The sequence below is a fragment of the Diospyros lotus genome, chromosome 13 (genome assembly GCF_014633365.1).
Source record: "Diospyros lotus cultivar Yz01 chromosome 13, ASM1463336v1, whole genome shotgun sequence".
Lineage (NCBI taxonomy): Eukaryota > Viridiplantae > Streptophyta > Magnoliopsida > Ericales > Ebenaceae > Diospyros > Diospyros lotus.
Window position 1 is genome coordinate 30,677,924 of NC_068350.1, and position 60,948 is coordinate 30,738,871.

A 60,948-nucleotide genomic window follows, 5' to 3' on the forward strand; every position below is an offset into this window, starting at 1 on the left:
CAGCTAAGACAGGTGATATCATTACAAATGCGAAAGCTAGATCAAACCTAATATGGTTCATAACCATAATGCTTTATTTATAATATAAGAAATAATTTAAGACATTTACAAACGTATTACATGGATATCATTTCTCAAAAGCGATAACCAAACGTCTCAACATAAGCAAATCATACTAAGGTTCACATCAACTAAATTTCTCATACATACATAAAGATATGCTAAAACATGTTACAAACAGCAAAACAAGTTTATCCTTCGGCCATCTCTTTTCCTTTAGAGCTGTTTGTCAAACCTGAAACGTTTGAATATTCCAAGGACATAATCCAATTAGAAGATGAAACTTCTAGTGAGAGCTCCAAAAATAGTTTATATCAACGCATGAATAAGTATAAAACATATGAGAAAAATGAGGACTACTCCGAAGTGCCTTATGAACATGTCAACCTCCTCCAACAAGAGCTTTCTCAATGGCACATGCAGAGCGCCTCTCGGGAGTCCCTAACCATGTCACATCGGCCCGACCTCATAGAACTCATGCAAATACCACCTCCACCGTCCCTTAGGCTCACGGTCTTCCCTACGAGAGTTTTCTCAATGGCGCACGCATAGCATCTCTCGGGGGATATCCGACTTTTGCCCTTGAACAACAATAGATAGGTACAACAATATGGCCACATGAATTTCATAAATGCAGTAGTTGAAAACTAACGGCATATATTTTCAAAAAAAATATATTTCATATATGCAACATGATTTCACGTAAGAGAACAATGTGATTTTGCGTAGAAAAATGTTACACAAAACACGTTTCATGCAGATGCAGTAGTAGTCTCACATAAGAGAACAAAAATAAGATTTGGAGTATAGGAGTCTCACAAACCAAGTTTGGGGTAGGAACTCTCACCTTGACTTAATTTTGGGATTCCTCAAAATTTGTGCAAATCCTCAAGTCTTCTGACCAAACCACCTCCTCATATGTCCTCAAGCGTTGATTAAGTGCTTCTTCTTCTCTAGGAACAAAAGTCTTCTATCCACTAAGATTGAAGCAGTCTCGTTTAGCACGAATTTATCATAACTTAGAATGAGGAAACCCTTGGCCATGAGCACCCTATTTATAGGTTTGGAAACTTGGCCACCAAGTAAATCACAATCATTTCAAATTTTTTCTAAATCTTCCAAGATATTCCAATAATTTTAAATCTTCTAAAATATTCTCTAATCATTTCAAATCTTATAAGATATTCTCTAATCATTCCAAATCTTCTTAGATTTTCTGCAATCATTCTTATCCGAATCAAATCTTATCCAAATCAAATCAAATCCAATCAAATCTCATCAAATAAGTCATCATGAGCTTTCATCTTATCTTTAAAGTCATCATGAGACTTTATCCTTAATCTCCCAAATGCCCATAGGAAAAAAGTTTCAAGAATTACACTTTGGACCAAACTTTTTAGGTAATTGCACTTAGACCCTTTTCAACTTGGTCCCTAGGCCAATTTTTAATTGTATTTTAGTCTCCGAAGAAAGGACTAATTACGTTAATACCCCTAGTTTTTAGGTAAATTACACTTTTACCTGAACCTCAAAAATTATGATTTTGCCCCTAGCTCAGAAACTGAACTTCTCCTTCAAGACCTTCATAACGCTTTGAAATGTCATGTTTCCTCAAGTATTTATGTCCCAGGGTACTCCCTTCAATTGATTCAACAATTTATGTTACTATCAAGCAATTTTTCGGTATTTTTAGATTCACTTAAAATACGTGGCAATCTTACGAAAATATGGGGTATTACAACACTAATAACTCCGATAAACTAGCACATATGATGCATGCTCAATCAGGAGAATGTCTTGTTTCATGGACATTGTTGTGTGGACACTAGTGCATATATGTGGGTGCTTATTATAAGAATACATACACTAACCAAACCCACTACAGAATTCCTAATGGCTATTGTTTAATGTCGAATTGGAATTCATGTGTTGCAATAGTGCAGATTGATCCTTAGATTTGAGACATCATGGTAGTCTTATATTTGATTGGTTACGTTTTGGTGCTTTTTTGGATTCTAAATGAGTCATTAACAAACTATTACTGAGCGTGAACATATCATATATAAAGGCTTGTGAATGTCGAAATAGGATTCATCACTTATCATTAAGATGAGATGATGTCCTATGTATTCCAATGATTTCATGACTGAGAAAATCCTTGGCTAAGGTGAGGTAGAAATCAAAAAGGTGTTTTGATTCACCTATCAAGTCATAAATCTGGAATGGAAACATAGTTGTTGAATGATTAGGGTTTCGTCATAAAACCATACCCTAAATTCAATTGGGACATAGATTGATGAAAGGATTTTACTGCACGATAATTGCAATTAAAAAGGTCCATATTTTTTCATCATTGGCTAGGTATTCATGGCATGTTGCTAGACGTTAACCATGATATGTAGGATTTTAGAATTAATTTGATTAATTCTAAAACTACTAATTAAAGAGTTTAATTAAGAAACCCATGAGATGTGCTAATTAAAAAGCCCATAAGTTTAATTAATCTAATAAGTTGGGCCTTGAGATAGCCCAATAGAATTAACCGTATATTTAGTCTAATGGTGGACCTAAGGTGTAATACCTAAGAAATTCCAAAGGATTCAAGGGTAAATTATCTTGAGGGTAAAAATAGAATTTAAGGATAAATGAAGGCTATAACAGTAATTTATTACCGTATAGATGACCAAATCAACTACCGGGAGTGTCTTGGATCCGAGATGCCAAAGGAAAATGATGTGGAACTAATAAGCACCCTGAGATAGGATTTATGGTGCCGAAAGAAATTGGATCAGGAACAGTTTTTGGTACAACTAAAATGTAGCTACCAATTAGGCTGCAATATCGAATTGTTATAGACGATTCTCGGGAAGTCAACGGAAGATTGAGGGGGCTTCGATTTTTCATAAGTAACAACCCTTCAGTGGTTTTAGGAAGAAACAAAGAGGTTTAAGGCCAAAACGAAGATTCGGGCCTAAGTACAGTTTTTTAAAATTGCTAGAGGGAGGCCGAAACGATAATTTCTTGGAATCTTCGGGGGTCAAATGAATGTTTTAGGACAAGACGGCCTCAAAGGAAATTATGAAATGTTGAGGGGCTAAGTGGAAATGGGACAAAATGAGAAAGACCAAAAGTTGAGGGACTAAAATGTAATTTTTCAAAGTTGGCCAATGACCAGCACATGGCTAATCGGCCATGGCCGATTTTGGCCATAGGGATAGCACGAGGGATGGTCAGGGAGCATCTTTTGTAAAAGCTTGAGTTGACAACAGCCTATGGATTGCCATAAAAAGCAAGAAAATCGACCAAAAATTTGGTCAGATTATCGTGAGCCTGCAACTCGCTTTTGTGGGTAGGTAAGGTCAGTTTGAGGTCGATCTAAGGTAGGTTTTAACTCCTAAGGCAATGGGTTGGCCGGGCAAGGGCTTTTGAAAGCTCGAAAATGCCTATAAATAGGTGTTCACGGATGGCCGAAAATGGGGGAAGAATAAGCTTCAAATTAAGGCCAAAATCGAACGAATTTGTGTTCCAAAATAAGAGGTTTTTGAAGCCCATGAGATGTAGATCATTTCTGGAGAATTTAATGCATTTTGGTTACGGTTTGGTGGCGATTCAGGCTTCACCGGAGTTGGGAGGCGGTGGTGATGGCCGAGGCTTTAAGCCTTCGGTTGAGGCACTTCGGGTGCTCCTTTCGGTCCCAAAGGCATTCCATTGTGATCGACTAAGCGAGAGCAAGAAGATGGTGGAGTCATCTCAGATCGCCGGTATGGCCGTCGTAGGAGAAGACGACCGGCGCGTGCCGGTCATGCGCGGTCTCTCACGATCGCCCAATTGCCCTAGCGCGTTCAGGCGCGTGCGGGCGTGTGGGCAGTCCAAAAATTTTGGTAAAAATTCCTAAAAATCCAGAAAATTATTTTATGGGGGTCCGTGCAGAAAGTTTTGAAGTTGGGATTCCTGATATCTTGATTTTTGCATCAAAGAACCTCGTTTTGCATGAAAACGCAACATTCGGGTAAGTTCAGTATTTTTTCTTTGAAGTTTATAATCTATTATGAATTATTGTGGAGATAGATTTGAGGAAATGGTCCCGAGGTATTTATTGGGATTTTTAGAAGAAAAAAAGGAAATAAATGGAATATTGAGATATTTAGTAATAGAATATCATTTTTATGTTTGAGATAATCGAGATGATATGATTGGTGCAATTTTTTAGAGTTGGCACGAAAATCGAGGTGGGGCACATATATCGAGGCGATGCACGCTTTTCGAAAAAAGATAAATTTATCTCAAAATGTGAGTTTTCCTATCCTAACTATGGTTTTGTGAGTTATTTTCTCACAAGAAATTATATTCATGATATGTTTGTTATGTATGCATGTTGTCATGAACGCAATATTCATTTTGTTATATTGCATGAAAAGTCGTGATAATTGCATGACACAATATTATTGTCATATTGATATTTGTGCATGGGAATGGGATGTCACCCCCAGAGTATAGCCGTAATTCCCCTAGGGCAATGATGGAATAATGTAAGGCTTATTCTATAGAGGTTTAGAATTTGCCTAGGATTTTGTGCTGGGCAGGTGGGCCTGGGAAGTTACATTAAGAGCAAATGTTGTTCATGTTATTGCATCATATATTCGTATATATATGTTTTTGGACCCTCACTAGAAGTTTCATCTTCTAATGGGTTATGCCCCTGGAACATTCAACGTTCCAGTTTAGACTGCAGCTTAGGCAAGGAGCAGGTTGAGATGAGATGGCATGTGATGGCGTGGCCGAGGGATTCAACAAGCTGACTCGGATATGTTTTAGCTGATGCTTTATTAAAGATTATCCTTGTTAAAACATTATGGAATCTCCATGTATTTATGTATTTCAATATTGAGGATATGATGTTAACTGTGGTATGGATTCTTATGTTATAAATAAAGTGAATTGATTATGTACCATATCAGGTTTCGATTATCGCTTCCGCATATTGTGAATGATTTGCTGGGGGTTTTGTTTGGAATTCGGTACTTAAAGTTTAAGTTATGTACCGAGAAAGAAAGAAAAAATAATTTATGTATATTTTGAGCTCCAGCATAGTGACACGCTCAGTAAGAGAAAGCGGGGTGTTACATAAGGGGTCACACACTTAGGTCAAGTCCATTCCACAATTTAAAAGAAAGAGTCGGCCCAATGTGATTAAGGGCCGAGCCTAAATTGGTTAGGGTTTTTCAAAGGCACGATTAGGGTTTTGAACTCTATTTATATGTCGCTTAAAAAGCTGAAAAAAAGATAATAAAATTCGGATTCTCTCAAGAGGCGCCTAGGGTTGCTAGCACTACTCGAGGCATTCGTGGAAAGTTCGATCGTGTGGACCAGTTTAGAGGAGATCGCACTTGCGTCTCTACGGATTGGAACTTGGCAGAATTGAAGCCTTCACGGTCGGCAATTTATAACAAGGATACCTCGGCAACCCAAGAGATATGGTTTCCTAAATAAGCAAGAGTTGTTCACTGTAGGGGATAATGATTATTCAGATGATCCATCACTTACCAGGAGGCGATATCAGATATTAACTCAAATAAATGGCTAAAGGCTATGAAATTCGAAGTAGATTCCATGTACACGAACTAGGTTTGGACTCTTGTAGATCCTCCAAAAAGTATAGTACCTATTGAATGCAAATGGGTCTTCAAGAGGAAGATATGTTCAAATGGAAAGGTAGAGACCTATAAAGCAAGACTTGTGACAAAAGGTTACCGTCAAAGGCAAGGTGTTGATTATGAGAAAACCTTCTCCCCAGTCATCATGCTTAAATCCATCAGGATTCTACTAGCCATTGTCGCTCATTATGATTATGAAATATGACAATTGGATGTGAAGGCAGCCTTCCTGAATGGCTATATAAATCATGACATCTATATGGAACAACTAGAAGGCTTCACACCTAAGGATCAAGTAGGGAAGGTATGCAAGCTTAAGAGATCCATTTATGGTCTTAAGTAAGCATCCAAAAGTTAGAACATCCATTTTGATAACGAAGTCAAATCGTTTGGTTTCATTCAAAACATTGGTCCTATATGTTGATGACATCATACTCATTGGGAATGATATAGGTTTGTTGTTAAAGATAAAAACTTGGTTGTCAAGTACGTTATTCATGAAAGACTTAGGAGAGGCAGCCTATATTCTCAATATTCGAATCTATAGGGATATAACCAAGAGGTTGATAGGGCTCTCCTAAAGCAAGTACATAGAAAGAGTGTTGAAGAGGTTCAACATGGAGGATTCAAAGAAAGGCCTATTGCCTTTAAGACATGGAATCTACTTTTCTCGGGATATGTGCCCTAAGACATAAGAAGAGAGAGGGTGCATGTCTAGGATCCCTTATGCTTCGACAATAAGAAGCCTTATGTATGCGATGTTATGTACTAGGCCTAATATCGCTCATGTTGTAAGCGTTACAAACATATATCAATCTAATCCAGGTGAACAACAATGGATTACTGTTAAGAACATCCTTAAGTATTTGAGAAGGACTAAGGATTTGATTCTTACTTATAGGGCAAGAGAACTTAAAGTGGAGGGTTATACAGATTTTGATTTTCAATCAGATGTTGATATTAGAAAGTTTATCCCAGGTTATGTGTTTACCTGCAATGGAATAGTATTTAGTTGGAAAAGTTCCAAATAAAATACTACTGCTGATTCTACAACAAAACCCAAATATATTGCAATATCAGATGCCACAAAGGAAGCGGTTGGATCAAGAAGTTTGTGATAGAACTTAGAATGGTTCCTTTTGTTGAGTCTATTGTGCCCTTGTTTTGTGATAACAATGGAGCTATAAAGCAAGCTAAGGCACTGAGGACTCACCAAAAGTCCAAACACATTGAGAGACGCTTCCACCTCATTCGAGAGATCATTGACATATGAGATATCAGTGTGTAGAAAGTAGATACATTAGAGAATACAGTAGATCTACTGACTAAGGCCATGAACAAGAAACAACTAGATTTTAATTTAGATAGGTGGGGTATGAGATACCATTCAGAATGGTCTTAGTGCTAGTGGAAGATTGTTAAATATAATCCCTTAAGAGCAGTTCTAGTGACACAATGGGGTTTGATCATGTAACTATTTAAATTTTATTTAATGGCAAGTTTATGTTTTATTTAAATTGTAATATGGTTTAAATTAAACATATAAATATATATGTATATCATTTAGTATAATAAGGAATGGATAACATTCTTAAGTGTTACGAATATGCATGACAGATAATCCACAATTCGTTATTAATGTGTCCTGTAAAACTAGTGGACATAGTGCATTAGCGAAAATAAATGAAACAATCGGAGGAAGAAGACAACGCCACGTGGCCAGGCAATGAGTCATTGTGTGCAACAACCCCACGCGCGTTGCACCTGCATCGCCGCAACACTGCCCAGCCTAGCAAAAAGTGGTTCCCGCATCGTTGTCCCATTAACAACCCGACAAAGAGTAAGACAACGAACCCGTTGCCCCATGTATAGCCTAGCAATAAGAAAAAAATAAATAAAAGCCCGTTGCCCAGCACATAGCCCGACAATGAGGTGAAAGTTAAAGGTTTGTTGCTCTACTCATAGCCCAACAATAAGAAAAAAATAAGACATTGTCTTGCACATAGCTTGACAATGGATATTCTTTCTAAATCGGGGACGTAGGCATTATGCCGAATTGCAAAAATAAAATATTGATGCCATTTAATTGCGAACGTAGGCGTCACACTGAACCTCAAGAACAAAATATGGTTGTTCTTTCTAAATCGCGAACGTAGGCATTACGTCGAACCGCGAGAACAAAATATATTGTAAACGTAGACATTATGCCCACAATATTAGCAAGCATGTACCTGCAAAACTAGGAAGTTGCGACATTATAATAAAAAGGCCTCTTGCCCCACTCACAGCCCTGAAACGAAGAGGCAAACACATCCCATTGCCCCGCAAGTAGCCTGACAATAAGAGGGCATAAGATCGTTGTCCCGCGATTAGCCATACATCGAGGAAACATAATATCAGTGGCCTTGTAAGTGACTTACGCTGCTTTGCCTAACGTCCAGATGGAGCAATAGCCGTTGTCCTGCAAAAAGAGATGTTCTTAGAAAATTCCTTAATATGCCAATTCAGCTCTCGACAAAATATAGATACATATATGAGCCAATAATGGCATGGTCATTCTTCAGTTGATTTGAAAATCTTTCAGAGCCCCTGCCACCTTGGGAGCTGAGAGCTTATGAAAGAATCATGTTTATACTCCTAGAAGATGAAAAACTGAATGCATGGACCTCCGCTGCAAGGGCAAGAGCTTCAGCATGTCATGCGTCATTTGCAGACTTTATCACATTATCTCGAAGCCATTGACGCTTATAAAGTCAAAATATGAAAATGCCAAAGCTACAAATAATATAGAGACTTAAAAATATCAAAAAAGTCGCTTGCATGGAGAAGAACTTCAAGAAAAATGAGGAAAATGAAGGCATGTACGAGATTTGTAGGGCTAGATATTTTTCTGCCTGGGACTCCTGGACAAAAGTGTAGGGAGCAATTAATATGTCCTGTTAAACAAGTGGACAGAATAGATCTGCAAAAATAAATAAAAGAATCGAATGAATGAGACAATGCCACATGGCCAGGCAAGGAGCCCTTCCACATGCATGGTTGTGACTTGCCGTGTAGGTTCTGCAACAACCTCACACGCGCCTGCACTCGCGTCACCACAACACCGCTAAGCTCGGTGGGCGAGTGGCTTGCACCCTTAAGTGACGTCACCCGGGATGCCTCGTACCCCTGAGTGACCCCCATTTGGGGTGCCCCAAGCCCACACGACCACGTTCGACCCTATGCGCTACTGGCCCCTTGCCTGCGTAGCCCTGCGCATGCTCATTCCCGAACCTTCGAATGACTCTTACCCAGTAACCTTCACTCGAGGGTGCCATGTGCACTTCCATGATCCGCGCTCCATTAGAGTCAATACAATAATTTGACATCAGGATTAAAGTATATCGATTTCTTTAACACTTCACCTAATAAATTAAGACTTAAACTAATTTTATCTAACAAGCATGGAATAAATTAAGACTTTGACTTGATTTATCCACGTTCATTTAAGACGATATTACTACAAAAATTATTATTTTTTTAAATAATATTATCAATTTTTTATTCATGTACCAAATAAGCAATAAAAATGGTAATAACTAACACAAGAGTTATAGTTTAGTAACAGGTGACAATATTAATTGCCATGAGATCTTGAGTTTGAATCTCGACAATTTCGGTTACTTTGTAATAAGGTCCCGAGTGATAATCTTATTTACTAAATAAAAAAACAATGGTGACAACATGCAATTTGTGATAGACGGAGGGGCACAAAAGCGAAGCACTGGAACTTGCGGGGCGCCATTCTAATTAACCCTAAATTAGAAAGTTTGTTCTTGATGGCGTTCGGACACATTAAATTTAAATTACTGTTCATCCCTTCGAATTCGATCTCCAAATTTCTGCTACTTTTTGCATCTCTCTTTGTGAATTCAGTTTGTGGAACAGAGTGGACGAGCCCTAGCAAGCTTTGGATCTCTTGTATGCAATGCTTCTGTTTCTATCATCTTTCCCTTTCGTTTGTTTCTCGGATTTGCATATGTTCGTTCCATTGTGAATGGTAGGGGTAATTGTTTGATTCTCTCTGTGATATGTGTTTTTGGATACCAAAACTGTGTCCGTGTGGAAATGGTTTCCTTTATCTAATCCTTTCTCTCGCATTGATAAATCTCGTTATTAACCTAGATTTCAATTGTTTCTGGGGTCTGAGATGCGAACGATCTGATGCCATTTGTATTGATTAAGTGGTCCTTTTTTTTTTAAATTTTTTTTATCGATTTATATTTTGATGTCTTCGCAGCTTTTATGCGTCAAAGTTAAAAAGCTAACATGAGATTGAACTGTATGAGATCTGACTCTGAATCAGCTAATCCATTTATTTGAAGATGCAATTTTTGCGTACATTCTGAATGATGTCAGGTGATTTGGGTTAAGATTTCAATAGACAATGGAGTTTGTATAATTATGGGTTTTGTTATACCGCAGGTACAAACGTTGTGTATTACTTTTGTTACTGAAGGCAGATTTGGGTGTTGAAATTTGAAGTGAACAAATGGAGGATGAAAAGAAGAAGAAGAAAAACAAGAAAAAGAAGAACAGGCAGATTAAGACTACAGATGATGCCAACCAGGGTGGTGCGGAATCAGCTAAAGTAGACAAGAATGGTGGTGTTGAGGAGAATCATCAGCGTCAAACTTCAGAGCCTACAGATATAGAAAATGATGTGCCAGACACTTTTGGGGATGTAGATAGCCGTCATGCCAATGGTACTGAAGGCGTAAGTTTGGTTTCAAGTTTCAACTGAAATTAGTTATTTATCTATAAGTTGGAGTTTAATTTGAGTTCACATTTTTTTCTACTGTATATTTGACAAGGTGTGGATTAGTTACAGTGCACCTTGTAAATGTTAACCATGTCTTCTTGGTTATGGTGTAGTCCATTTCTTGTTAATTATATGATCGTCTTGAATGTACAATTGTTTAATTACTTCTGTACATGTAAATCAAGTGTTATACTTGCATTATAGTAATTGTTGGTTAAATCTAATTTTGTTTTTACAGATAATAAGGACAGGGTTAGGTCTGGACTGAGATATTGGCACGATCAGTTCTCATTCTGATCTCTTGACTAGTTTGCAACTTTTGAATTTGATTGACTTCATTATAAATTGTTAGAGCTCTTCTCAGGGGAGAAAGTACTGTGACTGGCATTTGGACAAAAGATTGCTCTTATATAGCTCTTGTTAGTACTTTGGGGTAGGCTGGTGACTTTTGGTCAATAATGAGCATTTTAAACTTTAATGGGAGTAGATTAAGTTTCTATGAGCCTCAAACTGATGACTGATGAGCTCAGCAGATTGTACCTAGGTGTAGTGCTTTGGAGTTAAACCCATGAACCTGCCCACATCTGACTAATTAAATTTTAGTTAAAATATAAAGCCTACTAAATGGTTTTAAGTAGGTTGGCTAATGAGCTTAATAAGTACCCAATCAAATCAAGAATTATAATGCAGTAAAATTTGCTGTATTGATTGAACCACTACCATATGAACTTGGGTTAGAATGCTATGATCAGAGGTGGAGATGCCAGCCATGATAAAAAGGAAAGAGAACTATGAAACAAGGAAAAAGAGGCTGCAAAAGAAATTGGGTTAGAATTATGTTGGTTGGATTGGGTCTGAGAGTTTGATTCAGCCATTATCCAGCCTGACCTTATTGGTTAAGCATTAATAACTTCCACCCTGAATTAACCTTTTAAGATGCACCTTTGATTAAGAGAATTCAGTAGTGTAATTTGGAGTAAACCCTCTGAAATATTACCAAGTGTCAGACTTCATGCATCCTAAAAGATATTAGGGATGGCATGGGAGATGTATGAGGAAGAGTAACTGTAGAATGTAGTTTTATGTTCTTTTTTGGGGTGGGGGAAGGTTCTATACCATTCAAATATGGTCCATGCAATAATCTTATGCTACACTAGACTAGGTCCTTAAGAATTGTTTCTTTCTTTTTTCTTGGTGGGGTGGGGGGTCAGGGGAGTAAATGAGGTACCATTTGAGATGGAATAGTTTGGCTAATTTTTAAGAGAACTTTACTTTTTCTTCTTCAATCACTTATGTGAGGCAAGTCTTTGGTACAATAAAGTTGCTCTATTTGTGACTAGAAAGTCATGGGTTTGAATGGTGGAAATAATCTATTTACAAAACAAGGATAAAGCTATGTGTACAAAAACAACTCCCTCAACCCTTGCAAAGCAAAGAGCTTTGTACATTAAGGACGTCTTTTTTAATCACTTTTCTGATGTTGATAATATCTTTTTTCTTCTTCTCGTGAATCTCGCCTATCTTTCCATCTTTCACCCTTTTATTTTCTCATCTTCTCCACTAGAACTTATTTTATATGCAAAGCGATCTTGAAGTTTTTAGCATAGTTGTTGAAGGCGCAAGGTGCATTGAGGCGCAAATTAGTGCTTGGGGCCTAGGCGCAAGGTGCAAGGCAAAGCGCGAACCTTAGACACACGAGACACACATTTATTTAAAATGCTTACAAAATACTTGTACACTAATGTTTTCAATATGTACCTATAAAGAGGTCAATACAAACTCATAAAATCATAAATGACAAATGACTAACCCTATAATAACAACTAATGTTATTGTAGAAAACAATTAGTTTATTTTGCAATTACTTTCTTCTAACTGCAAAAGAGATTAGAGGGAAGAAAAAATTATAGCAGAATGCACTGCACAAAACAATTATAAGAAAATAATTAATTTCTGTTAAATTGCAAAATAAATTAGAAGAGAGAGAGAGAAAAAAAAATAGTAGAGCACACAATGAAAACATTTGTTTCTTAACAAGAAATTAGAAGAAAGAAAAAAGTTAAGTAGAAAATAGCGAAAAACAATTACAGAAATAATCAGTTTCGTTTAAATTACAAAAGAAATTAGAAGAAACAAAAAAAAATAAAACATAACACAGATGTGAGTAGTTCTCCAATAAGTGAACATCACTGCCAAAGGATCTCAATGGTGAGTGGGTGATTCAATTGACCTTTAACTTACACCACTAGGTTCACTTCTCACCAATATACAAGAATATGCAACCAAATTAACTAGAAATAAGATCTAAGATGACAAATGGACAAGAAATAGTGTTTTAATACACTTATATAAACAAGGCATGCGCTTTGCACCTTGTATGAGGTGCACGCCTTGTGCGCCTAGGTAGTGCCTCAAGCATGGTGCTACGCCTTAGTGGTGATGAGGCGTACAGAGCTGTGTCTCAAGAGCCAAGGCAACATCTTAAGCATGGCGCTGTGCCTCAGTGGTATGCAACCAAATCAACAAGAAATAAGATTTAAGATGACAAATGAACACTAAATAGGGTTTTAATGCACTTGTATAAACAAGGCATGCACCTTGCGCCTTGCATGAGGCGCGCACCTTGTGCGCCTTGCATGAGGCCCGCACCTTGTGCGCCTAGGCTGCACATCAAGCATGGTGCTGTGCCTAGTGGTGATGAGGCGCACAGAACTGTGCCTCGCTCCCAAGCATGCCTTTGCCAACCATGGTTTTTGGTATATATTTTCTCACAACTCACAAGTATTCTTAGGTAAAAAATATATAAGTATAATGAACTAATATTTAAGTAGAAATGCATTTTTTTACATGATTAATTGGCATCGAAATAGAATATGGGTCCGTTAAGACACTCATTTTTCAGATAGATTGTATTTATTATATCTCATTTTTATGCCTAAACATTTTATATTGGTTGGTGTTAAAGACAAACACATTTATTACAATAAAGCCAACCAATAGAAAATGTTTAGGCCAAAAAATGAGGTATAATAAATACATTGTAAAAATGAGTGCAACAAAGCCATAGAATATATCTTATTGGGTTTCTAATTGTAAAAAAAAAAAAAAGAAAGAAGGTTTTGGAATTGGAAGTACATTTGGTTATTTTATACAAGTCTAATACTTCCATGCGTTTTAGAACATCTGGTATACTGTGTATTTTATAGTACCCAATTCATGTGCTCTAATGATCAACACGTGCCAAGTAACTTTGCTACAGTTTAAGTTCTCCTTCCTACTTGGTTGTTTGCATCAAAATTCTTGAATACTATTTTACAGGCTTCAATTTTATTTTCTTTACATAATAAAAGATTGTACTAATTAGCATCAAGGTGATGCACTTTCAAAGTTAAGGAGGAATTTGTACAAGATATATGAAAAAAACTGATCCTTGAAGGTGTTTGATCTCCAGATAGTTACCAAAATGGAAAATATAAGCTGTATATATAGAGAAAGATATTCAACTATTTGGAATTTAGTTTAGTTGACCCTCCTTTCCCTCCCCCGTGTGAACACAGAAATATTTTTTTCAGTATCCATGAATGAGATCATGTTATTCATTTCTCATTAAAATTAGAACCTTGTTGTGTTTACCTGTCATTTTTTTGGGGTGGGGTGGATCTTCTGTTCAGCATCTAAAATCTGTCAATTTTTGGCATTTCATCAAACTTTTGGTGCAGTCAGTGTTGGATGAAGCCGAGAAGCAATACTGGATGAGCAAAGTGGTGAGGGTTGCTTCTGATAATTATCCTCTTTTCCCATTGTGGTATCAATATTTCATTCATTTTGTTTCAGCATTTTTATCACCATCATCATCACAAAGTCTTAATCCCACCAATTGGGGAATATTTTGTCTAGAACCCATATTGAAAAGATCTGATGGTTTTTTTGCTAGCCTTCATTTCTCCTTTATCTGGGGTTGAAACAGCTGTGTAATGAGTACTACTTTAAACACTAGAAGTGTTGAGGGAATTACTCAAACGAGGTTACAAATTGGTTTTCTATTTCTTATGATTAGTAATTGACTGATTACAGGCTGGCTTGGAAGGGACAGTAAAAGAGTTACAAATTGAAAATGACACACTTGTACAGAAAGAGGTAAAAAATTATGAAGTTACAAATTTATTTTCTGTTTGGTATGATTAGTAATTCTCTGATAGTTTACAGGCTGACATCGAAGGGACAGTAAAAGAGTTGCAATTGAAAGGACATGTGTACAGAAAGAAGAAATAAAAATATGAATTAAAGGGAGGAATGCATTAGTAGTATGATATTAGCTAGATGTGCTTTTTTTTGGAAACTAGTGAGCACAAATATTATTAATTAAAACCATAAAGGAAATACAACGATCCTTAGGAAACACCGGACCCACCCACCAAAAACCTGGAACAAGAACAAGAGAAAACCATACAATCCATTACCCCCCCCCCCCCCCAAAAAAAAAAAAAAAAAAAAAAAAAACACTAGCTATTAGGGAGACCATGCCACCCAAGACAAAGCCAACCAGCCTAGAGGCTTATCGGCCAAGCGCAGAAGAGCTAGATGCACTTAATCTTTCATTATTGCACTTCTCTTCTTCTTGTTATAATCTGATGCTTTCTGATGAGATATAAATTTGTTTACCATGTACTTGCAGGTTTGCTTGGAAGAGTCAATCATTAAATTGCAAAAAGAAAATGAAATGCACAATCATAAAGAGGTAAGAGACTTTAATTTATTTAATAAATTAATGTACTAGAAATTTAATTTACAACTTTGTAGACATAGTAGTACTTTTTTCTTTTTCAGCAATGAAAATAATCTTCAACATATGCTATCATGCTCGTTGTTTGACAGAGAAATTTATTCTTTTGTATAACTTACAGGCTATATTGGAAGAGACAATTAAAAAGTTAAGGGAGGAAAATGATACACACATGCAGGAGGAGGTAATCATATCTCTTCTATTGTGAGGATGAGGAAGAGTTAACTCAATGTGATGATGTATCTAAATATATATCTACTATTCACGGTTTGTTAATGTGACAAAGAACTTGGTAAACAAATTGAGTTTTTCATCTATTTGTGTCAACCTGCTGGTCATAAAATTGTAATAAATCCATTCTACTGTTTGACTTGCAGAGTTTTTTGAAGATGAAACTTTTGCAATTACAAAATGAAAAAGATTCCTGGCTTCAAAAAGAGGTATTGTTTTCATTGGACAATGGATCATCTTCTAACCTGGGTGTTTTTAAGTGTTCCTTAAAAATGTTCAGCAAGTGGTTTTGTATAAACTAAGAAAGTGTTGTTGTGTGTAGGGTGGCTTTGAGGAAAGAATCAATCTATTGATGGATGATGCAGCTAATTTGAGATTGAAAGGGGTAATTGCTTTCTTTTACTCCATGATTTTCATCAGCAACATATACTTTCTTTCCTCATTACTTGTGTGCTTCTCTTTTTATTATCATTTCCTTGGCTGCACTGTTGGAAATGTGTTTTGCATTTGACGATAGACTCATACTACATTTTCCAGGCAAGTTTAGAGGAAAAAATCAAGCAATTGGAGAAAGAGAAAGATTCTTGGGTACGCAAGGAGGTAGCTTCTTTGTTATTTTTTATTTTGGCATTTTAGAATTTTATTTATTGTGAGTATTTATCTTGTTTTTTGTATGCTGATGGCTTTGAACTGTTTTGAGGTATACTTAGCTATGTAATGAATTGAAAGTTCATTGTAGTTTCTTCTGTTATTCTATGAATACATGGTTGAAACTTTTGGTTTACTTAGTGTTTTCTGTGCACAAACAATTTTGTTGTGGATTTCATCATTACCAACTAGTTAGCTTCTTTTGTTTTTCAGAAGTAGTAGATGTCTTTCCTTCTTCCTTATCCATTGTGGTTATATTTAGTACTTTCTGATATAACCCACATAGAAAAATGTGCCTTTCACTTTAATTTGCTTGGATATATTTAGTTATTTATTATTCATCAAAACTGGAAAAAGTCATCTGTGATTCTGTTACATGTTTAATGTGAAATCTTTTTAATAATTCATGTTATCATATGACTCCCTGTATTTTCCTATATCACCTAAATGATTAGGTTATAAGAGTGTTGCATTTCATTAAGATGTTGATTCATTTTCTGCCTTTGAGGTGGGACTGTTCTACGATGACATGTGCTTGAAGTTTGTATTCAGTATGTTTATAGTGTGATGCTTGGTTTTCCAGATCTACCTATTATCTTTTCATTTTTCATTGAAAAGTGTTGGAAAAATATGGCAATGTCTTTCATTGAATTGGTAGACATATATATATATATATATATAGAAGCTGCTTACCTAGATATGGAAACAAATCCCCTAATTGAGTAATCTTCTATTTATAGAAATATAGATATAATCACATCCTAATTATAGCTTTAAATCTATAGAATATTGACTAATCACATATAATCAAAGCCTTGATTTCTTTGCCTTTATCCATGGCACTCCCTCTCAAGTTGGTGCATAGACATTCTCCATTCCAAGCTTGGCTATAATCTTGTGAAAGACCGGCCTACTGAGTCCCTTGGTGAGGACATCGACTAGCTGTGATTCACTTGGTATATAAGGTGTGCAGATAAGACCATTGTCCAATTTCTCTTTAATAAAATGTCGATTAACCGCAATGTGTTTTGTTCGGTCATGCTGCATAGGATTGTGTGCAATGCTGATAGCAAATTTATTGTCACAATACCTAGGGCCATCCCACTTGAGTCTTAGATCGTCTAAAATAATCTTCAACCATAGCAGTTCACATATACCCTGTGCCATTGCCCGAAATTTTGATTCTACACTTGACCTTGCCACGACAGGCTACTTCTTGCTCCTCCAAGTAACTAAGTTTCCTCTCAAGAAAGTGCAATTTCCTATGGTAAACCTCCCATCAGCCATCAAGCTTGCATAATCAGTATCTGTGTAGGCCTCTAAGGTAAGTTTGCCCCTCTTTTTGAATAAAATCCCCTTTCTTAGAGTACCCTTGAGGTAGTGTAAAATTTTGTAGACTGCTTGCAAGTGAAGTTCCTTGGGTTTGTGCATGAATTGACTTAGTATGCTAACTGCATGGGTTATATCCAACCTTGTGTGAGATAGGTAAATTAGTCTGCTGACCAATTTCTGATATGCTTTTTTTTTTCTGTGTCCCTATCTCCCTCAGCTTCACGAAATTTGAGACTAGGGTCAATTGGGATGTTGAATGGTTTGCAAGCCATTTTCATGTCTTGCAAAAGATCAAGGACATACTTGTGTGTCATGTCCCTAGGAGTAATAGAGGGGCAATATTGTAATAGGGATATAATAGTTGTTAAGAGGTATTTTGCAATTTCTTAGGATTATAGTTGTGCTGCGCATGGGTGCATGGGCTGAGGCCAAACAATTGTATTGCGCATGGGTGCATGGCTTGTGAGGCTATAAATAAGCCACTGTTGTAGGAGGGCAATTATGTTTTGAAATGAAATTGAATTCTCTCAAATTCCCTCTCATAATTTCTCTCTCAAATTCTCTTTGATTCCTCCCTCCCTCTCTACTAATCTCTCCCCAAATTTTGTCCAATTCCCCCTCCATTCTCTTATGTTCTTGGTCCCAATCCCTTTAGATTCTTCCGACCTCCAGTTCTTTATCCTAGGTATATGATAATTGGTATTAGAGCATCGTTCCTCGACTGTGATTTCAATCGATTCTACTTAGAAATTATCACAGACTTTAATGTCTTGATTAATCTAAATGAATGTGTACAACATCATTTTTTAAGGAGAGGATTATTAGCAAAAAAGGAAGGAAATAATTGACAGCATCTATAACATCTCGCATCGAGCAATAGGAAGGACCAAATCAACTTACCCTGATAGGCCTATGCGAACTTCTCAAGAGTCACCTATCATTGAGCTTCCCTAGTTCAAGCACACTCAATCTGAGAGTTCTTTATCTATATTTAGTCCAAAAGTTATCTAGTTGGTGTTGTTTGCTTTCCTTACTATCCTCGATATACATACTAACTTCTCTAGAGTCTCTTCTTGGACTTGACCTTGGGCTCTTGAGGTATTACATTCTCCCTCCCTTGAGCACATGACGTCCTTGTCATGTGACCTTACAATTGGTCCTAGATCTTCTCCCTTTTGGGGGCTACCATCCTAGAAGCCTGCCAGGTCCACTCCTTGCTCAGGCCCTTGCTCCTCGGCACCATTCCCCGCCCTCATCAGACTACCTTCTCCAAGGGTCGGCTCTGATACCAACTGTGACGCCCTGCTCCCACTCATGGGTGTCACTCGTGAACAATCATTCGAACTGTTCACATGTCCAGTCATTTGTGAAGGGCGGATTATGTTTCAATACGAAACGCCCTAAGTGGGAACTAGGCTTCGTCCTTCCCTTCCCTCAACACCAGAATCGACTAGCAAATTGGGCTTTATAAATTCCACACTCTTCTAATTAATTTCCATTTAAATTGCCCAAAATCCATTTTTATTATTTTATTTCTTCTTCTATTCCAAATATTCCACCGGGCTCCATATAATTCAAAATTTCAAAATTTTCCTTTACCATCAAATCCAATCTAACCCATTGATTTATCCCAATTTCAAAGAAAATACTCTCTTTTTATTTTTCCAAAGATTGGAATTTTTGCCAAAATTTTCCAAAATAGCCCTTTTCCCAAAAATTAGCCGAATTTGCCCAAAAATCCTTTCTTTTTTTAAATTCTTCCGGGGCCCACAATTTTTCCAAAAGTGCCCAAATTATCTCAAATATTTTAGAAATTTAAGAAAAATCAGCCGGCGGGGCTTGTTGGCGCGCGTTGGGCTGCGTTTGCGCACCTGCTGCGGCCCCTTGGTGGCCTCAACTGCTGCCACCTCATTTGTTTCTCTCCTTTTTTTTTCTTTTTTTTTTTTCCTTTGGGCTTCTTAGCCCAAACTTTCCAGATTTAATGCATAAAAAATATACATCAAGAATCTCTTTTTTTTTTCACAAAATAAAGCTCACACAACCATTTTGATGCTTATACAACATACATCAAAATACAAATACAAGCTTATACAAATGCTTTCAAAGCTTCAAGCTTCCAAATCCCTTTTCTCTTGGCATGTGAGTGACCTACAAGGTGAGGTAAAAACCTCATGAGCTACAATGCTCAGTATGGGTGCAATGAATATAAATATGATTATGTATACCAAGTGCATGCAAATGAGGCTAGGTTTTTTCATCTTCATAACCCACCAAGGTTTGAGGCATTAACCTACCATTTCCCTCTATCCCCACGGCCATGAGTCTCATAAACAAATAAACATGCAAATGCTACATAAAAAGTTTATAAACCATATTTACCAACTTGCATGGCCACCTTCACATGAGGCCATCCCTTACCTTTAGATTCTTGGAAGTCTCCAATGCTTGCTTCAAGAAAGCCCTTACCACCATCTTCTCCCACCGAAGGAGAAATTTCAAGAAAATGCCTCACTTTTTAAACTAATAAAACTCAAGGATGAAGGAAGGATTGGAAACTTACCTTGTTTCCTTTCTTTTTCCTCTCATTTACTATTCTTCTTCATTCTTTCTTCCTTTCATTCTTTCCTTTACGTTGGAATATTTCTCCCAATTCTTCTTCTTTCTTTTTCTTCTCTCTTCCTTTCTTTCTTTTCTTTCCCTTTTCCTTTCTTTTCTTTGATATTTCTCCAAATTCAAGACTACATCCTAGCCCTTGATTTTTCTTTGAGAGAACAAATCCCAACCATTGAGAGGAAACACAATCCATGCCATGGGTTTTCTTAAATCTCAACCTTTGATGGATAATTGAAGACTTAATCTTTACCATCCAAGAAAGCACATTCCAATCCTTTAGTCTTCTTAAATCTCAACCATTGATGGAGAAATGAAGAATTAATCTCCACCATTCAAGAAAGCACAATCCATGACACTTGGGAAGAATAAATCTTATCCTTTAATTTCTTTGAAGGTTAAATCTCCACCTTCCAATCATTCTTCCCTTATATATATATATCTACATATTTGGCAATCCATGGCAACTTAAAACCTTTAATCCCCACCATTGGATTAATTCCAATTCTAAGACTAAATCTCCACCCTTGGATTAAGTCTCATCTTCCCATATATTAGCCATTTTCATATATTTATATGACTAATTTCACACATCACATGAGTGACTAATTTCACTCATTTTCAATATATATATCTCCATATTTTCAAGACATTAATGGAGACTAATTTCAATTTCTTTTTGGATTTTCTTTAATCCAATATGAACATGGCTTTCACAAATCAAGAATGACCAATTTCTTTTCCTTTTTGATTTATTTATATCTTCCCTCTCTCTTGGACAAGAGTTTGCCATGTGTCACTCCTTGACACTTACTTGGCTTCCAACCCTTCATCTTGGCCATCCATTTTCCCTCTCACATTTCAAGACTAATATAGAGATATTCTCATACATATTTATATCCCTTGCTCATAATTACCATCAACCCACACAAAGCTTGATTTATTCACCAAAAAAATAAAAAATAATAACTAACATTATTCGATAAAAATCGATTCGCTCCTGCGCCCACATAGGATGTAACACCTTGTGTTACCGGTGTTAAAGGAATGAAAGAAAATTTCGAAAATGCCATTTGAGAAAGAAGTGAGGAATAAGGTGATAAATGGCTGAATTGACAGCAGAAAATGCCTCGAAACTTGGATGTCTAGGAAAGTGGGCATGAGATTGGTGAGCATCTCGAGGCAAGATTAATGGCACTAAAGGTAATCAAACCAGGAAATTATTTCTGTGTAAGTTTGAATTGTGGCCAAAAATTGAATGTTTGTGAGGGACATTCGGGGGGGTCTAAGGGGCCCTGAAGGTGGTCTGGTTTTGTAAGTGGAGCAACGCTGAAGCGTTTTCGGAATAAATAAAGGTCCTATGCGGTTGCAGGGACGAATCGATTTTTTATCGAATAATGTTAGTTATTATTATTTTTTTTTTGTGAATAAATCAAGTTTTGTGTGGCGTGATGGTAATTATGGGCAAGAGATATAAATATGTATGAGAATATCCCTATATTAGTCTTGAAATGTGGTAGGGAAAATGGATGGCCAAGATAGAGGGTTGGAAGCCAAGTAAGTGTCAAGGAGTGACACATGGCAAACTCTTGTCCAAGAGAGAGGGAAGGTATGAATAAATCAAAAAGAAAAAGAAATTGGTTATTCTTGATTTGTGAAAGCCATGATTATGTTGGATTAAAGAAAATTCAAAAAGAAATTGAAATTAGTCTCCATTAATGTTTTGAAAATATGGAGATATATATATTGAAAATGAGTGAAATTATTCACTCATGTGATGTGTGAAATTAGCCATATAAATATATGAAAATGGCTAATATATGCGAAGATAAGATTTAATCCAAGGGTGGAGATTTAGTCTTGGAATTGGAATTAATCCAATGGTGGAGATTAAAGGCTTTAAGTTGGCATGGATTGCCAAATGTGTTATAGGGAAGAATGATTGGAATGTGGAGATTTAACCTTCAAAGAAATTAAAGGATAGGATTTATTCTTCTCAAGTATCCTGAATTGTGCTTTCTTGAATGGTGGAGATTAATTCTTAATTTCTCCATCAATAGTTGAGATTTAAGAAGACTAAAAGCTTGGATTGTGTTTTCTTGGATAGTAGAGATTAAGTCTTCAATTATCCATCAAGGGTTGAGATTTAAGAAGACCCATGGCATGGATTGCGTTTCCTTTCAGTGGTTGGGATTTGTTCTCTCAAAGAAAATTCAAGGGCTAGGATGTAGTCTTGAATTTGGAGAAATATCAAAGAAAAGAAAAGAAAGAAAGGAAAAGAGAAGAAAAAGAAAGGAAGTTGGACGAAGAATTGGGAGAAATATTCCAACGTAAAGGAAAGAATGAAAGGAAGAAAGAATGAAGAAAGTAAGTAAAGGAGAGGAAAAAGAAAGGAAACAAGGTAAGTTTCCAATCCTTCCTTCATTCTTGAGTTTTATTAGTTTAGAAAGTGAGGGATTTTCTTGAAATTTCTCCTTAGGTGGGAGAAGATGGTGGTAAGGGCTTTCTTGAAGCAAGCATTGGAGACTTCCAAGAATCTAAAGGTAAGGGATGGCCCCATGTGGAGGTGGCCATGCAAGTTGGTAAATATGGTTTATTAACTTTTTATGTAGCATTTGCATGTTTATTTGTTCATGAGACTCATGGCCATGGGGGTAGAGGGAAAGGGTAGGTTGATGCCTCAAACCTTGGTGGGTTATGAGGATGAAAGAACCTAGCCTCATTTGCATGCACTTGGCATACATAATCATATTTATATTCATATTTACATGCATTGCACCCTTACTAAGCATTGTAGCTCATGAGGTTTTTACCTCACCTTGTAGGTCACTCATGTGCCAAGAGAAAAGGGATTTGGAAGCTTGAAGCTTTGGAAGCATTTGTATGGGTTTGTATTTGTATTTTGATGTATGTTGTATAAGCATCAAGATTGTTGTGTGAGCTTTATTTTGTGAAAAAATAAAGAGATTCTTGATGTATATTTTTTATGCATTAAATATGGAAAGTTTGGGCTAAAAAGCCCAAGGGAAAAGGAAAAAAAATGAGGTGGCAGTAGTTGGGGCTGCAGTAGGCGCACGGGCACAGGAGCGCTGCTAGCACCCCACTGGGCTCGCCAATAGGCCCGCTAGCCGATTTTTTTTAAATTTCTGAAATATTTGAGATAATTTGGGCCATTTTGGAATAATTGTGGGCCCTGGAGAAATTTAAAAAAAAAGGAATTTTTTGGCAAATTCAGCTAATTTTTGTAAAAATGGCTATTTTGGGAAATTTTGGCAAAAATTCCAATCTTTGGAAAAATAAAAAGAGAGACTATTTTCCTTGTAATTGGGATAAATCAATGGGTTAGCTTGGATTTGATGGTGAAGGAAAATTTTAAAATTTTGAATTATATGGAGCCTGGTGGAATATTTGGAAAAGAAGAAGAAATAAAATAATAAAATGGGATTTTGGGCAATTTAAATGGAAATTAGTTAGAAGAATGTGGAATTCATAAAGCCCAATTTGTTAGTCGATTCTGGGGTTGAGGGAAGGGAAGAACGAAGCCTAGTTCCCACTTAGGGCATTTCGTGTTGAAATATAGTCCGCCATTCACAAATGACCGAGCATGTGAGCAGTTCGGATGATTGTTCACAAGTTACACCCGTGAGTGGGAGCGGGGCGTCACAACATGCTACCATCCTAATTTACATTATTAACTTTCTATATTTACATAAAACACTGATCCTAGAATATTCTAGGATCAAGGCCAGATCAGTCTTAATTGAGCATAATTCCAACAATTCTAGACGGAATTGAGGTTGATATAGCAGTACGGGCAAACTGTCGAGGAGCTTGAACAGAACTGATCGGCTAACAATTCCAATTTGATTCCTAAGGAACCAAGGACAAATTGTCACCAAACGAGGCATTCCTTGGAATTGATTGAGGTGACTTTGCAGGACAGTTTTTGAAGCTAGTCGAGTTGCAGGAAGTAATTAGGTAAGTCGAGCTATAGGCGATCACTACTTGTGATTTGGAATAGTTGTTCGATTTTCTTAGAGGTGTTGGTAGTAGCTTAGGTGGATTCCTCCGACTTGGTTCGTTCGTTGAGTCTCAACACAATGGGCTGCTAATTTTTTATCACCGTAAGGTCCGAATTGGAAAGTGTCACATAGCGAGGTTATCCTTTGCTGGAGTCTGAAATTCTTAGCATTTGATCCATGGTCACTGCGGGTGATCCTTGAAAATTGATTTTGAAGCACAGGGGTTGAGCGTTGGTTGCTACCTGAGGCTGAAAGTGGAACGCGAAGCAAATCCCAGCAAAATTCTGGCAAATTCATGTACTCTGATGATTTCATTGGTCTTGATGTTGATAGACAAGCACAAGTAGTGTTCCGATCTGAGTCTTAACGAAATGAAGAACGATTAAACTGAGAGAAGAGCAAAGCAATTCGGCTGGGAACTGAAGGCAAACAGAGGAGTCAATCCTTGGTTGTGATTTCTGTAGTTGTTTAGCAGTAAGCAACAAGGTAGGCAATAATCTTGGGAGATAACTCAGGCGGTTCCGATGGTGTTTCTGGCAGTTTCGGTGAAGTGATTGAGCAGTGAATCAATGAAGAGAATTCCACAAGCGGTAAATTCGAATCGAATTCTAAACTATGAGTAAAGGAAACAAGAGGTTGAATTAGGCTTTGAAATTTGGTTAACTTTGTTCGAAGTGGAAAGATGAAGTAGAGCGGGCGCTCTTCAGCTATTGTTTGAGGCAAGTATAGGAATTGTTACAACAGGCGAAACAGAAGAATGTACAAAACTCTTGCTCTTTGGTCTTCGAAGTGTCCTGATCATGAGAAGTCGGCCATAGCGAGCAGTGCACGCATGTGACCCTTGGAATCTCAATTGCAGCAGAAGAATCCTGCATTTTCAGTGGGATGTCTTGTTTGTGAGAAGTTGGCCATGGGGAGTAGTGCACACATGAGACAATTGGGGTCTCAATCACAGTAGAAGAATGCTGCATTTTCAGTTCGATACAATAGAAATCATGAGGAGTTTGGCCAGAAGCATCAGCCATGGGAAAAGAAATTAGATAATCAGGTTAGCAGAACATGCGAGGAATTCGATTGTATGTTACACGAGTAGCTGCAGGAGTTTGCAAAGATGCTGACTAAGAGATATAACGTCAGCTTTCCTGCTGAATTCTTCAATAAACAGAGAAGAAATGTTTTAGATGACCATCCTAGGAGTTCTAACCAGAAGATGACTAATTTAGACAACCAATCATCAGGATTGAATTACTGTAACAAAGGACTTTTGGAGGAGAAAAGTGTTGAGTGAGCCTCTTAAATATTCCGGTGAACAAAAAGAAGATGTTGAATTACTGACATGGGATCCGTAAATTCTGACAGAAAAATTAGTCAAGGCTGAGGGAGATATATTGGCCACTAATGTTGGAGAAGAAGTCAATTTGCCTATTACAAATACTATTGAAACTCCACTGAAGGAGAATTCTATTGTCATGAATTCAGTTACAGTTGTTTTGCAACCAAGAGGAGAGCTAATACATCTGGATGTGCCTAATGAGAGCTGGAAAAAATGAAGGATCATTCAAAGGATTGATGGAGGAAGCAAAGTCCCTTTCATTACCCCAGGTGCCTAGTCCAATATATGGAGAATTGGCTAATTTGGGGGATGTGGTTTTGGGAAAAGTTGAGGATTCTTTGGCTTGAGTTAAAGTAGGCAACAAGAAGGTGAAGACATCACTAGCTGGAGGATATCTTATTGCCAACATAAAAGACTCTAGCTTTGAACAGTATGTTGGTGTTGTTGTCATTTCAAAAGGTCCAAGCTAGCTTGCAGTAGGTATGAACCAGTTTTCGGTGCTGGTGGGAACGGAGGTAACTAAAGCAAGTGTTTAAGGGGAGTAAGACATACTCGTTGAAAAGAGAGATATTGATTTCTCTTTCAGCCAAGGGAAACCTCCTATGAGTTATGACCCTAATAAGCATTCTCTCCATCAGCAGCAGATTCAAAGTCATGAGGAATCTTGGAGACCGGTTGTAGCTAGAGGAAAGCTAAGGAAGATAGCTACAAAAGTCAAAAGTTTGGCCGTGGGGAACAAAGCTGTTGCTGCTGCTTTGTGTGTTATTGCTACAACTAGCCAATTAGGATTTTTGCCTATTGCAATGAAGGATGGAGTGATGACTGGAATTAATGCTACAACAACTCCTAGACCTGACATTTCTACATTGCTGCATTTAAAGGCGTTTGTAGATATTGTTGCAAATGGTGACGAAATATTAAAGGAAGCTGGGGTCACAGTTAGCCAATCTTCTGGACATGCACCAGCCCACATTGAAGAAATTGTGGTGGGGAAAGCTGGTAAGGACAGCAACCAGCAAATTTCAGTTGCTCTCTTTGACCAACAGAGAGATTGATTTTGGCTATGTTCTAGTCGAGGTGGACATGAGAACTATTGTAAATTTGTTATGCATACAGAGGTTTTTCAAAACTTTTCCATCCAAACTGTGGAAGAGAAGGAAAAACATATTGGAAGCTATGGAGGTTTGGCATTTCTTGGGGACAAGAAATGTTTTAAGGTGGGGGGAATTGTCATGCTCGTAGGAGCAATAGAAGGGTAATATTGTAATAGAGATATAATACTTGTTAGGAGGTATTTTGCAATTTGTTAGGATTACAGTTGTATTGCACATGGGTGCATGGGTTGAGGCCAAACGGTTGTATTGCACATGGGTGTAGGGGTTGTGAGGCTGTAAATAAGCCATTGTTGTAGGAGGGCAATTATGTTTTGAAATGAAATTGAATTCTCTCAAATTCCCTCTCGTCATTTCTCTCTTAGATTCTCTCTAATTCCTTTCTCCCTCTCTACTAATCTCTCCCCCAAATTTTGTCCAATTCCTCCTCCATTCTTTTCTGTTCTTGTTCCCAATCCCTTCGGATTCTTTCGATTTCCAGCCGAACCCTAGGTATATGACATTATGTTGGGATATAAATATCCCCTGTCTGGACCATACCACTTCAGTACTTAGAAAATATTTCAAATTCCTTATTTCCTTGATCTCAAACTCCTCAGCCAAACATGTACCCAAGTTCTGCCTCTCCTTTTCATTATTTCCTATCACTATAATATCATCAACATAAACAATAAGATTTGTAACAGAACCTGAACCTGAGTGTTTTATGAATAAGGTGTGGTCCCCTTGGCTCGGTTTGTAACCCATGGCTTGCATTACCTTGGAAAACCTCCTAAACCAAGCTCTAGGTGATTTGTTTTAGGCCATATAGTGCCTTCTTAAGTTTGCAAACCTTAGTTCCAGTTTTGTTTTTGTTGAACCCTGGGGGTATGTCCATATAAATTTCCTCCTCAAGGTCTTCGTGCAAGAATGCATTCTTCACATCAAACTGTTGTAAAGGCCAGTCAAAATTAGCTGCTAGGGAAAAAAGAATTCTCATTGTGTTCATCTTGGCTACTAGGGCAAAGGTTTTTTGGTTGTCTCTTCCATATGTTTGGGTATATCCTTTCGCTATCAACCTAGCTTTGTATCTTTCAAGCGTCCCATCTGCTCTATGCTTAACTGTGAAGACCCATTTGCATGCAACTGGTTTATTTCCTTTTGATAAATCCACCTAAATCGTTTGATTTGTGCCCCAAATTGATTTTGGATCATAGGAAAGAAATTGGGGAGGATGTCACTCACATTAGATTTAGATTTAAGAAGAAAGACTCAAGTAACCCTTGTACAATCATCAATAAACGAAAAAAACCAACGTGCCCCATAAACAATTGGAATGGTTGATGGACCTTAGATATCACTATGAATTAATTCAAAAGGAAAAAAACATTTGTTATTACTAGCGGGAAAAACAACACATCTGTGTTTGGCAAATTCACAAACATCACAATAAAACTGTCTAATATCTAGGTCTTTAAACAATGAAGGAAATAGAGTTTTGAGAGTTGAGAAAGCAGGGTGTCCTAGCCTGTAATGATGCAGCCAAATGGTATTCTTGGAGGGTATATGTGGTTTTGAAAGGTATGTTGGGGGCTGGTTCCCCCCGTAAACTGTTGGTGTCACATATTTCTCAAGATTGTATAAGCTATCATGTTCCTTAGCACGTCCAATCATCAGTCTCGAGTCTTGGTCCTAAACAAACAGCAAGATGATAGAAAAATCACTTTGCAATTGACATCATAGGATAGTTTAGATACAGAGAGAAGGTTGGTGGACAATTTAAGCACATGAAGGACATTTTTGAGTGTAAGTGCAGGACTGATTTTAATCTCTCCTATTCTAGCTATTGTGATCAAAGAGCCATCAGCTGTAGCAATTTTTCAATTGCTGGAACATGGTGAGTATGAGTGGAAAAACTGAGAGGAAGAAGTTATATGGTCAGTGGTTTCAGAATCAATAATCTATAAGTCTTTGAAGGATGTATCTGTGGCATTTAAAGCATGAGAAATTGGAGGTTTATCTGAGTGTATCAATGAGCAGTTACCTGAAGATGATGGTTTGTCAAGAGCACTTAGGAAGTGCCTCAACCTTTCAATCTCTTCCTTGCTGAATTCATTTGGTTCGTGGGTCTATTCTTCCCCTTGTGGGGTTGCCATATTGGCTCGCCCCTGGTTTCGATGCTGTTGTCTGCCTTTATTTACCCATTCCTTGCTTGGTGGCTTTCCATTTAGCCTCCAGCACATCTCCCTAGTATGCCTCAACTTCTTGCAGAAAATGCACCACAGGTTATCATGGTTGTCCCTGCCTATGGATTTGGAGACTGTTTTTCCATTCTCTCCAATTAGTTGGTCCTTCTTAAATCCAAACTTCCTCCATTTTCCATCATTGCTAAGGCCTCAACTGTTTTAGGTTCCAACATTACACCTCGCTTGCTTTCCTCAGCTAGAATAATCGAAATCACTTCATTAAGTGAAAGTAAGTCATCTTTGCCTAGGATTTGAACCATCACCTGATCATACTCCATGTTAAGACCTGCAAGGAAGTCATAGGTTTGATCTTTTTCTATGAAAGCTTTCAATGTGGCTGCATTATTGTTGTTTTTCATCTCAATGACTCGATAGTGATTCCTCTCTTGCCAGAGCCTCTTTAGGAGATTGGCATACTTGGTGACAGTCTTGTTCTCTTGCTTTGCTAAAGCTATTTTGGTTTTCAATTCGTAGATTTGGGCTACATCTTTAACCTTTGAATAGGTTTGTTGGACAGACTCCCAAACCTCCTTGGTTGTTGATAAAAACATGCAGGTGTCACTGATTTCGGGTGCCATGGAACTCCAAAGCCATGCAATCATTATGGAATCTTCTTCATCCCATGCTGCATAGGCTGGATCTCCCTTCTTTGATTCGGTCCCTATCATATGACTAATCTTCCTTTCCCTTTCAAAATGGTTCGAATCAATTGGTACCATTTGAGATAATTCTTCTTGTCCAACTGGTAGGCAACATTGATTTGCTGCAATTCTCCCAATGGCTGAAGCAATGAGGGTGCTGGTGTTTCTCTTGTGTAATGGGAACTAACTTTGCCAGTGGTGGCAGACATCTCTAGTTAATGGAAAGGGCTGGAGAAGAATGGGAAGTAAGTTACTATTGCAGCAATGAAGGTTGTTGGTGATGGCTGTGGTAGCAAGCAAGGTTAGGCAGCAATGAAGTCCGCTAGTGATGGGTTGTCGGTAGTTGCAGGAGGGCAGTTGGCGACTGCAAATCGGTCAACGATAAAGGCTTGAGAAAGAGAGTCCTAGGTTTTCCTAGGCTTTGATACCATGTGATAAAATATGGAAATGTCTTTCATTGAATTGGTAGACATACATGTAGAAGTTGCTTACCTAGATATAGAAACAAATTTCCTAATTGAGCAATCTTCTATTTACAAAAATATAGACATAATCACATCCTAATTACAGCTTTAAATCTATAGAATATTGACTAATCACATTGTCGTGTACCTATATGGGGAACTATTGTAATAAGTGCTGGTAGGATAAGTGTAAAATTTGAATGCAGGAAGTGGTAATCGTTGATAGAATTGAACTGATATGACACACACCAAGAGGGGGGGTGAATTGGTATAATTAAAAAATTTATTTTGAGAAGCAAAGATACTTTCAAATGGTGAAGAGTAAATATGGAATTTATCAATGAACAATCAAAGTCAGTAAAAACAAAAATGCAAGGGTAAGCAAGAAAAGTATGGAAAACGGTGAAGACACGAATTTATAGTGGTTCAGCTTTCCAAGCTTAGTCCACTACCTTAGCTATCAACTAAGGATTTTTAAAACCAATCTTTACTCTCAAACCCCCTACTCAATATGAGCAGGTCCTCTAGTCCTTGATTATGGAACTTACAACCTCCCAACTTAATGGGCCCTCTAGCTACCGCTAGGAAAAAATACAGAGAATGAAAATAGAGATTCTAAGAGTACAACTCTTAGTTACAAATTCTCTCTTTAAATGAAGGATCGAGGCTTAAAAGTAATAGAACAGTAAAATATCGAAGTCTCTTCAATGAAAATACAGAGAGAAAAGTTAAAAGCTCGATGTAACAGTGAAGGCACTATCGTTCAAGATATTCAATGTATTTCAGCAGCCTTCAATGCGTCTTCAACCACCTATTTATAGTTGATGGTGGGCAAGTTGAATTTTTGGACCGTTGTGGGTGGTTGGGCGAGCATTTAATGCGCCAAAAACTAGCCGCTATAAGTTTCTGTGAAATACATAGTCGACAGAGAAAATAGGTTAGTCGACTATTTTTACAAATGAATCTAAGCATAGTCGACAGACAGAAAGTGATAGTCGACTATCTTTTAATACAAAACTCCCATAGTCGACAGATACAAGAGTATAGTTGACAGATGAGAAAATGTGAAGAAAATTTTGAATTTACAGAACAAAAATAGTCGACAGATGAAATGCCATAGTCGACTATCCTTACTTGATAGTCGACAGATCAAATCAGCATAGTCGACTATCCTTATACATAGTCGACTATCCTTAACAGCATAGTCGACTATTCTAAAGCATAGTCAACAGAAAGAAACATATAGTCGACTATCCTTTTGAAAACATAGAAAACTTTAACAGAACCTCATTTTGATCTTTTTGAAAGCAAGTTGAGATTATCAAAAGTATATTTTGAAATAAATAGCACTCAACCAAACTCAATGATTCTTTTATAGGATTTCATATCTTGCTTCAAAATTCATGTATTAAAAGTTTGTTTTTTCATTCATATAATCCATACCTTTCTTCACAATTCACATATTAAAATTTATTTTCTCATTTGTGTAATCCATTTTGTAGAGATTGATTTTCATATAGTCATTAACAAAACCATTTTATTACTAAGAGTAAATTATCAATCATTATTGGTGCCAACTTCCCACCGGGACTGAGTATATAAGCTCGTCCCAAATTCATTATGAATCATCGAATATCATTTGAATTGATTCTCATTCAATTTCTCTCTCCCTCTCATTTCATTCTCAATCCTTCTCCCTCAATTCTCTAATTTCCCTTCCCTCCATTTGAATTCCCGCCTAATTCTCTCTACAAAAGGGAGAGAACCCTACCGAATGCAGGGGATTCGACAGTTGGTATCAGAGCTTCATTCTTGGCCCAAGAATTTCGATGAATTCAAAGCAATGGCGGATGACACTCGCATGAAGCAAATGGAATTGCAACTCCAGTAAGTGATGACCATAGTGATGGATATGTAGACTCGAGTTGGATCCATGGAGGATGCGATCGGAATGGTGGTTAATGAGAAGTTTGAGGAGGCCTCAGATCGGTTGTGTGGGGATATGTGCAACCAAATCGGAAAGGAGATGAGGGAACATAGTAATATGTTGTGCGATCAGATATAACAGTTTATGCTCATGTTCTCGAGCCAAGCTCAGGTGAGGATGTCTCTAGATTTTCCCCCGCGAGAAAGATCGGATTCGATATTGCCAGGAGTTGGCACGAGCTAGAGGATGGTCAGCTCGTTGGAGTTGGAGGGCGATGCAGCAGCCATGGGGGACAATGGAGTGGAAAAGAAACCGAAGATCCAGGTGAATTTAAATCACCACAATTTCCCTGTCCTGAAATTGGAGCTACCAGTGTTCGATGAGATGAAGCCACGCTGGTGGGTTCGATGGTGTTAGAAATTGTTCGGGATACATCAGGTGGCTGATGATTAGAAGATCAATTTGGCAATGGCCTACTTGAATGACGTGAGGGATGTATGGTACCAGGGGTGGTCAAGGGTGAGAAAAGAGTGTAGTTGGGATGAGTTTGTGAAGGGATTATGTGAAAGGTTCAGGGAGAAGAGAACCATGGATGTAGTTGAGGAGTTCAACAAAATGAAGCAGAATGGATGTAGTTGGTCAGGTTCGAGGAGCTAAAATCCCTGATGCTCAACAAAAATCTGTATATGACCGAAGATTACTTTGTGTCAAGTTTTATCAATGGCCTAAGTGAGGAACTCAGATCCGCAGTGAAGATGACAAGGCCAAGGACAGTGCAAGAAGCGGTGGAGAGTGCTTTGTTTTAGGTGTTTAATGTGGAAGTCCTGATGAAGAAGCAGAGGAATCAGGGCAAGGGAAATGGCTTGGGCCTATCACCACCCATGGGGAGGATGCAAGGAAGAGAGACATATAGGGTTGGGGTAATACCAAAGCTGCCAGCATTACCAATCCCTGCTAATGCAAGGCAATAAGGGGGGAGGGTGACAAAGCAAAGGAGGCCTACTGGACTATGTTACTGGTGTGGGGATAAGTACTTCCCCGGACACCAATGCAGGAGGCAATAGCTCTTGTTGGAAGGGGGAGAGATAGAGGAGGACGCAGGAGAAGAGGCCATGATTGTAGTGGATGATTGGGAAGAAGAAGACAATGTCACTATATCTCTCCATGCTATAAAAGTAGTGGCTAGCAGCAAGATTATCAAGGTTGAAGGGAAGGTGTAAGAGGATACACTCATGGTATTAATTGATAGCGGGAGTACCCACAGCTTCATTGACGAAGGGACAACAGGGAGGATGAATTGTGAGTTGTTTAGCACCCAACCCCTATCAGTAACAGTGGCTAACGGGAGCAAGGTATGGAGTAAATCAGCTTGCTTGAGATTTTGGTGGACAATGCAAGGGGAGACGTTTGAAGTTGACCTGAGGCTACTGAAATTGGGACGCTGTCAGATATTCTTGGGAGTTGATTGGATAAGAGGGGTAAGCCCTATTAGCTTTGACTTTAATAAGCCCCTCTCAGGTTTGACTTTAATAAGATGGAGGTTACATTGAAGAAGGAAGGCAAGAGAATCACCTTACAAGGGAATGTGGAAATAGGGGCTTACAAGTTGATAAGGGGAAAGAGGCTGCACAAGCTGCTCAAGTGCAAGCTCTCTCAGGTGGCTCAATTATTCTTAATTGAGGCCAATGAGGAGACTGAGGAGCAGGGGGAACAGGAAGGACAGTGCTCAATGGCCACCAGCCACCCAACCACACCCGTATGGTAGGTATATGAGTTGGCTTCCCTTGATGCATTACGTATTGAGTTTAGGGATTTATTCGTAGAACCTAAGGACCTACCCCCTAAAAGGCCATTTGATCATTTTATTTGCTTGCAACCCAACGCCGCACCAGTTAACATAAGATCCTATAGGTATCCCCCAAAGCTTAAAATTGAAATTGAGAAATTAGTAAAAGAAATGCTAGACAATCCTATAATTTGCCCCAATAGAAGCCCATTTGCCTCTCTTGTCATTTTAGTTAAGAAAAAAGGATGGAACTTGGTGTTTTTGTATTGATTACCACTAGCCAAACCACATCAACATCAAGGATAAATTCCTTATCCCTATTATTGAAGACCTATTAGATGAATTAAGCCATGCCTCTGTATTCTCTAAATTTTACCTGAGATCTGACTATCATCAAATTCGGATGAACCCAATTGATATACCTAAAACCGCTTTTAGAACTCACCATGGGCATTATGAGTTTACAATAATGCCCTTTGGATTAACTAATGCTTCAGCCACCTTTCAGGCCCTAATGAACCACATCTTTGAACCATATCTTCGAAAATTTGTGCTGGTATTCTTTGATGATATATTGATCTACATCCTTACCTTTTCTCAGTACCTAGAACACCTTAGGACTGCATTTCAGGTCCTTAGATTCAATCGGCTATGCATCAAAAGGTCCAAATATGCCTTTGCTCAGAAACAAGTGAAGTACTTGGGGCATGTGATTTCTTGTGTTGGAGTTAGCATTGACTCCAAGAAAATTTTAGCTATGGTTACTTGGCTTAGACCAGGGAATATCAAGTCTTTATTGGGGTTGATGGGCTACTGTAGGCGTTTTGTGAAAAATTATGGAATGATAAGCAAGCCACTGGCAGAATTATTAAAGAAGGATAACTTCAGGTGGAGTGAAGAGGCAGAGGCTGTATTTGGGTAATTGAAGCAAGCCATGTGCAAGGTGCTCGTGTTGGGGATCCCCAATTTTGGTAAGCCATTCACCTTAGAGACTGATGCTAGTGGAACGGAAGTAGGGGTTGTTTTATCACAAGATGGCCGACCCTTAGCTTTCATGAGCCAAGCCTTAGCCCTAAGGCATCAAGGGCTTAGCACATATGACAAGGAGTTATTGGATGTGCTTATGGCAGTGGATAAGTGGAGGCATTATTTGGAGGGGGGGGACAGTTTACAATCAAGATAGATCATGAGAGTCTCAAGTTCCTCTCACAGCAAAAGTTGCACACTGATTTGCAGAAGAAGGGTATGGCTAAGTTGATGGGATTGAATTTTGTGATTTAGTATAGAAAAGGAAAAGAAAATGTGGCTGCAGACGCCTTATCAAGATGCTATGAGGAGGGAGACTGTATAGCTATCATAGCTTTGGTACCAAGAGGTGGCAGCAAGCTATGATAAAGGGACTTGGGCAAGGGAGCTATTGGAGCAGCGCAACCTTGATAGCAATAGTAGGTAGGGGTACACCATATGCAATGGCCTAATGAGATATCGGGGGCGATTGGTGATAGGGGATTGTGAGGCACTAAAGAGAAGAATTCTCCAAACCATGCATGATTCTCCTTTGGGGGGACACTCGGGTATTCAGAACACCTACTAGAAGGTAAAGCAAGTGTTTTTTTGGCCAAGCCTTAAAAAGTCAGTGATGGAGTTTAATTTGCAATGTGACACGTGCAAAAGGTGCAAGCACAAGTCAATGGCAAGACTAGGCCTCTTGCAGCCTTCAAGGGTCCCAGATCAGGCTTGGGCCAACATAACTATGGATTTTGTAGAGGGATTGCCTCGATCAGAGGGGAAGAATTGTGTCCTAGTAGTGGTGGATCGATTGACTAAGCACAACCACTTCCTCAATCTATCCCACCCATTCACGGCACAAGAAGTGGCCAGAGTATTCTTGGATAGTGTGGTGAAATTACATGGGTTGCCCCAAACCATCATTTCAGATAGGGACAAAGTGTTCACTAGCTTGTTCTGGCAAGACCTACTAAAATCCTTAGGCTATAAGCTTCACATGTCCACCGCCTACCACCCAGAGACTGATGGCCAATCAGAGAGGGTTAAGCAGTCCCTTGAGACCTATCTGAGGTGCTTCTGTTTTATGTAGCCTAAGGGGTGGCACAAATGGCTATCTCTGACACAATGGTGGTATAATTCCAGCCACCACCGATCCATTGGGATGACACCATTCGAGGCTTTGTATGGATACAAATCTAGCTTACTACCATCTATCGAAGAACCAACCTCTGTGGCAACTATGGAGGCCTATCTGCAGCACGGGCAAGACATTCTACAAACTTTGAAAACAAAATTGGTCAAGACCCAAAACCAGATGAAGCAGCTAAGCTAACAGATAAAAAAGAGGAGTGAAAGGGAATTTGAGGTAGGAGAAGAGGCATACCTCAAGCTTAGTTAACCTCATCTAAGGTCACTTTCGAGGCAGCCTGTCACTCAACTAAGCCTCAGGTTCTACGGCCCTTATACCATCATTGCGAAGGTAGGACCAGTATCCTACAAGCTGCAACTACTTAAGGGAACACAAATTCATCCCGTGTTCCATGTGTCCCTTCTCAGGAAGGCAACTGGGAACCAGGCAGCTAGTCAATCCCTTCCATTTCCACTCAGAGAGCAAGAGCTAGTAGCCACACCAATAGCCATCCTGAACAAGAGGGTGATTTTCCAACAAGGAGCCCCATTCACCCAAGTGCTAGTGCAGTGGTCCTCATTGTACCCTGACAACAACACTTGGGAATATCTATCAGAGTTCCTCTAGCAGTTCCCAAGCGTGGCTAGCTTACTTAGCATTCTTGAGGACAAGAATTAGCTTAAGGGGAGGAGAGTTGTCGTGTACCTATATGGGGAACTATTGTAATAAGTATAAGTGCTGGTAGGATAAGTGTAATTGGTGAGAAGTGTAAAATTTGAATGAGAGAAGTGGTAACCGTCATTGGCGCCAACTTCCCACCAGGACCGAGTATATAAGCTCGTCCCAAATTCATTGTGAATCATCGAATATCATTTGAATTGATTCTCATTCAATTTCTCTCATTGATTCTCTCGCCCTCTCATTTCATGCTCAATCCCTCTCTCTCAATTCTCTAATTTCCCTTCCCTCCATCTCAATTTCCGCCTAATTCTCTCTACAAAGAGGAGAGAACCCTGCCGGATCCAGGGGATTCGACACACATATAATCAAAGTCTTGATTCACGACAAAAGTAACAATTTTCCTTTTCTTTTTCCTCCTTGTCCTCACTGTTTTCTTTAGATTTCATCTTGATTCCAGAACTACAGGGATTAAGATTTTTCCCTTCCCCTTTCTTTCTTGGATCTTTTATAAGATATGACCGCGGTTACTAATAGCTAGTTTTCTTCTCATAATCTTATGCATCGGTGATCTCCATAATCAGTATTACATTCTTATTCTTTTTAATAATTACTAGAAAATAAATAGAAGAATATAATTGCATTAATGCAGTTTCCTATGTAATTTTCTGCTCCTCTTCTTTGATAGAACTCAACAAAAGAGACAATTGCTGGCCTGAATGGTGATAAAGCTAGACTGCAAACACAGGTACATAACCCTGGGACCAGATGCATAAAAACAATTTAAGTACAGCCTTTCTGTAATCCTTAAGTGCTGTGTATGCTGCATGGTACTTCACTATCAAACTTCTGTAAAATCTGATCAAACCAAACTATATGGTCAGCCAGCTATTTTGGGCACATGTGATAACCATTTCAGCATGAAGATATTTAAATGGCTTGTTCCTAAATTTGACTAGCCATTTTGTTCTGAAATGCTTTGCTATTTATGCATTCATGTTTTTGTTCTTAATTTTTCAAATATAATATTGCCCTGCATTTTTGTTCTCCTCCTTGAAGAGGAACAGCTAAGAATATTCAGAGGATAAGGGGAACGTGGTGCTTTGATGCACCCAAACAAATTCTTATCTTCTTTGGAAGTTTCTGAACCTTTCTGTCTTAGCTATAAATTTTCTCCATGCACAAGCTGTTGGTGAGGTCCAACCTTCCCATCTTAGCTATATATTAGCTTTACATTTTCTCCATGCACCAATATAGCTGATCCCATCTAGTAAGATTAAAGCTTGTATTATTGTTGAACAAGCTGTTGATGAGGTAGCCAAGTGAAAGATTGATGGGATCTTTTTATCTGGTGGTCTTTTTCTTTTTTGAATTCTTTTTTGCTCTTTTTCTTCCATGTATTCTTTGACCTTCTGTTTGTGTTATTCTTTTGCTACCACAGTGGGGTTGAGAAGGATGTCATAGCTTATGAACCACATTTCACCTGTTTACAGACCATTTAGTGCAAGAAGTAGTTTTTGTTCTGATACAGATATTGAAATCAAAGCTTGGCAGGTGATGGAGTTGGAAGAATCCAGAAACCATCTTGCACACGAAAATCAGAGGCTGAAAGAAAGCATGTCTGGCCTGCAGTTGCAAATACTGAGTTTTGAGAAGAGTGTTGCTTCTGCCAGGATGTCAACTGCAATGATGATGGTATGTTTCTCACATCCTAGCTTTGTGGCATATTTTGTACTGTTTGTCATATCTTGTTTGTTAAGGGGGTCGTGATATTTAATTATGATCTTTACATTAAATAACTACATACACTTGGATGATTTGTATGTATTTTGTGTATTTCCTTAGAATATATTGTTTCCTTACATTAGAATAGGATGCATGTATATAAGGCATTCCACACCTCATTTATGAAAGATTCTTTCACATTGTTTTATTTTACATGGTATCATAGACAAAACCCCAACCCTAGCCTTTTATTAAAAAAAAAAAAAAAAAACCCTAGCCTTAGCTTCTTAAACCAGCATTACTCATTGTCAGTCTCCATTGTCACCTTTGTTGCCTTCAGTCATCATTACCATCTTCTTGCAACCATGACACATCTTTCTTGTTGTCCTAGCGATGCCTTTGTTTGACAACTCCTCTAGTTTTGGTGATGACTTCGATGTAACATGATGCAAGGTGAGGCAACCCAGTTCGTGTCTTGTCAATAGATCTATGCTTGTTGCCCTCTTGTTGTCATCTGAACACTCATCTCCAGCATCGGCTAGTTATATTTGGCAACAACCCTAGATCTACTAGATCCAATGAGAACTTCATCAGATCTAATCTTCCCTTTGTGCATCTCAATCTAAGTGTGCGACTTAGTTCCGATTTTGTCTTCTTGGGTAACTCAATCAATGTCACACTCGTTGACAACCATGCATTGTGTTTGCATCTTTCTGAGAACTTAGATCTAACATTGTTCTCTTTTGGTTGTGTTGTGTCATGGTTGTTCTAATTGTGTGGTATTGCTATTTTGGTTTAGGGTTTCAGGAACAGTAGAATATGTTTTGTGCCTATGTTGGAAACTTAGACCCATGTGTCACTAAGTGAAAGCTTGAAGATGAATTCTACATGTTTGGAGTTATGTGTAGTGTTTGGGTTGCAAAAAGGCCGCCAAGTTATGCTTTTATTGATTTTGATGACCATAGGGATGCACACGATGCAATTTGTGAACTAGATAGTAAGAATGGCTGGTGAATTGAGTCTCTTACAACTCTAGAGGTAGTGCTGGTCGTCGTGGCAGTGGTTGTGATCATCCTCGAGCAACTAATACAACCCCTAGTAGATCTTCTTCAATGACTATCTCAAGGGAAGAGTATGCTTAGTTCCTTTAGTTTCGAGCAACACAACACAACCCGTCATCTATAGCATCTTTTTCTCTCACCAGTAAGCCCACTAGTTGTTATACACAATCATTTTCACTTGGTCCATGGAATTTTGACTTAGGTGCTACTAACCACATGTTTGGTACATAGTTATACAGAACATGGTACATATTTGGGTATGAGGCATGCTCCTTATCTAGGTATGCATTCATGGGGGGTAGGATTAGTTGGTACATTAGTTTGGTTCATGGTTCACTTTTGAATAATGTATTGGCACACTTATTAAAACTCAAAAGGAAATTTTTTGTTATATTCATATGATATTGCAATGAAAATAAGGTTCAACATAACTAAAAGCAAGTCTGTAATAACGTAAAACCATAAGAGTAGGACTAGAAAGAAGAAGAAGAAAAAAAAAACTAAATGTTAACATAATAAATTTAATGATAAGGTGAACTTATTTTGTCTCCTAATGATTTTTGAGTTCAAACCTTTGAAATTGGCTTATCAAGTCACTTTAAAGTTTAATATTTGGGATCACCATTTTTGGCAATCTAGGTTACATCCCTCCCCATTCCAATACGTGTTTGTACCTAATCAGATATGTGTGATTGGAGACGTAGTTTGGGGTTTGGGTTGGTTGGGGGGGTTTCAAGAATTCTATAACTATGGTCCGATAATAGTTCTCTATTCTCTAATATCCAAAGTTTGGGATTGCCTCTTCTTACATTGGTTGATGACTCTTAAGCATCAATCAAGGGTATCAGGAGTGTTAAACCCCTTTCTACTTTGTCCTTATCATCTATTCTACATTTTCCATAGTGCCCTTTTATTTACTTTCTATCAATCAACTCAGTTGTGATCTTAATTTTGCCATAACCTTTCTAATTTTGTCTTTGTTCAAGATCAGAGGAAACCATGGATTTTGTTGAAAGGCTACCCAGATCGAAAGGAAGGGACTGCATCATTGTAATCGTGGACCGGTTAACTAAATTCAGCCATTTCATAGGCGTATCCCACCCCTTCACTGCTCAAGAGGTGGCAAGAGTCTTCTTGGACAACATAATAAAGATGCACGGGTGCCTCAGTCTATAGTATCAGACAGGGACAAGGTCTTCACTAGTGCATTCTGGCGAGAACTACTTAAATCCCTAGGCGCTAAGCTGCATATGTCTACTGCCTATCACCCCTAATCGGATGGGCAATCACAGAGGGTGAATCAGTGTCTAGAATCTTACCTGAGGTGCCTATGTTTCATGCAGCCAAGAGGGTGGCACAAGTGGTTATCGATAGCCTAATGGTGGTACAACTCGTGCCACCATAGCTCCATAAATATGAGTCCATTCGAGGCTTTGTATGGGTACAAACCAGTACTATTGCCAGTAGTAAGGGATCCACCGACAGTGATGGAAGTTGGGGCATACATGCAACAGAGGCAAGAGGTAGTGAGACTCTTGAAGGCTAAACTAACAAAGGCTAGGAACAGAATGAAACAAATGGCTGATTGGAGGAGTGTGAGAACCTTTTCAGAAGGAGAGATAGTCTTTCTCAAGCTTAATCCCCAACAGCTCAAAAATGTCACTAAGTAGCCAGTGTCTAAATTGAGTCCTAGATTCTTCGGCCCCTACCTAGTGCTGGCAAAAGTGGGACCGGTGGCTTACAAATTGCAACTACATGAGGGGTGCCAATTACACCCGGTCTTCCACATATCCTTACTCAAGAAAGGAGTGGGCTCGCTACAAGTTAGTCACACACTTTCTGGAAGTACCAATGAAGAAGTAGGACCTAACATCCCTACTACCATCTGTCATGACCCAAGGAATAATAGAAGGGCATCATTGTAATAGGGTTGCAATGGTTTGTTAGGATATTTTTACAAGTTGTTAGAAGCACATGAGTGCTGTTAGAATGCTGTTAGAAATTAGTTAAGCAACTAATTACTATGCCTATAAAAAGGCCCATTGTAAGAGGAGAGGATATGTTTGAATTGATTAATGAAACTCATTCTCTCTCTAAGATTTCTCTCAAATCTCCCTCTCATTTCTCTCTAATTTCTCCCCCATTTCCCCCTCCAATCATTCTGTTCTCAGTTCTATTTCAATTTTGATTTCTTCTCCAATTCAATTCCTCCCCAATTACTTCTTGAACTTGTTATGAACCCTAGGTTCATGACAAATTGGTATCAGAGCAGTCAAGCCTAGGCTTTGATTTCAATCAATTCTAGGTTGTGACTTTGGCAATTCTTATCCGAAACTCAAAGGTGTGGCGGGCTAGCTGATTTTCGACCGCCAATTCTGTTGATATTACATTCAGGCAGTTCAAGAAGGCAACCTCAGAGCAATTGGCGATCTAGGGGGGCGACTTCAGGAGTAGGTCCAGTGAATTCAATCCTTGTGTTCCAAGCAAGTATACGTTGGTTATTAGGCAAAGTAGATCCAGGCGAGCTAGGCTAATTTTCGGCAATCCACGTTCAAATTTGCAATCAAAACATGAAGCGTTGTTGCAGTCGAACAAGGAAGGAGAAGCAAAGCCGTGATTGCGACTTCGATTCAAGTGAATTCCAGAGTTTCGACAATTCCAATTAATTCCAGTAAGTGGTTCTGGTGATTTTCGGCTAAGGATCTGGAAGTTTTGTTATCATTGCGTAAGATCCAGATTGTTAGGGCGTGCAATTGAGGCTAGCCCAGATTCTTGAACGATTGATAATCAACGACAATTGCAATCATAGGCGGACAATTAGCTGACTTGGAGTGTTAGACGGTGATTGGGTGTTGGAATCAGGACTCAGCGGAATTGAAGATGACACAAGCCAAGAGAGGCCGACGGTGATACCGAGTTGAATTTGAAGTCAAAATTAGAGTGGTGCAGCAGGTATGGGATCGGAATCGGAGCGACTATAAAGGGGGAAGCGTGAATCGCTTCAGATTAGGTTGTCGACTTGAAGATGGAACAGCAGGGTGATTTGCTATTGTTTTCCGAGTTGCTGTAGTTGATCAAGAAGGCGAGGTGAGTGTAGGAGACTTTGCAACAGACGAGCCTAAAGGCGGAATCAGATTTGTTGCCTAGCCGTTCAGTTTGCTAGAGAATTGAAGATCACTGACGGTGGTAAGGTGATTGCTTGTTTTGGGCGACTGTTGTGAAGCAGGTTGATTGTGGCTATTTTTCGAGGCTAGGTAGTGTGGATCAGCAAGCCGAAGCACAACATTCCAACGAGTTCAAGTGGTCTTGGTTGTTGAAATTGAGACCAATCATAACCGAAGGGGAGAAGCAACTCTCGGGTCAGAAGTTGTCGTTGGTTTTATCAGAAATTTCAGACAGCAATTGATCTAACAGATCCGAACTCCTACTACTTGGACTTCGAAGTATACCCGGTTTGTGAAAAATCAATGCACGCATGAGGCAATTAGAGACTCAATGGCAGCAGAATAAGGCTACAATTTCAGCTGGAAACAACAAGGAACAGGAGAAGGGGATCGGCCAAGTTGACAAGGAAACAAGAAGTGTAATACATGATACGAGCAAGGATTTCGGTCATATGTTACATGAGCAACTGCAAGAGTTTGCAATGATATTAACTAAGAAGTATCATTATAGCTTTCCAGCTAAATTCTTTGAAGATTATCGTGGTAGTTTTAACAAAGAAGAATTCCTAAAAATGGAGCAGCCGGAGGAGAAGTGCAACATCAAAAATGATATTAAAGGTGAATGGCATTATCCAAAGGGAATCTGTAATGAATAGATTTATAGGGCAAAGGCAAAAGGAGAATTAAAGGAACACACCGATTCCTTTGGAAAAGAAGTTCTCGATGGTGATGTTTCTGGGATTCTGCAACAAGATTAGTCCAACTTTAAGGAAGAAGGAGAAGAGGAAGAAGAGAGTGAGGAAAAGGAATTGGAGGATGGCACTTGAACAACTTTATAGTCTTGTTGGTTGAGTCAAAGGTATTTGTAGGTCCTCCATAAGCCTTACCAGCCAAATAAGCTCACATATGCCTTGGGCTATTGCCCTAAACTCTGCTTCTGCACTGTTTCTTGCTACTACCGATTGTTTTTTGCTTCTCCATATAACTAGGTTTCCCCATAATTTAGTGCAAAATCCAAATGTTGACCGACTATCTATTACTAATCCAGCCCAATTTGCATCAGAGAACCCTTCAGCCCCTTTTTCATCACTCTTTTGAAACAACAGTCCCTTACCAGGAGTTCCTTTTAAGTATCTCAATATGCCTTACCAGGAGTTCCTTTTAAGTATCTCAATATGTGGTACACAACTATCATATGTTGTTGAGTCGGAACATGCATATACTGGCTAACAATACTCACTGTATATGCTCTATCTGGGCGAGATAAATTGACCTCCCTACGAGCCTTTGATATCTGTCTTTATCAACCACCAAGTCATCATCCTTCTTCACATATTTCCAATTTCTTTCTAGTGGAGTATACCTAGGTCTGCAACCCAACATTCCAATTTCTTTTAGGAGATCAAGAGTGTATTTTCTTTGGGGATAACTATACCTAGTTTGCTCCATGCTACTTCCATTCCAAGAAAGTACTTCATTTCACCCAAATCTTTGACTTCAAATTCTTCTTTCAACTTCTGTTTCAGGGCTGCTATCTCATGAATGTCATCTCATGTAATAATTATATCATCTACGTACACAATTAAGATACACTTCTTTCCATTAGCAACATGTTTAACAAAGAGAGTATGATCGGCCTCACCTTGTTTGTATCCAAATTTAGTGAGAGTAGAGCTGAATTTTTTGAACTATGCCCTTGGAAATTGTTTCAATCCATAGAGAGATTTTTGTAATTTGCACACCTTGCCACTTTCTTTAGTATCAAAATCGGATGGAATCCGCATATATACTTCTTCTACCTCCCCATTCAAGAATGCATTTTTTATGTCAAATTGGAACAATTCCCAGTCCATATTTACAATAATAGATAACAACACTTTTATAGAATTTAGTTTTGCAATTGGTGCAAATGTCTCCTCATAATCTATCTCATAGGTTTGAGAGAAACCTTGGGCAACCAACCTGGCCTTGTGTTTGTCCACACTCCCATTTGATTTGTATTTGATGGTGAATACCCATTTGCAGCCTATAATCTTCTTGTTTTCCGAAAAGTCAACAACTTCCCATGTGTGGTTGCCTTTTAGTGCCCTCATCTCTTCCATCACTGCCTCTTTCCACTTGGGATCATTTAATGCCTCTTGAATATTCCAAGGTATAGCCACTGTATCTAAATTAGTGGTGAAAGCCTTGAATTCGGGAGATAACCTGAAATATGTCAAGTAATTTGAAATAGGATGCTTCACACATGATCTTACCCTTTTCTAACAGCTATAGGGAGATGCAAGTCACTGTCAACTGCTGTAACTTCTTCCTCATTCACTGGACTTTCCCTCGGTTCTAGCAGTTGGCTGTGTTGAGGAGCTGGATGTTTACCTCTTCTTGAGTAAACTTGCATTGGCTTTTCTAGATTCAAGTCATCCCCTAAATCAGTTTCCATAGATTCAGATAGGATTTGGGGTTCTTGAGGAGATGATAGGCTCGGGTAATGAGGTTCAGAACATGCTAGCTGAGGATGATCAGCTGCAGCAGTTTGATCAAGACCATTATTGGGGTTAAGATGAGGTATAGGTAATGAAATAGGCATAGGTACTGCTGGATCCCAATGATTATCTTTCAATTGTAGAGAGATATTTGAGTAATAGGACTCATTCTCCACAAATGTTACATCACAAGAGATGAAGAATTTTTGTGATGTAGGGCAAAAACATTTATAACCCTTTTGGGTAGGAGAATACCCAATGAATATACACTTTAATGCTCTTGGTTTAAGTTTATGCTGATTTGGACTGGTTTGATGGACATACACCACACATCCAAGTACTTTGGGAGGAAGATTATTTAGAATACGAGCATGGGGATAGATGGAAGTGAGATTATGCAGTGGGGCTTGGTACTTCAGGACTTTGGAAGGCAATCTATTAATTAGATAAGCAGCTATTAGGATTGCCTCCCCCCAATATCTATTAGGCATAAAACTTGTGAACATAAGAGATCTAGCCACCTCAAGCAAGTGTCGATTTTTCCTTTCAGCTATTCCATTTTGTTTAGGGGTATAAGGACAAGTGCTTTGATGGAAGATCCCATTGGTAGTGAGATATTGGGTAAACGAGTGAGAGAAGTATTCCTGGCCATTGTCAGTCCTAAGGATACAAATAGAGGATTGGAAGACATTTAAAATAAGTTTATGGAAAGTTTGAAAGATTGCACATGCCTCAGATTTTTCTTTCATCAAGTATACCCAACACACTCTTGTGTGGTCATCAATAAAGGTTATAAACCATCTTGCCCCATTTAAGTTTGGTACTCTAGCCAGTCCCCATATATCACTATGGATCAAATAGAAAAGTTTAGAAGGAGTATAGGGGACTGACTGATAAGTACTATGAGTTTGTTTAGCAAGGATACAATGATCACACTTAAGTACCACTTTTTCTTTATTGATAAATAAGTTAGGGTACAAGTGTTTCAAATAAGAAAAACTAGGATGACCAAGATGTCTATGCCATAACAAAATTTCAAAATCTGAACTAACCATAAGAGAAAACCTATGAGAAACTTGACTAAGAGAATCCTTGTTATCAGAAAGCCAGTAAAGTCCATCCTTCTCCTCTGCACTGCCAATCACCTTCCCCGATGATCGGTCCTGAAAAATGCAATATGAAGGAAAAAATGTTACAATACAATCCAAGTCTCTTGTTAGTTTGCTTACTGATAACAGATTACAACTTAGGTTTGGCACATGCAGCACTGATTCAAGTAATAAATCAGCAACACAAACACTTCCCTTTCCTTTCACCAATGATTGTGTCCCATTAGCCATCAAAACAGTTAGATCCTTATCTCCTATCTGAAAATTATCAAGAGTAGTAGTAGACCCGGTCATGTGGTCAGATGCCCCGGTATCTACCACCCAATGACTTATTCATTCTCCTAGTAATCAGAGAAAGAAACTGACCTTTTTGTGCCATAGATGTTGAATAATTTGGTGCTGCCTCATCTGATTCCTTTGCAATATGTGAGCCTTGTAATAGTTTCTGTAAGAACTCAATTTGATCAGTAGTTAATCCCATACCTGTTCCTTTTTCACCAATGGGGACACTTGCTGCTACATAAGCGGATCTGTCCTTCTCCTTCTTAGGTCTCAGTTTCCAGTTTGGGGGTTTCCCATGCAACTTCCAGCATGTACTCTCGATGTGATAAGGCCGATTGCAATGTTCACACCATTGCTTCTCCCTTGGAATGTCTTCCTTTCTTGTAGCAGTGAGGGCTGATCCTGAATTAGGTTCAGTTGTTGGTAGCATAACCCTCTTTCTGCTTTTCTCCCATCTGACCTCGGCAAACACCTCCCGGAGAGATGGTAAAGGCTTGGTACCCAATAATCTTCCTCTTACCTTATCTACATCTGGATTGATCCCTTGGAGAAAATAAAAAATCCTCTCCTTTTCCAGCATCTTGCTATACTTTTGGCTATCATCTGCACACTTCCAGCTAGGATCATAAAATAGATCATCTCCTGCCATAGTTCCACTAGGTTGTTGTAGTACTCAGTCACTTCAAGATTTCCTTGCTTGGTATTCCGAATTGCAGCTCTAATCTCAAAGCATTGAGCTGTATTTTCGAGATCAGAATAAATTTCCTGAACAACCTCCCATACTTCTTTGGTTGTTTTGTAAAATAGATAGGGTCGGCCTATCTTGGGCTCCATTGAATTGATAATCCAAGCCATCAATATCGAATTCTCTATCTCCTATCTTTGATATTCTACTGAATTTTTTGGTGGAGTTTGGATTGTACCTGTGAGGTAGCCGTATTTCCCTTTGCCTTTAATCACCAAGGTTTCAGATTGAAACCATTCTCTAAAGTTTCTTCCGTTCAACCTATGTTGGGTGATATGCAAAGTATGGCTATCCAGTGATAGGGTGTTGTTAGGCGCTCCAGCAGTTGAAGTCTCCGGTTGTTGAAGATCTGAACTCAGGGAAGACTCCGCTGCAATTGGGGCTGCATTCTCACGATCTTGAGGCTCCATCTGATTTGGATCTTTGGACTAGGAAGAGCCGAGCTCTAATACCATGAGCAAACTTGGTTCCTAAGGTATGGAACTTGAAAACAAGAGACTGATTTGGTGGAAATCAACTCATACTTGATTTCTCATGAAAGATGAATTATATACAGCTTTCTATGCTATCACTTCCTAACTTCTAGCAGATGATAAATAACATAATTGAAAATATTTACAGAATAATTTACAAATCTATTCCTATAATTTCTCCTTCTCGGTTAGGAGTCTTATCTTGTTTTTGTCTTTTATTTCTTCTCCTTTATCTTGATGCGCCAGCCCACAACCGAAGCCTATATCTCCTGCAGACTTCTTCTTTGCTTTGAACTCTTTTCTACTTTGAGGTCCCCTCGGATCCTAGGACTCTCCAACAGCACTCAATCAATTGACAGCCTCTCAAGCACTCTTACTAGTGCTAAGACACTTGGCCAAGTGTCAATCATTGAGAAATCGTTGGTTGGAATTGAAGTTGCTGCAGCTCCTAATGTTAATGCTCACAAACAGCCTTGGTATGAGTATTCAAGGAAAGAATACAAACCTCCATTGCTGCATTTTGAGGCTATTGTTGATATTTCTGCAACAGAACATAGCTGTGGGTTGAATGGGGATACAGTAACAGCAACTATGGTTGTAGACCTTCCTTTTTTACTTGTATTGGACGTTAATAAAGTACTAACAAAAGTCATGAACATGGATAGTCCTTCCATTGGACTCCAAGGTTTAGCTACTAGCTATGTCAATTCGGAAGTGGTTGATCATGTCCATAGATTGGAGACCAAGCTTGATTGGATATCTATTACCAGGGGTGGTTGTATTGGGCTTGAACTCGATGAAGTTTTCCCTACTGAAATTCTAGGCCAATTTATGCTTGGAATTGATCTTGTAAACCTAAGAACGAAGAAGAAGAAGCCTAGAAGGAGAAAGAAAGAAGAATTATATAGATAGAAAAAGTAGGCATTGGATGAAAAAACAATAGCTAGGTTATAATAAGTTTCTTGGGGACAAGAAACCTTTTAAGGCAGGGGGAATTGTCATGACCTTAGGAGCAATAAATGGGCATTATTGTAATAGGATATAATAGTTAGTTAGGGATATTTTACAAATTGTTAGTAGCACATGGGTGCTGTTAGGATATTGTTAGAAATTAGTTAAGCATCTAGCTATGAAATTCTCATTTTCTCTCTAAGAATTCTCTCAAATCTCCCTCTCATTTCTCTCTACTACTCTCCCTCAATTCTCTCTAATTTCTCCTCTATATCTCTCTAAATATTCTGCTCTTAATCCTAAGCCTCTCGGATCCCTCTGAATACCAATTTCAGCCTGTTATGAACCCTAGGTTCATGACACCATCCAAGACAGGAGAGTCCTTTACAGACATAGGGCACCAATTATTCAAGTACTGGTCAAATAGTCTTCACATCAATCAGAGACTTGGGAGTACCTACCTGATCTCCTGGGGCAGTTTCCAAATTCGGCCAGCCTGCTACACATTTCTTGAGGACAAAAAATGATTGATGGAGGGGGTAATTGTCATGTACCGAGATGTTGGGGGTAGTAGCTAGCGGTATGAATAATGTGTAATTAGGCTAATAGAAATTGAATTTCAATATTTAGCATAGCTGGAAGAATGTTCCAGCATGCTATACCCTAGTTGTAAGCGCACATGGTTCGGGCCAACCGCTTTTGGCTCCCAAGTTACTAGATCAGTATTAATAGCTGATCCATGCGCTAAAACGAGTATGTTGAATGAAATTAGAAATGAATTTCCCTCCAATTCTCTCTAAACTCTCTCTCTAAATTCTCTCTCTGATCTAATCTCTCATTCTCTCCCTAAAATCTCCCTATTCTCTCTTGATTTCCGTTCTCGATCCCTCGAGAATTCCATTGTCAGATTCGTGATCTGTTAAGCATAATGTGATGTAAAAGGGGTGTTTGAGTCCATCTTCATCTTATTCATCAATAGCTGTATGAAAACCAGCTCTTCCCTTGAAAGAGTAGCCTTTTCAGGTTTTGGTTATGGCCCCTCATCAATTTGGACAACTACTCACAAATGACCTTGATGGCGTCCCTCCTACCTTTTATCCTTTCCCTTAGTAGGTCTACCATGTAAAGACCAGCAAGTCTCCTTTGTATGCCTAGGTTTTCCACAATATTCACACCTTAGCTTATTCTTATTGATACTTCCATGGCCGATAGGGGTTCTGTCAAGTGATGGTTTCACCATCATGGCTAATTTGTTTGTTGTAGCAGGCTGGAGAATAACACTCCTTTTTGCTCTCTTCTTGATGAACATAGGAATAAGCTTGCTTCAAGGTTGGAAAAGGCTCCCTTCCTAAGATCTAAACCCTTATTTGGTCAAACTCTATATTTAACCTAGCTAAAAAATCAAATACCCTCTCTTTATCAATCATTTTTTGGATCTTAGAAGAATCATTAGAGGATTCTGTCTGGAAATCTTGATAATAATCTAGCTCTTGCCATAGAATGTTTAATTCAGCATAGTATTGAGAAATTGATCGCTCACCTTGTTTAGTTTCATGTACCTTTTTTCGGATCTCGTAAGTTTGCGCATCATGTCCAACTTGAGAGTAGGTCTATGATGAAGCATTCCAGATCTTCCCTGTTGTATCTAGTAGCAGATGGCCCTTGGCAATGTTTGGTTGCATTGAATTGATCAGCCAAGACATCACAAGGGAGTTCTCTATCTCCCATTGTCGAGCTTGTACACCTCCAGCGATAGGTTTTTGAGTTTTCATGCTAGTGATGTAGTCTTCCAATCCTTGGGCTTTGATGAACAATTTATAGGAACAAGACCAAGCTAGATAGTTACTGCCATCTAGTTTCACTGGACTAATAAGTAAGGATGGATTTTCGAAAGGAACTATAGTTTTAGGTCCCTCAGTAGGCACCACAACCCCTATAACATTGGATGATCTAACCTCCTCTTGGGACATTTTTGCTCAAACTATTGTCTTTTTTGTGCCTAGCCTAGTTGTGGCTCTGATACTATGTAAGAATAGTAGCAACTAGGTTTTGAAATTGTAGGCAAAGACACCTTGCCCCTTTGGATTATCCTCTGGTTATAACCTCATAATTTACAACTTAGGAATCTTAAACAAAAGGAAAGAATATATAAGGAAAGTATATACAAGAAGCATTCTAATTACAGCTCATATACATTCACGATTCTTTAGATTTGATTGCTTTATTGTTTTCCTTGATTGCCTCCATAGAATCTATCATTTACAGTCTTACACCACAAAGGTCAACCTTTCCATAATAACCATAAGTTTACAACTGTAACAACTGTCTTGCCAGCCCTCTTTTACCCGAGATTCCAACAAACTCAATATCAATAATGCTTTTCTTCATGGTGACATACAGGAGGAGGTTTATATGGAACAACCTCTTAATTTCATTGCTCAGGGGGAGTTCGGGATGGTGTTGCCTTAAAAAATCCTTATATGGCCTAAAATAGTTACCTTGGGTTTGGTTTGGTAGATTTAATTCATTTGCCCTAGAGTTCGGGGTTAACTTAGAGAGGGGTTGATCATTCGGTCTTTTATGTCTCCAAACCATCATATTCTCCTAGTGGTATATGTTGATGATATAGTTATTACAATGGATGATAATGTTGGTATAATTGAATTGAACACGCATTTCCATCAACAATTTCGAACCAAGGATTTCGGTCAATTGAAATATTTTATAGGTATTGAGGTGGCACGTTTGAAGCAAGGCATTTATGTTTCTCAAATGAAGTATGCTCTGGATATGCTAGAAGAGACAAGGATGCTTGGATGCAAATCAGTAGATACCCATGTGGATCCAAATATCAAACTATTACTAGGATAGGGGGAGCTTACTTTTGACCCTAGGTGCTATATCGACGAGTGGCTAGTAAACATAATTACCTCGCAATTACCTATCTAGATATTTCATTTATGGGAGTGCGGTAGGTCAATTTCTAGATTCACCTTGTGATAGTCATTGGGACACAGTGATTCACATCCTTAGGTATATTAAGGGTGCCCCTAACTGAGGAGTGTTATATCGGGATCATGGCCATAGTCAGATTATGGACTATACAGATGTTGATTGGGCATCCACATTTGGATATTTTGTGTTTGTTGGGTGAAACAATTGAGGAGTTAGGAGTCATTTAGATCAAGTATATGAAATTGGTTTGTGACAATCAGGTGGCAATGCTTATTGTTTCTAATCTCGTGTTCCATGAGAGAATTAAATTTATCGATGGTCATAGTCAAATTGTGGACTATTGGGCATAATCTCCTAGTGATAAGCTATCCACATTTGGATATTTTGTGTTTGTTGGTTGAAACAATTGAGGAGTTAGGAGTCATTCAAGTCAAGTCTATGAAATTGGTTTGTGACAATCAGATTGCAATGCTTATTGCTTCTAATCTCTAGAGTATTCTTGCATTATTTGTGGGTTCTAATGATCAGTTAGCTGACTTGTTTACTAAATTACTCAGAGGTTCTCATGTGTGGTTCTAATGATCAATTAGCTGACTTGTTTACTAAGTTACTCAGAGGTTCTCGTGTGAGCTACATATGCACCAAGCTTAACATAATTAACATTTATACTCCAACTTGAGGGGGAGTGTTAAGATCTTTATATTAAATAACTTTATATAGATGATTTGTATGTATTTTATGTATATCCTTAGGGGGGTGTTTGTTAACTAAGATAAGAGGGAGAAAAGGTTAGATATGGGAAGCATTCCGGATGTTTGGTATTTCTAACGTGTTTGTTAACCTTATCTGACCATTTCCGAAAAAGACTTCACGTGATCTCTTTTCTCCCCCTTTCAAGATAAATTTATCCGACCTCCCCCCTCGGATAAATTTATCTTACTCTTTCAAGATAAAGTTGAATTACTTATCTGCCCCTTGTAAGATAATTAATGCCATTTAGTGCATTTTAAAGATTTAAATTTATTAAAAAATCTTATTTATTTAACTCTTATAATTAATATTTTTTAATATATTTTTAAATTATTATATGTTTTGACAATTTTTAAAATTTAAATGACATTATTCATTTCATTGATTTTTAAAATTTAAATTTCTCTCTCTATATATATTTTATTTAACTCTTTTCAACTCTTTTTAAATTTATTTTTGGACATGAATTTGAAAAATAAAATATTATTTTTAATTTTAATCTTAATTTTTTTGACAATTCATATTAATCATAAAATACTATTTTAATCATAAATTTGATAATAGAGATATTTTGGTAAAAAAACCCTTATCTTGGTGCTTATCATATGTATTAACAAACATATGGAAAGAAAAAATACAATTATCAGTGGATTCTAAAAAATTTAACAAATAGTCTGATAGAAATCTTGGAATGCTTCCCGACCTTATCTTGATCATTCCATATCTTGATCCGGAAAGTGTCACAATCTTATCTTGATACCACCTTATCTTGCTCATTTTAACAAACGCCCCCTTAGAATACACTGTTTCCTTACTATCAGGATGCATGTATATAAGTCACTGTACACCTCATTTATGAAATACACTTTCACATTCTTTTATTTTACAATGTTGTTCTAGTGCATTGTTGCACAACTTTGAATTTTATAACAAAGAGAAGTCTAATTCTTCCCATCTTGCCCATTTCAAGATGCCTAGTCTCAAGATCCCTTCCACGCGGAGAATTCCCACTACTGTCTATTGTAGGAGTGTGGGCTGTTACACAATTGTGTTGTGGCTGATTATCCCATCAGAAGTTGGGATTTTGGAGTTTTGCTATGTACTCTGGCGCCACTTGTTACTCTTAACATTTTTCACAGAATGATTTTATGACATGTAACTCTACCACTGGGTACACACTGATATCAAGATTTTATCAGCATTGGTGTTGTGAAAAAAACTGTAGCACAAAATAAATTAAACGGGAAGAAGAACAATACTTTTGAATACATGAGAAACTTTATATACTATTGATTATATAAGAGAAAGTGTGAAGTAACTTCCTCCACTACTTCTAACTGCCTACCATGACCTTAACCATGATCCTAAAATCAAGCAACTACACAATAACTAAATTGACTAAATAAAAAACATAAAAACTATTAAAAACATAAAATGACAATTGATTCTCTGTGGAGAGTAACAGCTGGTCCTCTTTGCAGAAAGTCTCAAAACATCAACACTCCTCCTTGAGACTTTTCTTTGAGATCACAAGTTTGTTTCTCAGCTCTTCAAACTTGTTTTTGGAAAGTGCCTTGGTGAACATATCTGCAACCTGTACTTCAGATTTGCAATGCAGCAACTTAACTTCTTGATTCTTCTCTGCCTCTCTTATGACATGAAATTTGACTTTAATATGCTTGGTCCTACCATGTTGCACTGGATTATTGGCAATAGCAATGGCAGATTTGTTATCACACAAAATGATAGTAGGTCCATCTTGCTCTTCTCCCAGATCAATCAATAACTTTCTAAGCCAGATGGCTTGGTTAGCAGCACCAGCAGCAGAAATATACTCAGCCTCAGCAGTTGACTGAGCTACCACCTCCTGCTTCTTAGAGTTCCATGAAAAAGGACCTGAGCCAAATGAGAAAACATAGCCTGAGGTGCTTTTGCAATCTTCCATACTCCCAGCCCAATCACTATCAACATATCCCTGTAAATTGCCACCAGTTTCCTTCTCATACCACACACCAAAATCAGTTGTACCTTTAATGTATCTCAACACCCTTCTTGCAACATTCAAATGAGCTTGACTTGGTGTATGCATAAACCTAGATAACAAACTGGCTGGGAATATAAGATCAGGTCTTGTAGCAGTCAAATACAACAAACTACCAACCAAACTTCTAAAAACAGTAGCAATCACTTTGTCCTCTCCATCATCTAAACTGAGTTTTTCATTTTGAACAAGTGGTGTCACAACTGATTTACTTTGCTCCATCTTAAATTTTTTAAGCACATCCCAGGCATATTTCCTTTGAGTAAGAAAAATGCCTCTTTCCATTTGATAAACCTCTATTCCCAAGAAGTAATTCATTAACCCCAAGTCAGACATCTCAAACTCTTGTTGCATCTCTTTCTTAAATTTCTTCAACTGCTGAAAATCTCTTCCTGTTCCCAACATATCATCCACGTACAAAGATACAATCAATCGTTCACCACCTTCCCAGTCTTTGACATATAAAGTAGCCTCATTTTCACTCCTCTTAAATCCTTGACGGATCAAGTGAGAGTCAATTCTTGAATACCAAGCCCGAGGGGCCTGTTTCAAACCATACAATGCCTTCTTTAATCTGTAAACTTTGTCTTCATGACCTGTGACTTCAAATCCTTGAGGCTGATGCACATAAATCTCCTCCTCAAGAATGCCATTCAAAAAGGCAGACTTGACGTCCAAGTGATACACATTCCAACCATTTTTAGCAGCAAGGGAAAGCAATAATCTGATGGTGTCATGCCTGGCCACTGGTGCAAACGTTGTGCCATAATCCACTCCAGTCATTTGTGCATACCCTTTCACCACTAGCCTGGCTTTGTACTTGAAAATAGAACCATCAGGATTCAACTTTGTTCTAAAGACCCATTTGACACCAATCACATTCTTTCCCTTTGGTTTGCTAGTGAGCTCCCAAGTTTTATTCTTTTCAATCATGGCAATCTCCTCCACCATTGCTTTCTTCCATTCTTCATGTTTGGAAGCTTCAAGAAAATCAACTGGTTCTAAAGCAGCTATATTACAACTTTCATAAATCTCATAGAGAGATTTAGTCTTTAGAGGTGGTGAATCCAGGTCTAAATCGTCATCCCCATCAGCATCCATACTATTGTCGTTTGTAGCCAAAAATTTGGAATCAGGTGCTCCTCCTGAGTTGGAATTTTGAGAAAAACATATAGTTTGTTTCTCCACTGTATTTTTATCCCAATTCCAAAAAGCTGATTCATCAACTTCAACATCTCTAGAAATCAAGATTTTCTGCTTCTTCAAATTGTAAATTCGGTATCCTTTGGATTGTGCTGCATAACCCAAAAAAATACCCAGTTCAGCCTTTTCATCCAATTTACTTCTTCGCACAGCTGGGACATGTACATAACAGACCGAACCAAAGATCTTCAAATGTTGAACAGATGGCTTTGAGCCAAACCATGCTTCATATGGTGTCATCCCCTCTACAGATTGTGTTATGAGCCTGTTGAGAAGATAGACAGCTGTATTAACAGCTTCAGCCCAAAAAATTTTAGACAAATTCTTCTCAACCATCATGCACCTAGCCATCTCCACCACAGTTAGATTTTTCTGTTCTGAAACCCCATTCTGCTGTGAAGTATAGGCTACTGTTAATTGATGATTGATGCCTGCAGCTTCACAAAAATTTTGAAATTCACCAGACTTGTATTCCATGCCATTATCCGATCTCAAGGTCTTCATGTTACAGTCACTCTGCTTTTCAACAAAAACTTTGAATTTTTTGAAAATAGAGAAAACCTCAGACTTGTTAGCCATAAAATAAACCCACACCATTCTTGTAAGATCATCAATGAACAAGATAAAAAACTTGCTTCCATTGAAAGACGGAATGTTTACTGGACCACAAATATCAGTGTGCACTAGCTCAAGTTTGGTTGTTGCCCGCCAAGCCTTGTTGAGAGGAAAGGCTTTTCTAGTCATCTTGCCCTTTTGACAAGATTCACAAACCTCATCACTTATAGTAACTGCAGGCATATCCCTCACAAATCATTCTCCTCCATAAACTTTAAAGACTTCTGATTATAATGCCCAAAACGTCTATGCCACATCGAAGTTTCATCAGTTTTAGCACTATAAACATGTTGGGCAGCCGAGTTAAAATCAAGCGGAAAACTATCATCAACCATTTTTGCTCTTACAATTTCACAGTCATCACCATCAAAAACAGTACAAAATTCACCTTTAAAATTTAATTCATAGCCTTTCTTCAACATTTTCGCCACACTCAATAGATATTGATCTAGGCTAGGAACATAAAGAACATCAGAAATGAACTTTGTACCTTTTTTAGACTCTACAGCAACAGTTCCTCTGCCCTTAGTTTGTACAAAATCTCCATTTCCCAACTTCACCTTGATTTTGTATGACCTGTCAAGTGAAGCAAACATAGAAACATCACATGCCATGTGGCTAGTACAACCACTATCAATAAGCCATAGCTTTCTGCCAAATGAATGAGGAGATGAAATAGCCATGAACAAATGCTCCTCAGATTGTGGTTGATTATCAGCCAAATTGGCCTGTTCTACAGGCTGCTATTTATACTGATCCATCTTTAATCTGCAGTATCTTTCAATATGCCCATATTTGTTGCAAAATCTACACTAGTACTGAGGTTTACCCTTGTAAAAGCAATCTTTCTCTAGGTGATTGGTTCTTTTGCAAGTTCCACATGGTGGGAACTTACCCTTCTTTTGAGGTTCTGTAGAAGCCCTCCCTTGACTTTCCTTATCACCAGCAGATTTCTTGCCACCATTTTTCTTGTATTTATGCTTCAAGACCAATGCTCCTTCAACAGTTTCTTCTAACCTCATAGAGGTTCTTTGTTCTTGTGCTTGCAATTTGTTAATAAGCTCTGCAACTGACAAATGTTTCAAGTCACAAGATTCCTCAATTGCTGAAATCTTGGACTCAAACCTATTTGGCAAGCTAATCAATATTTTCTCTACCACTTTTGAATCTTCAAATGCTTCTCCATAAAGTCGAATTTGATTCACAAGCTGTAAGAGTTTTGAAGAGTACTCCTTGACTGTCTCCCCATCCTTCATTCTTCTTCATTCTTAACATTTCATATTCTCTTTTGAGAGCTAACAACTTGACTGTCTTTACCCGATCACTGCCTTCAAACTCTTCTTTCAGTTTATCCCATGCTTCTTTTAGTGCTTCACAAGCCATTATCCTTGTGAAGATTACATCTGAAATTGCCGAGTGTATGACAGCCAATGCCTTGGGTTTCTTTGCTAAATCATCTTCATACTTCTTAATTTCTGCCAATGTTGGGTTTTGTCGAAGAGGAGCAGGATCGGCATCACTCTCAACAACTTCCCACAAACTCAAGGCCCTTAGATAAGCTTTCATTTTGATAGCCCATACCTGATAATTTTCTCCGGTGAAGATTGGAGGATTAGGAGCAGAAAAATTGCTGGATGCCACTGGAGAAAAAAATGAGCAGCACACTGATTCACTCAATAATCACAGCCCCTTAAGAAAAACGCTCTGATACCATTTGTGAAAAAAACTGTAGCACAAAATAAATTAAACGGGAAGAAGAACAATACTTTTGAATACATGAGAAACTTTATATACTATTGATTACATAAGAGAAAGTGTGAAGTAACTTCCTCCACTACTTCTAACTGGCTACCATGACCTTAACCATGATCCTAAAATCAAGCAACTACACAATAACTAAATTGACTAAATAAAAAATATTAAAAACATAAAACGACAATTGATTCTCTGTGGAGAGTTACAGCTGGTCCTCTTTGCAGAAAGTCTCAAAACATCAACAGGTGTCAACATCATCCTATCATTCTTTTTATGGTGAAAAATATGATGAGTATCTTAGCAACTTGAAAATATAAATTATTTGATTAGAACTTGTCAAAGGCATGCAAATCATGTAATTTCTAATATCTGAATTTCAGTTCTTTATAATATCTTCTAGAGATTGCAAGTTTGATATGTATTATTTCATAAATATATCTTGTCCGTTCTGGTAGAGTTATGGACCTATAATGATCCTCATTTAGTTGCTTTTTTTTTTTTTCATTTTTGTTCTTTTTGGTTGTGAACATGATGGAATATTTTCATCCGAAACTTGTCCATAAAAAGGTGTGAGGACAGGATACAAGCCTTCTCAACTGTTCAAGGGTCAGCCCTGCCAGCATTGCGGTTTGCTAATTTATATACTGTTTGGAGTGAGTTCCTTAGTAATTGAGAACTAGGACCCATTTTCATCATGGTTATATGTATTGATGATGTAACGTGAGGTGCTGCCAGTTAAGTTTTTTGATTGGCCTGAATGATAACATGTTGAATTAAACGCATATTGCTAAAATAAAAGCAACATTTTTGTGATGTCAGGCATGATCTGGGGAACCCTGAAAGTTGCCACCATAAATCTAGCTGAGTTGTTTGGTTCCTATATTGGAACCATCAAGGGGAACTTGGAAACTGAAGACGAAAAAGGCAAAAAGTTATCTGCCGATTACATGAAACGGCAACATACTAAGCCTTAACCCGACTGAGTAGGGTCAGCAACATAGACATGAGTTCTCAAAGTAATATTTGGGAGTTCTCTCTAAATGATAGATTTGCATGAAAAGTTTGCAGGGAAATTGACAGTAACAAACTGTTTCTCTACTCATAAAAGATTAGTCCTTTTGCATCTAGGTTCATAATGTTCATTGCTGGTTCATAGCGTCTTATTGAAGCCTTTTTGGAAGCTGGAAAATGATGAAAGTGCAAGAATTTGAACTCTCATCTAATTGATTTAGTCGTTTAGAGAGTGGCAAGAAATGTGGCTTGATGTTTTATGTAGCCTATTGTATTCTGGATAAGTTTTACATGGATGTTTTAATGGCTTGATGCATATAACTCATTTCAGAAAAAAAAATAATGCCTATTTTTACGCTGATGTTTTCACATACTTATATCTATTTCCATTGTAGGGTGCCTCTGGAAGGGAGGATGTGAATGCTCAGGTGGAACCTGAACATCAAGTGGCTGAAAAATTGGTCAATGAAAATGCAGAGCTTGCCGAGAAGGTAATTACACCATTCACTTTAGATTTTCTGTTTCTATGTAACCCAAGTTGGAAGCAATTGTTGGAGTTTCTGGAGAAGGAACGGCCAAATGTCTTGGATATTCTAGGAGCATTGGCTTGTTCCAATGTTTTTCTTTTTGTTTCTCTTTGTGTATACACGTGCAAAATCTATCAAATTAGGGGGATGGCGCATTTCAAATAGTAATGGATCTATATACAAATTGACAGTTGTTTTGTTTTCATTTTCTATTTTGCTTTACTTGATTCTTCTTGAATTACTATTTCAGGTGAATGCATTATATGCAGAGCTCGATCAAGTTGGTGTAGCAGTTGACCCTTCTCAAGATGCCGAATCTAAACTGGTAGTTGGAACTGGTGAAAAAATTGATATCGCTGGTCCAACATCTGAATTTAGAGAGAAGACATGTACATCTGGCGAGAGAATGGATGCTGGTGCCGTCAACGGTGTTCTAATACGACATGAGAGGACCGGCGATGATGGCGCAAACGCCAAGGATACCATCGACGGAGCTGATTCTATGCCCAAATCCGGTGAGAGGATGTCTGTATCAGGAGGAGGGAGGAGGAGGGAGTCTCTGGGAGATCTTATAAAAGCCGAGGAGCAAAATGGGGAGCATTTGTATGCCGAGAACACCACTGTGATCCCATCTCTAAGCACCGTCAACTCTGAAGAAATTGTGCAGATTCCATTGGATGAAAATGAAGGTGCTGAAGCAGAGTTGTTGCAGCCCAGCAGCAATGGCGAGGACGTTGACAAGACTGACGTCCCGCTCACCGATGCTCCGCTGATTGGGGCGCCTTTCCGGCTAATATCCTTCGTTGCTAGATACGTTAGCGGCGCTGATTTGGTAAGCAAAACCCCAGTGAAATAAGGGGTGGGAAATTCCTACAGTAAGTCCGATAGAGAACTCAGAGCGAAAGGGGGAGGGGGGAGCAATATCATCCATGTAGTGACAGTGATAGGGGTAGGGGATCAACAACCCAACCCAAATGGGCTTATAATATACTTTGTTTTATGACAAGCAATTATTATTATTATTATTATTATTTGAGTCCTCCACTTTGATACAGATAGCTATCACAATGAAAAAGAAAAATGTTATTGGTACTTCGTAGATTACATCATGAGCTACATAATGTAGCTAAAATATCTTTCACCCAAGGTGATGTAAAGTGGTGAGGCACATCATTAAAATATCCCTTACTCGAGGTAACGAGGCGTCAAAGATATTTTTGTCATTTATGATGCATTGTGTAGTCCATAAAGTGCTTATAGTATGATCTTATATATATATATATATTATTCTTGATGTTTTGACGGTGATTTATACTAGAGAGTGATACTTGTTATCTTATATAACAATTATTTTATTTTAAGATAAATTATTAAAAAAATAAATAAATTTTGGCTTGTGTTAATTTTACAATGAATTTTTAATTTTTTTTGAATAGTGTACTTAACTTAGATAAATTTTATAAAGAATTTTCAATATTTTGAATATGTCAAATTTTGTGTTTAATTTTAATTTTATAATATCTTTAACAATGTATTTTTATTTGTATAATATATACTTACATAAACCAAATGAAAATATTAATTACATCCATGTCATTGTCCCTTAGTAATGGCACAACCAATGCGAAGATTAAGAAAATTAAAATTAAATAAAAAA

At 38.1% G+C, this 60,948-nt stretch overlaps 1 protein-coding gene across 7 annotated transcripts; it reads left to right on the forward strand.

The window, feature by feature from the left end:
• The first annotated feature begins 9,523 nt into the window (after positions 1-9,523).
• LOC127788697 (uncharacterized) lies at positions 9,524-60,313 on the forward strand. Of its 7 annotated transcripts, none has more exons than XM_052317273.1 (13): positions 9,524-9,674; positions 10,179-10,470; positions 14,235-14,279; positions 14,590-14,652; positions 15,191-15,253; positions 15,420-15,482; positions 15,676-15,738; positions 15,852-15,914; positions 16,067-16,129; positions 37,133-37,192; positions 37,999-38,139; positions 59,160-59,255; positions 59,542-60,313. In XM_052317273.1, the coding sequence occupies exons 2-13, from the start codon at positions 10,246-10,248 to the stop codon at positions 60,145-60,147; spliced, it is 1,551 nt and encodes a 516-aa protein (XP_052173233.1). In that variant the 5' UTR covers positions 9,524-9,674; positions 10,179-10,245; the 3' UTR covers positions 60,148-60,313. The 7 variants fall into 7 exon arrangements, with proteins under 7 accessions (XP_052173233.1, XP_052173235.1, XP_052173237.1 ...); XM_052317275.1 differs by having other exon boundaries at positions 16,067-16,117; XM_052317274.1 differs by having other exon boundaries at positions 9,592-9,753.
• Positions 60,314-60,948: the final 635 nt, after the last annotated feature.

What these genes read in the sequence shown, in the direction of transcription:
- LOC127788697 (XM_052317273.1), top strand. Translation starts at nt 10,246, where the DNA reads ATGGAGGATGAAAAGAAGAAGAAGAAAAACAAGAAAAAGAAGAACAGG. An exon ending in AAGCTAGACTGCAAACACAG is followed by an intron (nt 37,193 to 37,998) that starts GTACATAACCCT and finishes AAAGCTTGGCAG; the next exon opens with GTGATGGAGTTGGAAGAATC. An exon ending in TGTCAACTGCAATGATGATG is followed by an intron (nt 38,140 to 59,159) that starts GTATGTTTCTCA and finishes TTTCCATTGTAG; the next exon opens with GGTGCCTCTGGAAGGGAGGA.